The following is a 72,089-nucleotide window of genomic DNA, read 5'->3' on the forward strand; positions in this document are numbered from 1 at the left end:
AAGAGCCCATGTATAGTCATATATGAACAATAAACAATAAAAAATAAATTTTTTTGGAAGATGTTTGTGAAAAAATAAAAATATATTCTCAGAACTATGAATGAAAAAATTGACTTATAACATCATCTCAACTGAGCAAAATGACTTAAGACCTGATGACCTTTTCTTTCCCTCTTGATGTTCATATTCAGTATTTCTCTATTGTGGTTTTTTTCACATAAACGCAATTATGTTTTGACATACATTCTTCTCAGCATGTATAATTCCAAGGACAGAGCTGCACACAGATATAGCTCTTAAAGGGAAGCTCTTTGCTTAATATTCCTCAGTGGAGTGACTTAAACACTATAATACATGTATTAGACCCCAAAAGTTAATTTAGAGCTTTCAAAAAACCCTCTGAAACTAAAGCATATGTATGCTGTTTCCTTTTGTACATCAGATATAATTTTTGAGGAAAATTCACATAAATTCCATAGGGAAAACTTAAAATGTTGAAAACATAACAGATGTTGAGCTGTTTCAACCAAATGCCTGGTCACCATCCCTTTTTCTAGGATCACTACACAGGGAGAGTCTTGGCCATCCTCCTTACCCTGTGGCTCAGCAATAATTGAAATATTGTGGCCAGATGGTTTTGTTTTCCAGGAGGTGAGGATAGCATGATATTCCCCAGAAGGAGCATGTAATTTGTCTCAAGGATATTAAATTTTTTTTAAAAGCATAAGAAAGCACTGGTGCGTATATACGAAAATTTTGTGGCAGTGTGTATACTGGAAAATATTATGTTTTGACCTTAGACAATTTCTGTCCCGAAAGAAAAAGGGCAGATGAAAATCAAAAAAGAGGAGATGTTAACACATACTTATAAAAAATCTGCATTGTCCTTTCTCACTGATAAGTGGAAATTAAAAGAACAAACTCTGGAGTACCAAAGGACAAGATAGAGTGAATATATTTAGGGATGGACCATGGAGAACAAACATGTGAAATGAGGCAGAACATAGTCTAGGAAGCAAGCAGGGATGAATTAGGTTTGAATAAAAAGACTCAGAAAACAGGGCACAAGAATACTGGGCAAGGAAGGAGAAAAAGTTACTAAAATGCAAGGAAGATTGAGCTCTACTGGGCCTCCAGAATGAAGAGTAAGACCTTCAAAGGAGAGTCACAGAAAAGCAGTAAAGAAAGGTTAGATGTTAGAATCATAGAATTGTCGGGGTTGGAAGAGACCTTTAAGATCACCCAGTTCCAACCCTCCTGCCATGGGCAGGGACACCTCCCACCAGATCAGGTTGCTCAGAGCCCTGTCCAGCCTGGCCTTAAAAACTTCCAGGGATGGGGCTTCCACCATTGCTCTGGGCAACCTGTGCCAGAGTCTCACCACCCTCATGGTGAAGAACTTCTTCCTAACTTCCAATCTAAATCTCCCCTCCTCTAGCTTGTATCTATTCCCCCATGTCCTATCACTCCCTGACACCCTAACAAGTCTCTCCCCAGCTTTCCTGTAGCCCCTTCAGATACTGGAAGGCTACAATAAGGTCTCCTCAGAGCCTTCTCCTCTCCAGACTGAACAACCCCACCTCTCTCAGTCTTTCCTCACAGGAGAGGTGCTCCAGCCCTCTGATCATCCCTGTGGCCCTTCTCTGGACACACTCCAGCACATCCTTGTCTTTCTTGTAACAGGGGCTCCAAAACTGGACACAGGACTCCAGGTGGGGTCTCAGGAGAGCAGAGCAGAGGGGGAGAATCACCTCCCTTGACCTGCTGGCCACATCTCTCTTGATGCAGCCAAGGATCCTGTTGGCTTTCTGGGCTGCAGGTGTGCACTGATGGCTCACGTTGAACTTCTCATCCACACCCAAGCACCCCCAAGTCCTTTTTCTCAGGGCTGTCCTCAAGCCATGCTCAAAGTGTGTAAAGGAAAAAGGTTGAAAAGGTCTGCATGACTGAGCAAGGGCTCAAAATCATGTGTGAAAAGGAATTTGTTTCAAAGATGTGGGAGCAGGACAAGGAGTCCAGGAGGAATGAAGGCACACTCTAAGTGCATAGGGAAAGCTGCAGTCTCTCTAGAGTTGAATCTGAAGAGACGTGAAAGACACTGTGAAAGATTCTACAAATGACCTGTAGCAAAAGACCATAGAAAATGTGGGTACAATGCTTAAGGGGTAGGGTACATGGTGACAATAAACATGAACAAGACAGTAGTACTCAGTGCTTACTTTCAGTGGTGGAGAATCAGGTTAGGAAGTGCTGAAATGAAAAGGACACACATAAGGTCATTGGATCTGATGGGATTTACACAAATGCTGAGAGAGATGGCCAATGTCATCATAAGGCCACTTTTGATTGTTTTTGACAGGTCAGGCAGAACAGGGGAGGTTCCTGAGGAGTAGGAGAAAGCCAATGTCCTTCTTGCTTTCCAGAAGAGCAAGAAAGAGGAGACAAGAAACTACATGCTGAATAACTTCACCTCAACCCCTGGCAGGGTGATTGATTGATTAATCCTAGAAACATTTTCTAAACATATGGAGAACAAAAAGGTGACTGGGAGCAATCAGAATAGATTTAGGGAGAGGGAATAATCAACCTGACAGCCTACTATGACCAGATGACTGGTTTAATGAACAAGCAGTGATAATGGGATGTTGTGAATCTGAACTATAGCAAGGTTTTAAACACTGTCTCCCATAATATCCCCAAAGACAAACAGATAAGAAATGAACTTGACAAGCAACAGAAAGCTGGCTGAATAGTCAGGTTCCAAGCCTTGTGATCAACGTTAAGAACCCAGATGGAGGCCAGTCACTATTGGAGTGCATCAGAGATCATTAGTGGTGCCAGTGCTGTTTGACATCTTAAAAAAACTACAGAGTGCCCACTCAGAAAGTCTGCAGATGGTACAAAACTGAGAGATGTGGCTGATACCACATGTGGGTGGATAGCTATTCAGAGGAACTCTGAGAGCCTGGAGAAACAGGCTGACAGAGACCACATGAAATTCAAGAAAGGAAAAGAGAAATCCTGCATCTGGGAAGGAACAATCCTGACACACTGAGGGCCAGCTGTCTGGAAGGCAGCTTTGCAGAGGGCCTTTGCAGAGGATCTGGGGATGCCACCAGACACAAAGTTAACCATAAGCAGCAATGTGCTGTTGTGACAAAGGCCAACAGCATCCTGGCTTGCATTAGTGTGCACATTGTCACTGCAGGAGATGCATGGACATACTGGAATGGAGCTTAGGGTCACAAAGATAATAGAGGTATTAGAGCACCTGACATAAGAGGAGAGGTTGAGAGAGAGCTGGGATTGTTCAGCCAGGACATAGTTTAATGCTAACTGCATAAACATAAATTGTTTTCAGCAACAATACTTGAAGCTTTATAGGTCAGCATAGATCTGGACTAAGATTTCAAGAGAAATGCCATGTAAAGGAAACATTTGCGTAGATCTTAAAATATTGTTAGACATTTTATTTTTTAAAAGTGGTTTCACATTCTCTTACAAAAAAGATTTTGGAAGATCAAAAGTACTGAAGCCTCACTTCTCATAGATTTGTACTTTGAGGTTTCACTGCAAGCTGTAGATTTAACATTTTCCATTCTTGGACATTTGTAAGATCTCTGGTGTCTGATTTTTCTGGTGTTTGATGTATTGAAACACTCCATCAGACAGAGACTGGCTCCATTACCACTAGCCTAGAGTTGAATTTGCTAAACTCCACAGGCCTTTTTACCTGTGCTGATTGAGTATCTTGCTATTAGCAAATAAAGATTACTGGCAGAGCTGTCTAGTAAGTTAGGTCTCTCTCCCTGCTAACAGACAGACTTTTCCTCAATATTTGCAAGTGCTCCAATACTGGAGCAAAACTATAAACTCACCTAGGCTGAGAGACTAACAGGCAGAGAGCAATTGCATACATTGCTATATCAACTGCAACCAATGGCAGCATACTTCCTTTCATAACCAAAACAAAGGAGATTGAAATACAAGATAAAGCACTTGTATAATAACAAATGTGTTGAGCATTAGTATTCACTTTTTTTTCATTTTATTCAAAGAAAAGGAACAAACAAAGTTTATTATTATTTTAATAAAAGATTACATATACATATTCAACATCCTGCCTGTCCTTGAAGACAGAATTTTCAGTATTTACTTATTAAAACTTAAAACTTCAAATACTTGCAATTCCTACCAAACCATGTTCCCTGTACAGTAAGGTATTGTAAAAAGCAGTTTCAGAGAGCAGATGCATGAATTGATCTAACCTCTATGCACAGGGAAAACTTACACTGTTTGTCCCCTTATTTCCATATTTTCATAAAGAAAAACGCACAGAAGCAAGAGAAAGTGAATTTGGTTTTGCCTTCTATCTGCCCAGAAGTTTGCCGATATAATTCTGAACAGTAACAGTAATATTACAGTGAACTGGGGGCTGCATACTTGGACATATTAACAAGGACACACACAAGCTGTGAAATAGCATTTCAGCAGGTTTAAAATACATTTTTAACTGGAATTCAGGTGACAAACTGTTTTGCTACCTCCAGATGGATAACTAAAATACAACCGTATGCCTACAAGCTCAGGTAAACAATGGTTTTCAACAAAAAGTCTGATGGTTTAGGAGGAAACTGATAAGACTGTGTAGTGGTTTTAAGCTTCTAGAGATGTAGTAAGGGAAACTTTTGTGGTTTTGCTTTCCAGTCTTCTTGGAGATAATACCAGTATCACTGTAAGTTAATACACTAATGTTCTTTTGCTAATGATCTAAACATACATATCCCTTTTAATCTTTTCACATACATGAGTGTTTACCTTGCATCATTTTTGCTGTCAGAGCAGGGAGTTATATTTGGACCATTCAGGACCCCTAGGAAGGAGATTTCTAGTAATCTTTTTCAATCTACAACAAAGCTACATTCTTACACCTTTAATTAAATTCACCAATATTTTGGTAAAATGATGAATAAACCAAGAACAGTAGCTCTTCAGCACATGGGAGGGTTGGGCTTCTTTATTTGTTTGTTTTTAATTCAAACATATTAGCATAAGTCCAAAGCATCTGATTAAACCACCAGGGTGTATCATGCCTCCAAGGCACGACGAGGCATCTTTTCCAAGAAGGCAGAATTGCACTATATGAAGAACACTGCTGTCTGTGAATCATCGCACTCTCCACTAACAGAGGGGAGACCAGGAGCATGTCCTCTGCCACTGAACTGTCACAGCTCCAGATGGCCCTTTGTTCCAGGGAACCTTTACTCTTTGCTCCCCCACTAAGCTTAATACACCTACTGAAATAATTCATGTGGCAGGGCTGATTACAGAAGTTGCTCAGATCAAAGGCCTTACCCTACCTGACTTTCCTCCACCATATTTCTAAAGAATTTCCTGACAGTACATTGGAGCTTCCTGTTTTAAACCAGGAATCTACTTCAGTTATTGGTGTTGCAGCTCTTTACCTTAAACTCCTCCCAAGAGAGAGGCTCTTTCTCCTTGTACAACAAAGACAGCAGGACACAATAGTGTTTCAGGGCTGATGACTGAAAGATGGGTTCTTAGCTGAACTGCAGTTATTTAGTCCTGTTTGGCATTTTCCTACCTCATATTGTTTGAGGACTGCTCATTCATTGCTGTGGTTTGCTGAGGTATAGGCATTAGCAGCAGGTTAGGCAACTTTTATTCATTTTATTTATGAAGAAGCCTCAGCAAAATTTGTTTGCATGGAGACACTGAACCTAGCTGTTGACAAATAAGCAGCCTGTTAACATAATCTCCCAGGCAAACACCTTCTGGGACAAATTATAAGCTTATTGCTTCAGCTTCATAAAACAAGAAAACATTTAATAAACTGATTATTTGCTCCACTGACTATTGAAGATAAGACTCCCATTCTTCTTAAATTCACAGTACTGTCATATTTTCATGCAAGATACATTTATCCGTAGGCTGTTTCTGCCTTGAAAGATGCAGTGTAACCACAAAAGGGTTATATCAGCTATATTCCAACAATTCATCCATACTAGCTCATAATCCTCTGGCTAGACTAGTCTTTGTGATTTAGTTCAAATCACAGTGAAAAAAACCAACGATGTAGAGCTCATTGGGGTGGTCTTAAGTCAATATAAAAGTCATCATTAGACTCTAAGTGCAGGAACAAATAGAAATATGAGAAAAAAACCAGCCACTTCTAGTTAGAAATAAGATATGGACACAACATGGCATAGGTGAAACTGAAATTTTAATTTAAAGACAGTGTAAAGGTATGTGGCTGGTCATCAAGATTTATGTGGGAACTAATGTTAAATGGGAACTTAAACACTATATGGGCACTGTTAGCTCTAGGATGGACTGAAACCTCACCTGTTCTTACACAGTTATCAGTAGATTTTCACTTCCAGTTTTAAATTGTGCTTTTAAATTCTGTATACTCAACTTCTTGCCACATTGTGTGAGATCCTAGCTTTTTTTGACAGCAACTTGCCCTTAAATCTCTACATTCTAACTTCTGATATGCAATGAGAGCTACCTAACTGAAACTTAATAATTCTACAAATTCAATGCATTATGTCAAATATAGTGCTTTTAAAAGCAAACAAAAACCAAAGAAAACAAAACCATGACTTGAGTTCTTAGCAGAATTTGTGAATACTCCTTCATCTGTACTAATGAGAGCTGTGGAAGAAAAAGATCTATTACAGAGTGTGCACACACTGCAGTGCTCAGCCTGTGCTGCTGGTCAGGAGTTCTGAGGAAGGAGCATACAATAGGAATTGCTGTAAATACTGTAATAAAACAAAGATAAGCTCCGATGATTAGTAGCGAGCAGCAGACTCTTTCATTAACTGGGCACTAACCCAAACCTATCTGGTAGTCACCAGGTTGCCCGCTTAACGCCCCGGATCGCTGGGGGTGGCCGCAGTCTGACCGATCGCTGGCACCGCCCCGGCCGAATCGGGACCAGCACCACCAGGGACTCCGGGTCCACACCTTCGCCGGGAAGGAACAGCAGTCCTCTCCTGCCGCATTCAAGGTCTCCCGAGAAAGCTTTCAGTCTCAACAGCAATAATACAAGAACCCAGAAAGGCTGCGCAGCCCCCTCAGCCCATCGCTGCTCGGCCGGCTGGGCACCAACCGGCTGCCTCACGCTCTGCCGCTGCAGCTCCCGCTTCCGCGCTCTCCACAGCTGCGGCGACCAGGCCCGTGCGGGGCAGGGACCCTTCGCCACAGCAAGGTCTGGGGACAAGGATCCACCTGCCCATCGCCCCCTCCTCGGCCGCCGCCGCTGCCGCCGTCCCTCCCCCGAGCCCAGGCAGCCGGCAGCGCGGCCACAGGCCTATCTCGGCCCTCCGCCGGGGGAGGGCAGGCGCGGTAGCGGCTTTACCCGCCCACCCCGCAGCAGCCCCGTGACTGCTGCCCCGCCTCTCCGGGGCCAGCCGCCGGCGGGGGTCGGGCGGGGCCTGCGCCTGACAGAAAGGCGGGGGCCGCGGCGGTGGGCGACAGGACGGGTCGGTGCCTGCCCCTCTTCAGTGTGCGAGTGGCTCTCGGGGCGGAGGCTGTCGCGGTAGGGACGGCAGCAGCTCTAGCACCAGCTTCAGAACCGCCACCACCTGGGTGATCGCGCCCGGGGCAGCCGCCGGCTTCACACGCCGACAGACCCTCCCTCACTTCGCTCCTGCTTCTCCGCCGGCTCCTGCTAGGGCCGCTGCGCCCCAAGGGATGGCTGTGCTGGCCTTGGCCCTGGCGGGACTCGCCATCTTCGGACTCATCCTCTTCGTCGTGCTCTGGCTCATGCACTTCATGTCCATCATCTACACGTAAGCGCGGGCCGCGGCGGAGAAAGGGGGGAGGGCATGGCGCCGGCGTTGTTCCCTCACTCACCTCGCCCGCCTTGGCGGCCCCTCCGCTGAGGATCCCGGCAGCGGGCCTCGTCCCCCGCTACCCCGCCGTCTGCCCGCGGCTCCCCCGCCACTGCTTCTCGGGTGCCGGGCACAGGGAGTCTCTCCCGCCGTCCTCCCCGTGCCCTGGGGGACACACACCTGTGAGTGTGGGGAGCTCCCTCCCGGCGTCAGGCCCGGCCGCCTGTGGGGGGTTCGGTTCGGCTCGGCTCTGGAGGGGGCACGGCCGGTACCTCGCCAGCATGAAAGTCCTTCTCCATAGGTGTCCGCCGCCTGGGTTTGCACCCTGGCTTCTTTGCCTTCAGCGCTGCGAGGTTGCTTGGGTTTTATTTTTTGCTGGTACACCTGTAAAGCGAGGTTTTCCCGCTGGTGGTGGAGGAGCAGAGCAGTGATAAAACGTGTGCTTTCCGACTCTGCAACGAGAGTACAGGGGAGCAGCTGAACTGAGGCAGTACCCTGTGCCGAGCAGACAGGGTTGAACCTCCGAGTACGCGTTTGGTTTTGTTTTTCGTTGTTGTTGTTGTTTTAAATTTAATTGGGTTTTTATTGGGTTTGGGGGGTTTCTTTGTTTGTTTTTGTTTTTTTGTTTGTTTTTTTGTTTTTTTTTGAGAAATAACGGCAGTACTAGTAGTAGCCGGTGCCACGCGAACTGCACCCTCAAAGGGATTGCGCACGGGTATAGGGACGGTCCTGAATGGGCTGCGGGTTAACCGTGTTAGAGCCCTAAATGGGCTGCGACCTGCTGGGGTGAGGACACCCTAAGGGACTGCAGCATCTGGGTGACCCACCTTTAAGGAGACTGCGGCCCATGGAGGACCCATACTATCAAAAGAAACCTCTGCCAAAGGTACTGCAACCTGTAGATAAGTCACTCCTGAACAGGTACACCTGCTGGAGCTGAGTAACAGTTAAGAAGCAGCCAGCAGTGGAGGAAAATGAGTAAGATGCAGGGTGTGGCAGAAAAACCATTACACACTGGTACTGAGTGTAGCCTGGTTGAGGAGGGCCCCCCCACCCATCCCCCAGAGGGAGGGGCTGGGTGTAAGGTGCAGTGGAAATGAGCAGTTCAGATAGAAATGTGAGGAGGAAAGGTCACTGACTGAAGCCAAGCCTGGGGGAGGAGGATGAAAGGTGCTTCCCTAAAAGTGTGGTTGGTTGTCTTTTTTCCTCAGTAAGCAGGTCAGTGATACATTGCCTGTTAACTGGCAATAATTTAAATTAAGTAGAAGTCACTGAATTGACACTGGTCTCATTGGTGGGTAGTGCAGGTAGCAGCTGGAGCTGGTGTGTCCTGGGACTGGAATATTTGCAGTGGTGTGAAACTTGGAAGCAGTTGTGTTTACTAGGAATTTTTGCTGCAAGTGTATGTATTATGTATGGGGAGTTAATGCAAACAGTGTGTTAACATGTGGAAAACTTGACAGCTGTGGAGGAGTTGGGTAAGAATTGAGGTGAGACCCACCCTGTGCGACCCAACCCTGGAGAAAGCTGTGCTTCCAGTGAGCTCTTGAAATTCCACCCAGGTCCAGAGCCAGGAGCTGAGTCTTTTTCAGGAGTAATGAGCTGGTGGTAACAGCGGGGTATTTAGGGTTCAGTGTGAAAAAGCAGCCCTTGGTTGGAGGTGAGCAGCTGGCAGCTCTAGTCACCAAACTTCAAGCTGCTGTGGAGGAGCTGCCCTGGTTAGTGATTTGGAAGATCTGTGGAAGCAGGACTGATATTCCCCGTAACATGACCACACAGTGGTCCTTTGCTTGCAGTGACGTGAAGGAAATGTTGGACACTTACAGCAGCTGGGAGATGAGCTTGTGGTGGCTGTGGTGTTGCTGGGAAGCCAGAACTGGTGTGCTATAGTTGGTGGCTGGAAAAAGCATGGCTCTGTTGAGTTTGAAGCCTATGCTCCTTGTAAGCTCTGCGTTGCAAAAGGGGGGAGAGCTCTGGGATTGTCTGGTGGGGTGGTATGTGGAGAAATGGCCTGGTTTTGCAAGCAAAATTAGCCCTGTGAGGGGAATAATCAGGAGGAGGTAATCAATTGTGTGTGTGTCTACTGTTGGAGTTCATTTATGGGGGAGGGGATCCAGATTGATGGTGATTGTTAATGCTGAAAATTTGGGGTGGTTGGGCGCTATTGCTAGTGCCCCTTCTCTCACAGAGACTCTTTTGCCTTGGACGGTGGGCACAGCACACTGCACCCTTTCCTACACCACAAAGGTATGAAGGATTCTTACTGATGGAAATTCCTTTTGGTGACAGTAAGAGTATGCAGTGTTAGTGTAGAATTATATGATACTTGCCATGTACTGAGAACTATTTACACTGAATCTGTAAAGTAGTTCCTCTAGTGAAGGGGAAAAATGAAATTAGTCTTCCTGTTCTCTCTTTTTGAATGGAATTGTTGGTTTAACATTTTTTGAAGTCATTCGGATAGGGGCTGTTCAGTCTGCATATAGCAGAACTGAACTAGCGATTTGGAAGGGCTGGTCTGTGTCACTAGAATATTAAAATAATGCAGAAACATGTCAGCAAAACTGTTGTGGCCTAGGCAGTTCTCCTGTGGTTACCCATTGGTATTTTAGATGTTTGTTTTAGCAAAATACTTAGAACATGTTTGAAATAAGTAGATGAATGGTATTATTCAAGAAAGTAAACTTATTTTTGTCTTGGGAGTGCTGTCAGTTGTCAAGGTTAAGGTCCTGACAGCATTTCAACAGTGTTAGCTTGTCCTGTAGTTGCTTCAGAAGATGCAGGGTTTTTGGCTAGCTAAGGTATTGTACAAGCTTTCAGTTGCAGAAGACTGTTCTACCATAATGCATCTGCAAAATCTGACTCTTGCCACCCCTTTCCCCCCCTTTAGTTGGTTTTGATTTATGAAGAAGTATAGTAGGATAGGCAATAAGCAGGTTGGCTGAAGCAATGAAACGTAGATAGCCACACTGTTAAGTCAAAAGGCCAATCTTCATGAATTATCTGATGTAATTATGAAATGGATCTTGGTTTGGTGCTCTCTCGGCAATGAAGGAAGTTTAATAAGCATGGAACAAATAGTTTTTTATAGCTAGTAATCAGATGAAGTGCAGTTTGCATAGATTACTTTGTATAGTAAGGCTATGATATTTGACCTGTTTGAGTTGCTACTTTAAACTCAAAAATGAACTTGTCTAAGACCCAATTTTGCTTTCATATGGGCTCTTCAGTTGAAGTTAAGTCACCAACTGATCCAGCAGGAAGAGTTCAGTGGTAGAAATATCTGATATACTGACTCTGAAACCTTCTGAGGTTGTGTATTTTTGTGAAAAACTAAAATGAACTTTCAGGATGAAACCGAAATGCACACCTCTATCTGAAATAGGAAAAAAGAAAGAAAAGAACTGAAAAAGAAGGCTTAGTGGACACCTTAGTACCATGTTCCAGCACTTAAAGTGTGGCTACCGATAAGATGAAGACTTCCTTTTTACAAGAACTCACTAGGAAAAGATAGGGCATAATGGCTTCAAGTTCTTTCTAGGGATATCCTGACTGGACACCAGAAGAAAAATTTTCACTATGAGTATAGTTGGACACTGGAATAATCTCCCCAGGGAAGTGGTGTATTCCCTAACACTGGACACTTTTGAGACTTAGATTGAGAGGGTACTGGGCCACCTCATCTAAACTGTACCTGCCTAGGAATCCTGCACCAGATGAGGTCCCTTCCAACCTGGCTGTCTGTAAAATGGAAGACCACTGTATGATGTCCTAACAAGGAAAAAATATAGTGTTGACTAAAGTGTTCAGGAGTAAATTTTAAAATTTTAGCAGACTATTAAAATAGTCATTTAGTGAGTCTTATTAACTTCTATTCTGAGTACATGCAAATTGAGGAACAGAACTCCTATGAAATCAGGGAAAAAAATAAACCCAAACTAAAGCTGTTTTCTTGGGTTTTATAGCACTCTAACACATCTTGTAATTCTGATCATTGGCTGGTAAGATCTGTTGCAGCTGATTTGCTGTTATAACTGTTTAGAAATAGATGGTTCTAGTTTAATAATAAGTGCTTTCTGAATATGCTGTGCCTCTTTCTAGAATAAAGCTGGCAAGCAAAGCATGCAGAACCTAGAAAATACCTTATTTAAATAAGTATAATCAATGTGATATTTCACACATAGCTATTTCTCTACTATGTCTTCAGACTCCATTTAAGAATGAATGGAAGGTTTTATATTCTAACTCTCTCTCTTTTTGTTTTTTTTTTCTTGACTGTTTTAACTTGAACACCAAGATGAGTTGATGAGATGTACAACACACCTATTGTACAGTGATTCTGGGACTGAGGAGAGACAACAGAGTAGCTTTTAAGGAAGTAAAAGTTAATTTTTGGTTACTTGCACTCTTATTTGCCTGGTCCACAAAACTGAATCGGTGGAGTAATGTTATGGTTTGAGTCTCTTTTGTTCTTTTAAGTGATCAGTGGAAATTCTAATTATAGCGTTTAATGCAAATCAGTTTCTTTAAGGCATTCAGGGTCTGTGGATACTGAGTTGTCTAAGTTCCCAGGTGTGAGTGGGAAGGGTAGTGCATGACGTTCAGTTGAAGAAGATATTGCTAGTTCTAGGTTTTTAAAATGTGTGTATGTTACAGTGGTCAATGAAGAAATAGTAAATGATGCATTCATGTTGCATTTGGATGCGGTGGGCTCATGTGTCTTGTCTGCTGACTAAAACCCAAGATTTTTAGAAATATACAAGTGTAATAAAACACCTGAATGTAACTAAAATTAATTACCAGCCTCATTGTAATGCATATACACAAGGAGGAAATTTAGTTTGCACGGATGTATAAAGCTCAAGTTTCCTGAAGTACTTCTCCATCATTGAAGAGCTCTGTAACCATGGCTTCCAAACGAAAAAAAAAACCCCACCCCACATAGCCAATGTTTAAGTTCTGTTTTTTGCTACATGAAGTATTTATGATCTCTTGGTTAGTAATCTATTACTTTATAGTAATTGTGACCTTTCATCCTTAACAAGATAACAGTTCTGTTACTCTTGGCCCTATTTGGTTGTCTTGCCACCCTGTTTTTGTCCCTCCCTTGCTTGTCAGTCCGTGACTTGTGTCTAGGATTACCCTGCTCTGTTCCCTGACCTCTCTGCTTGTCCTCTGTCATCTGCTTCTTATCTTTTATGCTAGGTCTTTCTCTTCCTTTGGGCTGTCTCACATATTTCCACTGTCAGTGTCTGGCAACAAATTGGCTAAAGTGGCTCTTGAGCTGTAGTTGAGCTTTACTATCAAAGGGTTGCATTTTCTTTGGTTTGTGGAAGTGCTTCTGAGGCTGCATTGTCACAGACAGGAGTAAGGAGAGAATGTAGTCTAGACCTAATTTAAAAGGTCATCCTCAGAGAACTTGCCTGTTACTATCAGGTGTTACCAGGCATAGGTGACCTATCATTTTAATAGACTTTGGAGATAATGCAAATCATAACTTCTTGTAATTAGAGGCACCTTTCCCTCTTGTTAATAATCAAACCCAAACAGAAAACTGAAGTTGGATTGTACTGGATCTTCTTCAGGAAGTGTCTGAAAGATGCCTGGCACTTGCAGAGTGCTGTAACTATTCTAGGATTTGTCTTCATTCTTTAGCTGAATTTTTATTGAACTTGAAGTATGTATAAGTGTGTAAATTTTCCATGCAGGTTGTAGTGTAAAAAAGGAATTTTTATGCTGTCCTTTGGACAAGTAAGGTAAAAGTATGTTTTCAAGTGTAAAATAAGATGAAAAGCCAAAGTAAATTGTTGTACTAAGTGAAAAATTAGACCTGTCTTGACAGTACTACTTGTAACATTTTGGTTTGGAATTGTATTTCTTAAAGCAATTTTTGAACACTTGATAGGTGCTTCTAGTGAACTGATCTCTTCATTAAAACATTGGGATAACTAATAATGTATCTTTGCTGCAATTTGTGCTAGTAGCTGGTCTGGTTTTGGCTACTTGAATTATTGTCCTTCTCTTCAGAAACACCTCTTTGTACACCAAAGACTGTTTGAATTCCCTCTACTCCCTACCCTTGGTAGGGCTCATGTCAGGCTTAGCAGTACAGTCCATGAGGAGCAATGTGAAACATTTATTTTCATTGTTTGTGAGTGTCTTTTTTTTTTTTATTAAATGCTCATCCTGAGGTCTTGGCTCGATGTGTCTTCATAGTAGTGACTTCACAGGTGACTACTGCTTAGGGCTGATAATGGGTAGTGTGCTATACTTCATGGTGAATGAGGCAAAATGTTTCTGTAGTTATTAGACACAGAATAATCAAACTACTGAAAATCAGAATTTGGTTGATGAGCTGTTACTGAGGAGAAATCCTAAGTGCTTTCTACTGAAATGTATTTTAGCTTAAATCAACATGCATATAAGTCTTGCTTAAAGTATCATTCTGGGTTGAAAAGAGGTAGAAACCTCTGAGACATGTGTCCTCCATGAGAACGTGAACTTTTGAATTTTGAATGTTAGTAGCAACTGGAAAGTTAGAAATTCTTCTTGACCTCATCCTCACAGATTTCTGTGATGGGCTAGAAGAGAGTACTCATGATTTTCAGGCTGGAGAAGTCGTGATTTTTGTTGCATTTTCCCCTGCCTGCTAATTGTGACTGCACTGTATGAGGAGATACAGTGTCTGGTTGAAATACCTTGTCAAGGGTTGTATTCCTGTTAACCTTTTGAAATGCTTACAAGATGTTTCAAAATGAAGATACTCCAGGCTTTCTTTTAAGCATTGTTAAAAGAGATGATACATATGTTTCATTATAATATTTCCGAGCAGATTTATGTAGATGGTGTAGTAGGGAGTGGTTTGTTTTGAGGATTTATGAACCCAGAGTTGTAAGGTGGGTTTTGTGGTTTTTTTTTTTTTTTTTTTTTTGTTTTGGTTTTTTTTTTTTTTTTTTTGGTTGGTTGGTTTTTTGTTTCTTTTATTTTCTTATGGAGAGAAGGCAAGTGAAATTCACCAAGTTATTTTTCTAGTTTGTATCTGCTGGAAACGAAAAAAATGCCCTTCTGAAATGCTGTCAAATGGTGTGGAGATGTGTAACCTTAACTTAATATTTTCTTTCAGAGGCTTTTTTGTTTGTTTGTTTTGTTTGTTTGTTTTATAATTGCTTTCTTCAGTTCTGATGATCCCTATAGGAGACTTATTCAAGTTCTGCATGACATTTGCAGTGCAAGGGCAGTGATGCTGTCTTGCTGACCATTGTGTATTCCAGACAAGATTTACAGCTTTTTTTGTTACCCCAACTGGGGATAATAGAGCCAGGGACTGTGTGTTCAAACTTGTGTGATTTGGTGTTTGAGTAAAGTTTCTGCTTCAGTGCGAAGTTTTGTACTCTGGAAACACTTGATCTGAGTTTATTAAATAAAAAATGGCCTGTCATCCACTGAAAGTTTAGAGAAAATACTGGCTCAGTGTCTGTTTTATGATTTGTTAATGTAATTTCTGCTTTACTGTCAGTTAACTGTTCTGGAAGCTTTTAGGGAGAAGGAACTGGAAAATGTTGATAAGTGAAGGGAATCATTTTGCACAAAAAAAGGAGCAGGAAGGATCAACCTGGGGTATGTAGGAAGCACATTACATAGTGTTTAGCAGATGGTGTTTTCACTTAAAACTTATGCCTTATGAAATTAATAGGGCTGAGCTATTTTTTGATCCTAATGATGTGAAATATAGAAGTCAGAAAACAAAAAAGAATAGTCTTGCAATACAACTGTTCTTCAGCTTTGTGTTTTAAAAGATCCTATACTTAAAATGGAGGGGTTGATCCTGTACTAAAAGTTCTCTGCTGTGGCTGCTTTATCTCTCCCAGAGTTACAGCCACCCACTGGTGATGCTTTCACAAATAAAACATGAGTTGTGCTGGATGTAGTTCTCTGACGTTGCGTAAGGTTTGTTGCAAGGAGTCTGTATAAAAAAAATAATTTCCATTTCTGTGACTCTTGGTTTGATGCTCAAGGGGATGATCCAAATCTCCTTCCACCCCTACACCTTTCTAAACGTTTCTGCCATCCCAGTCAGCCTTTAGTGAGCATGTGGCTACGTGGTGACTCTGATCAGCAAGCTAGCTTTTTCTGTGGGATAGTTGTTTGATCAGCAGGCTGATCCAATTTATCTTGCAGAGCTGACGGCTTTATAGCCACCAGTAGGCTGAGGGTGTGGGTAAGCAGAAACTGGGAGTCAATTGCTATTTTGATGGCAACCTGCAGACAGACTGCAAGGAAGAACTGTGTGTTCATTTTAATGCTTATTATGATCCAGTAATGGCTGTGTTATAGACAGCTTGGTGTGTTTTTTGTTGAGCACGTTTCATTTCTGCTTGTTCAATTGTAAATTATGTAGGATTCAGACAGTAAAAGGGTTCCCATTACTGCTGGTTAAACCACATTCTGTTGTATGGGAGCCTGTCTGTTTCAATTTTATCATGCAGGTGTGGGGGCAGGGAGGGGAGTGGAAAAGGAATTTCTAGATTAAGAAAGGGGAGTGTTTGCTGGTTTTAAGTTGAGGTCTATAGTGTTTGCTCCTTCTTCATGAAAGATTTTTTTCCTACTTAAAACTCCCAACACATTTGAAAGAAATTTAACCTTCCTATCCCTCTTCCCTGTCAAAAAGAAGACTGTGTGGAGCTATGGATTGCATCTATTCACCATGAATTTTGAGATAACATTTGTAAGATGCTTCTTAAAGAATTTCAGATCTTTATGAATATTTCAAAATCAAAATGTAAAATAGCACTTGATAGGATCTCTACTGCTTTGTGTTGTGTGATTTTGTTTGTCTTTATTACTAGCCTGAAATGGGGAAGGCAAATTGCTATTTGCTTTTTGAAAATATGGACCTTCTGAATAATTAGTTATCACAGTCTAGGTGCTTTCTCACTCAATTCCATCTCAAGACTTTTTAATTCAACTTTTTTTTTTTTTTTTTTTTTTTTTTTTTTTTTTTTTTTTTAGAGCTCTGACTTTTGTTGTTTTGGAGCTTGCTTTAAGGTTATTTTTTAAAATCATTTCCCTTCCTATCCACTTCCTGTTGTGATTTATTTGCATTACATACTAAGGTGGTCGGGTTTTTTGTGAGGTTTTTTTTTTTTTCTGTAGGATGTGTGTAGTAGAAGAGAAAATACACATTGACAGTGAATGAAATGTTTGGTCTGCCTTCTGCCTTCAGCTGGCATTTGATGGAGCACTAACAAATTCCAGCAGTCTTTTCAACGTAAAGTATGCAAACAGTAGGATTAAATTTTTTGTTTTCAGGTTTTTTGCAGGCATGCACAAACCTATGATTGTTTCTGTGCTGGCAGACAGCCACAAGAAGTCTAGACTGGAAAGTGGGCACCTGACTCTTACTCACCATTTCCTCTCTCAGATTTGTCTACTTCCCTCCATACGAGTGTTTTATCAAAGCCAAGTTACATGTCAATTGTTTTTCATTATAATTGCTGTTGTACTAAGAGAGACATTAGCGCTTCCTCTTAAGTTCTTTCCACTTGCTCCCAGCTGCGTATTTCTGCGCCTCCCTCTTGTTGGATCTGACACTTGTGTAACTCGAGTTGATGGGTGGATTTACTTGCCATGTGCCTGTATGGCTGTTTAATCGCGTGGCAAGAGGGGAGGATGGGGAAGACTGCCTACGTGAGAACACTGTTTGGCTTGTGGAATGGGTTGGCACTGGGCCAACAGCCAAGCAAAAGTGTCTTGAACCATCTCCAGCACATTTCTATGTCTGCATCTTCCTTTCAGCCAAGAGAGGTAGAAGGTGCTGTGCCTTAAGCTTCAGGAGTCACTTGAGAATGCTGGCAGAATGTAACTAGCTGTTTCAGGCAGAGAAATGGGGGAAGAGAAGAACCTATCAGGGAGTGAATGGTGTGAAAGAAAACTCATCATAGAATGGTTTTGGTTGGAAGGGACCTTGAAGATCATCCAGTTCCAACCCCCTACCATTGGCAAGGATACCTCCCACCAGATCAGGTTGCTCAAAGCCCCATCCAACCTGCCCTTGAACACTGCCAGGGATGGGGCATCCACAGTGTCTCTTGGTAACCTGTTCCAGTGTCTTATCATCCTCTTGTCAAAGAATTTCTTTCTAATATCTCACCTAAATCTACCTTCTTCCAGCTTAAAACCATTACTATCAGTATATGCCCACTTTTCTGTAGGCTTCCTCCAGGTACTGGAAGGTCTCCATTGAGCCTGCTTTTCTCCTGACTGAACAACCCCAACTCTCAACGTGTTTTCATAGAAGAAGTGCTTCAGCCAGATCCATGTGCTTCCTGTGTTGAGGGCTCCAAACTGCATGCATTACTCCAGGTGGGGTCTCCTGAGAGTGGAATAGAGCAGGAGAATCACCTCCCTCTGATTGCTGTCCACGCTTCTTTTGATGCAGCCCAGGACACAGTTGGCTGTCTGGGCAGCAGATGCACATTGCTGGCTCATGTTGAGCTTCTCATCAACCAACATGCACAAGTCCCCCTCAAGGCTGAGGCAGATTTGGTTGTGAAAGAGCTGTCAGGGGCCTGACCTGATGTATGTCCTCATGTAAGGTTCTAGAATAAGGTGTTGCACCCCTGATGCTTCCTTTTTGCTGACAGTGGTCCTGCTCTGACTCTGTGGTCAGGGGTGGTTATGCTGTTTGTTCACTGCCAGCTCAGCTCTTCTGGAAGCCCACTCATCTGGAAGCTTCCTAACTAATTTGCCAGAATGCAACCTGAACTGTGAAGAAAAAAACCCAGATTGAACTATCTGTTAAATGAGTGAGTTGACATAGGATTGCATGGGCAGTGATACTGTTATGATGTCTTGTGTAACTGGTGTTACTGGCAGCACAAGGAGAAGGAACACTGAGGTATCTTTGCTGCTAGTGAGTCATGTATAATTATGCAAATATTCATATAATCTTGGCATGGCTGGGGTTGGAAAGGACCTTAAAGATAATCTAGTTCCTACCTCACTGCTGTGGGCAGGGACACCTCCCACTAGATCAGGTTGCTCAAGGCCCCATCCAACCTGGCCTTGAACTCTTCCAGGGAGGGAGTGTACACAACTTCCTTGGGCAACCTGTGCCAGTGTCTTACCACCCCCATAGTAAATATTAGTTCTCTCCTAATATCTAACGTAAATCTCCCCTCTTCAAGTTTTAAACCATTGTTTCTTGTCCTCTTGATACATATCTATCTAAAAAAACCCTACCCCAACTTTCTTGTTGGCCCCTTTCAGGTGTTGGAAAGCTGCTGTAAGGTCATCTCAGAGCTTACTCTTCTCCAGGCTGAACAACCCTAGCTTCCTCAGGCTGTCTTCAAAGGGAGGTGCTCCAGTCCTCTGAGCATTTTTGTGGCTCTGGACATGTTAAAGGAGCTCCATACCCTTTGTATGTTGGGGACTCCAGAGCTGGACACAGTATTCCAGGTGGGAATCATGAGAGCAGAGTAGAGGGGGAGAATCCCACTCAACCAGCTGGCTGTGTTTCTTTTGATGGAGCCCAGGACACAGTTGGCTTTCTGGGCTGCAAACACACATTGGTGTCTCATGTTAAGCTTCTTGTCCACCATCAACCCCAAGTCCTTCTCATGCTTGCCTTCGATCCTTTCTCCTCCCAACCTGTATTCATGCATGGGATTGTCTTGATCCAAGTGCAGAACCTTGCACTTGGCCTTGTTGAACTTCACGCAGTGTGCACGTGCCCACTTCTCGAGCCTGTCAAGGTCCCCATGGATGGCATCCCTTCCCTCCAGTGTGTTGACTTCACCACACAGTTTGGTGTTGTCAGCAAACTTGCTGAGGGTGCACTCAGTTCCCCTGTCCATGTTGCTAAGAAAGCTGTTAAACAGCACTGGGCTGAGTACCAGCCCTTGAGCAGTACCACTCATCACACATCTCCATTTGTACACTGAGCCACTGATCACAACTCTTTGGGTGTGACCATTCAGCCAGTTCCTTATCCAGCGAGTGGTCCATCCATCAAATCTTTACTGTTCCAGTATAGAGATCAGAAAAACTTGTACTTTTTGGTGGTTAAGACAAGTATTGTCATCACAGCAGTCTTCTTTACCACAGAGGACGTATGACATGTACACTTCAAAATAATAAAGAAAGCAATCCTTCTAAAAGTTCGTATTGTGTATAGTACATTATAAATTATTTTGCACTGAAATTAGCCCAATGCTGTCAGAACACTAACTATACAAACATACTTAATTCTTTTTTTTAATCTCTATCTAATGCAGTAAGCTGCAGAAAAACACAGCACCAAGGAACACGTAACAACTTTGAACTCTGAAAGAGATAACTGGCAGATCAGTAACGAAAGACACTTTCAGATTCTGTGTGTGATAGACCACTAGCTAGGTTATTTACAAGCATTTTTGCACATATATACATTAAGTAGATCAGCCTGCAGTCCCTAGGTAGAGAAACTGGAGTTCCTTTTATGTGGTCTGATGGTAGTGTATGTAGAATAGGAAAGAAAAAAATAGCAGGATGTACAATTGTTTCGTGATCTGTAGTCCAACTAGATATATTATTTAACAGGCACCTGCAAAGTTTCTCATTCTCATTTCTTAAATGGTAATAATTAACTCACAGAAGCAACCGTAAATTAGACTCTCTCTCTCAGCAGAGGAAAGAACTACCAAAATAAAAAAATCCATGCTCCTAAGTTATTACTGCTCGGTATACCACATGGTCACTTCTTGCTAACCTGTATCAAATTGAGCAACAAAACTGGGTTCGGGGGTTTGTTGGGTTTTGTTGTATTATTTAGTGGATTTTTTGTTGCTGTTGTTGGGTTTTGGTTTTGTTTCTGGTTAACCACCAAAATACACAAGGTGCACAAAAATACCAACTTACTGCTTCACCTGACCTTTATTCTGGAGACTTCTGTGCTCTGCAACACACAACTTGGTTTAGAACATATCTGCATCACCAATGTTACTGTTGTTTGAATTTCGTAAATTATTTTGATTTCCATGTTAAATAGTAACCTTAGTTTGAGTAATGTAACTTGTTTGGTTTTATGTTTTTTTTAATAGTGGTTGGTCTGTTTCTCTGGTTGGTTTTCAGCTGTAACTTTTGAATTCTTCTTCAGATTAAGTTGCTCCACAAATAGTCCCTCTCAGTATAGGATGATTGGGTTTACTGTTAATTTGCCTCTGGCTCCATGGAGTCTAACAGACCATTGCAATTACTGTCGTGGAAGTTGCTTTACCTTATTGTCACAATGCTACAGTGCTTCCAGGATGTCAAGCTGCCCCTTTTGTGCAGCATTTTGAAGAGAACCTGAACTAGAGTCTTATTCTTAAAGTAGCATATTAGTTATTGTCATACTGAGCGATCCTCTCTCAAGTCTTGATGTGTGGTGTTACATAGCTGGGCAGAAACTGATGATGCTGCATGCCTCATTTGTGTGTTTTCTGAGGTTTCCCTGTCTTCACACCGTGTGTAGGCTGTTCCTTAGATTTCAATCACCTGTACAATCCCGTGTGTCAGTATGGTTTGTAACGTGACACCTTGCAAGAATCTGCAGTTTTATCGCTTGGTGCTTAGTCTTTATCACAGATGTCATCATTTCTCTCCATATCTTTTTCCTTTTAATTGACCCACTCTCTCTGAAAATCATATTCATCCAGGATTTTGCTTCTGTATTAAGCTGTCTGCATTGCTACAGGCTGTTTTAAGCAGAGGGGATTTTTGGTTTTTTATGGGTTTGTTGGTTTTTTTTTTTTTACCCCCTTGCATTATCTACCTTTTGTTCTTCCTTGTCAAAGAATTCAGACCTTCCTTTCTTATTTGCACTAAAGCCTTTGTTTGCTGTTTGTGGTAGCTCTCTGAACTATTATTGGTTTTCCTGCTTTGGTCTGACTGTCCCCTGGCTGTTCGTTGCTCAGCAGCACAATTTCAGTTTACCTCTGCAGTGTCCAGGCTTGGACTCGGTACAAGGACACCATCCTTCTGTCTTTTTACTGAGCCCATTTTTTATTCTCTGTAACAGCATTATGGGTGCAGAGCTGGTAGTGTAACAAATGCAATGTCACTGTCCCATTTTGGGGAAAAAAATAACTCTAGAGAGTTTACGGATTTTCTTCCCTTAGTATAGTTCCTTCATATTTCAGTAACTTACTCGATCAAACATATTTCTCAGGAGTGTGCTTCCTAGGAATGTGACTGATTTTGATTTGTTGGTGGGTGTGGGGTTGTTGTTTTGGGGGTTGTTGTTTTGGGGGTTGTTGTTTTGGGGGTTGTTGTTTTGGGGTTGTTGTTTTGGGGTTGTTGTTTTGGGTTTGGTTTTTTTTTTTTGAGGCTCTATGCAGAAGTTTTTAAGCTAAGAATTGATACCACTAGGAATGTACTACAATGAAATATTCTTTCAATCTGACTGCTATGCATGTTAGAGAACTACAGCATGCAGTAATCATACACCAATTTACAAATTTTAATTTGTAAAATTACAAATTTTAAAAAATTCTCGTACTTACTCAAATTATATTTATTAATGCAAATTTCATCGTATAGTGGCCCATGAAGCTCTCAAAATTTAATTTTGCATTCACTCATATGGGGCTGTAGGATTAAAAATTCCTGTTGGTGAGCTGTGACATGACTGTCAATATACTTCATTGCTGAGATACCAGAGACTGTTCGGAGTTGTCCTCAGTTTAGCCATGTCTCTGAACCAGCCTCTTGTTCAGGTTTTAGGACTTTTATACTACAGTTGATTATTGCTCCTAATTCTCTTCTTGGAGATGTTTGTTAACAAATTGATCACTGGGATCAACTCCTTCCCCATGCTTTCAACTTTCTTTAAAATTTTAATTTGTTTTTTTAACTAAGTTTTGGCTGATAATGCAGGAAACAGCAAAGCACCTGAGCCTTTTTTTTTTTTCTTGTTTACAGTAATTTTTTTCTGATTAACCTGTTTATAATATTAGGAGCTTTAATGCTGTGGAGGAAGGCAGAAAAATCTTGTCTCCTACGCAGTGTGAAAAAGGTGTTACTCTTATTGATAAAAATGCATGGTGCAAAATGCATTAATCTGAAATGTCTAGTAAGTTGAATAAGGTTGAATTTAACCTACATACAATGCTAATGGTTTTTTAGGCATTGTCTCTGACTCATCAACGGTCAGGTTTTTAAAATTAGCTGTTGATTCTACAACTAAAACTTGCTTTTGCAGCAATTATAGCTCAATCTTCCTCAGTTCTGACTGCATTTTGCATGGATTTCTTTAGTGTGTTTTCTTTATGTGGTGGTATATGTATGGTATTTCTTCTTGCAGACGCCTTCACCTCAATAAAAAAGCCACGGATAAACAGCCATATAGCAAGCTTCCTGGTGTTTCACTCCTGAAGCCATTAAAAGGTGTGGATCCAAACCTGATCAACAACTTAGAAACCTTCTTTGAGTTGGATTACCCAAAAGTACGTATACAATTTAGTGTATCTTTTGTTTTTTCGTCCTATGTCTCCATAAGTCATATCAGGATTTTGGGCTAGAATTATGTAACTTGATTATGTCTTGTTCTGCCTTCCATCAAATGCATAATTAGATATTTTACATGTTGCAAGCAGAACTTACTCATTTTTAAAAAGCTGTCCACAAAGGAAGATGACCAAGGGCTTAGGGGAAAGATATACTCTGCACTTCACTGAGATGTGTTTAATCATTATTCCTATATCATGGTGTTAATAGCAGTGTGTAGCCCTTCAATCAAGCAAAAAATCATTTGAGATGCCAGACACAGTCTTCAGTAAACTACTTTGCTGTAACAGAACCTCTAATAGAGAACATTTATCTGATAGCTCTTACTGATGGCTCATTTAATGAAGAATTGCTCCATGGTGAGGTGGTGTACCTTACATGTTGCTGGTAGGCAGGATAGTTTCTAAGCCACTTATTGGTGTTGGGAAACAAATAGTTAATAGAAGCTTGCATTTGCTATTGAACACTGTTTGTAATATAGATGATAACTGTGTCAGATGTTGTCCTTGCTCCAAGGAGGTTACAACTCAAAGAAGAAACCTGAAAATATTTGCTGCATCATTCACTACTTGGTATATATTCCTGTGGATAGAAGAAGGACTGTTTTCTACTGCATAACTCCTGAATTCTAAAATTTCTAATTTACTTCTGATAAGGCCTCTTTTCCCAGTTCTTTGTGAAACTATTTTTTACAATGCTGCTTCAGTTGTAAAAGGTCAGAGTATGTGTATTGTACAGACTACACAGACATTGCACAATGAGTTTTCTTTGTGTTTTCTTACCGAGAGCTTTAAACTTATAAGCAGGCAGGGTGAAACAATGGAAAAAAACAAACAAAAACCAAAACCAAGAAAAAACAAACCCACCATTGGGAACTTACAAAAAATTGGGTAGTCTTTCTTTTGAAGTTTGAAAAAAAAGTTTTTGAATGTTCATGACTGAAGCTTTTCATCCTTTGGACTCAACAAAAGTGCAATAAAGATTAGGTGTAGCCAAGATAAGTTTAAGCATACTTGAGGCACTCTGTGTATGCCAGTATTGCAAACAGTGCAAATAAATGGCAACAATATCTTAAGCTGTTTTATGACTATAATGAGTATAAAAATGTGCAGCTGAAACATTTGCCTACAAATACAATTTGTCTGAGAACTCAGAAAAACAGTTATGCTGAATCTTGCTTTGGCAGACAGTCTTGACCCTTACTTTTCATAACTGAGACATATGCATATAAATCTTAAAATACTGCTGCTCCACACTGATCTGATAACAATAGTGACAACAGCATTTTTGTCAAGGAGAATGAACATGGAAATGGGGGTGTGAATGCTTCAGTTTACTGGGGCACAGATTATACAGTATAAGCAAGATCCCCAGACTCTTTGAAAACAGTTCTGTACAATAGCAGGTATAGATATACCTCATTTAAGGGGTTGACATTACACCACAAAAATCAGAGCAACAATATTGCCTGGTATCCAAAGTTTAGCTGTCCAGGAAAAAATTATTAGAAAAGAATAATCTTTAAACTTGTTCCAGTGAAGCTGAGTTCAACCTACAGTGATACTAATTCTCTTATATTCTTCACAGGTACCCCATGTGTGAAGCACTTGTGTCTTGCTTAGAAGCCAGTTATGCAGCTTCTAAACTGCAGGACTTAACACATGTTGTTATCACTAAGCAGTTCTTATTTGCTGTGCATATTGTAATTTGAGCAGAAATCTTCCAATTCATGTTATGTCCAAATAAACCTGATTGTAATATTTAGGTAGATAAGTTTTTTTTGTGTTTCTTGTGCTTTATCCATACATTTTGTAGTTCTTTATATTGTTACTGCATACAGAGGCCATTTATTATGAATAAATGTTTTATTATGAATAACTGTTTTAAAATATTGCAGTGTCCAAGTTCAGTATTTCTGGTTAAATTTCTTGGAGAATAGGGATATAGAAGTGTCATAGAGTGAGGATTAGTTACTTAAAAACTAGGAAAAATTGTTGCACTTTTACATAGTTCTTTATTGTTCATCCTATTAAATTATTTCTTCAGTTGGTAAATTCTATGGTGTTCATGCTGTCAAGGTTGTTCTGTTGTGGAAAGACCTGTCTGCTTAATAAGACAAGTATTTAGCTCTTTAAATTCCATTTTCCGTGTTAGTAGAAATCAAATAAAAATCAAATACTGGTTGTTCTTTAGGTAAATCAACTTTGAGTTTGCATTCTGAGAGGCAGAGATGTGTTTGTCTGATAGGCTGCAGTGCTAGACCAAGTCTTGCCAGCTCTCATTTAGTGGTTAGTGTTTTTAAGTTTTCACATATTTTGAATGCAGTTAAATTGCCGTCACTTCTTGTATTTACCATACTATTTTTTCCTGAAATATGTATTTAGCTTAATGTCTTCTGTTATATAAAATATTTCTTACTGAACCTTGGAGATTGTTATTGTTGAGGCCATAAGACAGCTTTAGAAATTTAAATTACTTTTTGCTTAAGTATTTTTACTGGAAAAAGTTCAGTAAGGTGATGGAACATTGTAACACTTTTCATCGCTAGTTAGGACTCTTTATTTACAACTGCTATATCAATGTCCAAGAAAATTGTTTTTAATGAGATTTTGATTTTAGATCTTGGACTGTAAGAATGGTTCCAAGGTATCTCGATCATAAATATGCATTTTCTAAATGTTACTCTTCGGATTGGAGCTTTAATAACTTGTTCTAATAGTTCAGTAATTCTTACAGGAAGAGAGGAAGCTTATATCAAGTAAAGAGTATTTAAAGAATTTGCTGTTATTGCAGAAACAGAAATACCTCCATCAAAGCCTGCAAAGCAGTCTCAAAATAGTGATTTTTAAAATGCTGTTTCCTCATCCCTTTTTCATAGCTCACATATAACAATCATGTAGCTTTGATTGCTGAAACAGAGTTTTTACTTAGTTGTTGTTGATTTTTTAAAGAATTATTCTTTTAATGAGGAAAATATATGTACATTACATATGCATGTACATGTTCCTGAGCTTAGCTTTATTATCCAATTAAGTAAGTGTACATATACTTCTATCTGTGGATAGTCTTCCAACTCTATTCAGAGGTTTGCAGTCAAGTAATATTTTGTGTGCTGTAATTCATTGAATATAAGATTGGATTTAAGAGTCATTTAAGCAAAAATGGAAGTGGAAACAAAAATCTTGCCTTGCATACCAGCGTGCTTCATGCCTAAGAGAAACCCTTCTGATAACTGCAAAACTAATATTCCTTAGAACAAGAGTTTGTTGGGAAACAGACTTGGGTCTTGTTTTTAAATGCAAAAGCAAGTATTTATTAAAAAGAGTCTTACTTAGCTGTAAAACAACCCCTTTGGTTTTATTTTTAATTCTATAATAGTGGTTCTCTGTTTGGTACTCTCTTAACCTTAATTTCCTAGACCATATTAATATTAAGTAAGTGTGTATGTAAATGTGTGTATACATTTTTTTACCAGTATGAAGTACTGCTCTGTGTACAAGATCATGATGATCCAGCTATTGATGTGTGCAAAAAGCTTCTTGGCAAATACCCAAATGTTGATGCCAGACTCTTCATAGGTAAGCAAAGCAATGCAAAGGTGGGACTCTTACTTGTATAATGTTTTTAGGTTTTTATTAACAGTGTTCTAGAATAAATAGCTGTCTTGTTCAGCCTGGTTTGGTTTTGTAGCTTAATCAGTTTGTGGTAAGCAAGTAAATTTGAAGTCACAATCTGTGACATTAGTCCAAAAAAGCTCTAAGAAGAATGAATTATGCAACTCCCACAACTGTTTCCTACTTAATCTTAAACAGCAGACTTTGTACAAGTCTTTGAACTGAACTGAATGTTTAGGAAGTGACCTGGAGTTGTGGCTGTGTTTTTGAGGTCCTGTAACAATCCTTTTTCAAAAGCTTAGGCTGTAGGACTCTTTCTTTCCTTTCATTTGAATTAGAGGAGGGAAGGGATGTTAAAACTAGGCAGTAGAATGCCATTTTGTTCTCTGACAGGAGACAGACAGGTACTTCACTTTATTTTGCTCCTTAATTGTTCTGCTAAACTTAGAACTTAGTGTTCTGTGGAATTTAATTATCGTAATTAGTAGCCTTTAGAAATAAGAGGTAGAGAATATTTATCTTACAGAATGTAGTAATAAGATTTGTAGTTCTAGTGCCCTTTTAATTACAGCAACCTTGCTACCCTCCCATTTTGAGGAAGTATTAGCCTGTTTACTTTTAAATTCTCCATGTCGTTGTAGTAAGATCTAAAACATGGATATGAAGGGAATAATTAAAAGTGAATTTTTTTCATGCAAGTGGGCTTTAAGAACTGATAGATAAACATCAGCCTTTATTTAGTCTGTCTAAACTTTTTGGGTCTTGGGTCTGAATTATAAAAAAGACTCTTATACATTGTTTGTGTATGATGTTTGTATTTTTTAGGTGGCAAGAAAGTTGGCATCAACCCTAAAATTAACAATTTAATGCCTGGGTATGAAGTTGCCAAATATGATCTCATATGGATTTGCGATAGTGGAATCAGAGGTAGGTGTGTGTTGTAATATGTTGACTATTATATTGCTATTATTTCTTGTAGGGAAGAAGTTGCTGGAGATTATTTCTACTTGTGAGAACACAAGTAGAAGTGAAATTTAAAAATCTGAAAAAATGTGTTTGTGATATAAAAATGTTCAATCTCTCATTAAAGGTGGAAATTCCATTAAGAAAAATGCTTCTCAAAAGGTTTTGATCATATTTGTAGTTGATCATAATTATGAAATTAGTTGCTGTTATTATTTTTCTGAAACTTTGTTCCTGCAAAACACTGTGCATCAAAGTAGGCATGCTTCTTGATACTGGTAAGAGAAAGAATTGGTGTCTCTATACAGTAGTCTGCTGTTGGCAGAACTGGTCAATGAACTCTTTTTTTTTTTTTGTTTGTTGGTTAGTAACTCCAGACACACTGACAGATATGGCCAATCAGATGACTGAAAAAGTGGGCTTGGTCCATGGGCTTCCCTATGTTGCAGACAGACAGGGTTTTGCTGCTACACTTGAACAGGTGGGTATCTGTTGGTTTTGATTTTTAATGCAAGGTCCTTGTTGACTGAAAGTTGTATAGTGCCTCTTGCACCTTTTGAGTGAAGAAATGTTTTTTTCCAGCTACACTCATACTTCAAACTGTTGTAGGATATCTTTTACATGCTCCAAAATTCTACTGTGTTGCTCTGAACATTGATTCAGTATTTTAAGTTTACAATACAAATACTAAAGATTACAGGATGAAAATTACTGTCAATTATAATAATTTTTTAAATTATGCCAAAGTCTTTCTAGTGTTTAGTTAGAAAGGGCCATTAATTCTATTTTGATGTCTGAAAAGGACCACAAAAATGGCCATGACAAGTCAGCAAAGTCCAGCTCACGTGGTATCTTACTTCCTGCAGGGATTATAGGCACAGCCTTTGAGGAGTGTAGAACGCAAGCAAGGCTTATATCCTGTTTTCCTGTAATACTGTCAACTTTCTGCAGTGTTGATCTTAGAGACTTCCTGAGGAGGAAGTAGACTTGGGTATCTACTAGTCCTCAATATAGTCAAGACAGATTACTTACTTGAACTTTTCCATTCTTTGAATCTATACAAATTTTGAACATCTGTCACTGTACTTCGCAGGAAGTTCCATAGATTTACTATCTGTTACAGGAACCACCATCTTGTTCACTCTGGCCCTTGTTCTTCTATAGTTCTACTTCATGTTACTTAATACTTGTTCTGAAAGAGAAAGTGAACAGCTGATTACTGTCCACCATCTTGATAACAGTCACTCTGTCCTATTCTCCTTCATAGTAAGTTTTCTTCCGTAGAACGAAGAGGCCAAGTTTACTTGTTCCTTGTGTCTCAAGGCATGTATTTCAAACAAGTATCTCTTCTTCTAATCTGGCATGTATAAGGCATGTATTTTAGCCCCAAGGTTAACTAATGTGTGTCAAAGATAGAAATAAGAGAGATGAAAGTGCAGTGAAATTCAGTACTCCTTCACTGCATGGAGGGAGGGCAGCTCGAGTGACTTTTGTGACTTTTGTCTGAATATCCTCTTCTAAGAGAAGAGTAAGGAGCTATAGCATGGAGCCCTTAGCACTGCTTTGTGCTACAGTCACAACAATTGCAAGTCCTGCTTCTGTATTTCTGGAGGAGCTTTTTGCTCCCAGATCCAGTACACTGCAAGGTGAGCACTCCTTTGCTTAAATGGGTTACTGTATCTGTAAGACCAGTGTGAAGACTGTCTATAAGGAAGGATAGTAATGAGAGGTGCTAGTACTAATTCCCACTGTCTTTTTTTAGGTTACTGAATTTATAAGAAGACTCACTTGCAATCTGAATTTTTTCTTTGCTATTTCTGTTTGCAAGTACATTAAGTAAACAAATTTCTCTTCCTTCTGTACAACCATATAGTAAGTTTGTAAGAGCAGGTATGCAGTAATGCAATTAATCCTTGTAAGAGAAAGGAGATACCATGTCTGTCAGTTATCACCAACAAATATACTAATCCTAGTGACTAGTAAATTAATGGATTTTTAAAATGTATTCCCTGAGCACAACCTCAGTAAATTCAGAAATTAAATACCAAATTAAATACTGTAGCTTAATAGGTGCTTTTAAACCAGCTTATACATTTGTAAAAGCATAGCCAAAGTCATAGAATCATAGGATCTTTCTGGTTGGGATCATGGAGTCCAGTCATCATCCGTATTCTACAAAGTTCTCACCTAAACTATATCCCCTAAAACCACATCTGAATGACCCTTAAACACATCCAGGGATGGTGACTCAACCACCTCCCTGGGCAGCCTGCTAGATTTCTCAGATTTGGTCATAGACTGGATTTCTTAGATTGGTGATAAAGATATTTCCAATTACACTGTCATATCTGTCCATGTCTAGCACTTTTTTGCCCTCCAAACATTTTTGGAAGAAAAGTGTCAAAGAGTAGTACTTAAATATATACAGAGTTTTAAAAGCCTTGTCTTGTTTTTGCAGGTTTATTTTGGAACTTCACATCCTAGGTCATATATTTCAGCCCACTTAACTGGATTTAAGTGTGTAACAGGAATGTCATGCTTGATGAGGAAGGATGTTTTGGATCAAGCTGGAGGACTGATAGCTTTTGCACAGTATATTGCTGAAGATTACTTTATGGCCAAAGCAATAGCTGATCGGTAAGATGATTCTGAAGTAAGCATATTACTTTTTAAGTATTTTTAAAAAAAAGGAATAAAGTTTCTGAAAACCTGCTTTGTGTTATTCAGCCAGTGTTTGCTTTTTCAGTGAAGAGACTTGATAAAATACATTTAACTTTCTTGATTATATCCATTTAATATGGAACATATGCCAAAGAAACTTTTCAAGCCTAATATGATTTTTGGATGTTTGTTCTCTAATTGTTCTTTGTATCTCTTGTTCTCATGTTTTTTTTCAATAATACATTAATTTTTTAGGGGCTGGAAATTTGCGATGGCCACACAAGTTGCAATGCAAAACTCCGGTTCATATTCTATCTCTCAGTTTCAGTGCAGAATGATCAGGTAAAATTTTAATCTTTATTTCTTCTCCCGTCTACTTCTGTCACCTGCTTCTTATGTGTATAAGCTGATAATGAGAACAAATATATTTTCAAGCTAATTTGATCTAATGTCTGGAATGCTGAGGTTCCACTAGGCAGCTTGGTGCACACTTCTCATTACTGTTAGGAGAAAAGCAGTGACTTTGCACAGAAGTATGACTGATAAAAATATTTTTTAAAATCTAAAAACCCTCTCAGTACCCTTTAAATGCTAGGTGTGGGAAAACTGAAAATTTTAACAATATTTTATTTGGAGATGATGTAAATCAGACAAGATTAAACTTGCATTGTTAGAAAAGACCATGATACCTCATCATTTGACAATGTGGGGAAAGAGTAGATAAAGAATAATGCATAGAAGGAACTGACTTGTTTGTCTTTTTCTAGGTGGGCCAAACTGCGAATTAATATGTTACCTGCCACAATAATTTGTGAGCCAATCTCTGAGTGCTTTGTTGCCAGTCTGGTTATTGGATGGGCAGCTCATCATGTGTTTAGATGGGATATAATGGTATTTTTCCTGTGTCACTGTTTGGCATGGTTTATATTTGACTACATTCAACTGAAAGGTGTTCAGGTATGTAGCTTTGTTTTCTCTAGAGGTTAATAAAGTTACTAGTGCTCTCTGCTTCAGCAGAAAGCTAAGCCACATTGTAATAACAGATTAATTCTCTTGACATCAGTGAAATAACTGGTCAAATCAGGTTGTTTCGCAGTCTTCCAGATTCAGCTGTAATACCATAAAAGAGAATAAGTGTCCTTGGTTGTAATTTTGTTTTCTATGTACACCTGCCTTTGTGTAGACTGATATCTGTCCCCGTCATCTTCACATTTCTAGTCTGCTCTGGCTAGGCCTATCCACACATTTTAAGCTTTTCCAAACAGCACAAGAACAGCAGCTTTGTGGAATTTCATGTTTGTTTTTCTTTCATCTTAGTTGTCAATTTGTCTAGGTTTTGTTGATGTGTATATGTACTCTTCAGTACATTTTTCACTGTTTTTGGAATAATGGACTTACAGTACAGCTGTAGCCTACTTCTAAAAACTTGTCCAGTCACTGAAAGTGAGACCTCAAAAGCTTTTAATATAGAAAGATGTCACAGATCAGAGCAGAATTTTTCCTTCTAACGCTGCAGGAACTATTTAGACTACTTTCTGCTTGTGGCTGTATTCCATCCAGATTTGATCTGTAATTACCTGTATCAAAAAAATCAAATAGTTCTCACACTGGAAAATATTTTTTTGGTAGTTTTAATACATATTGGAAACAAAAAAAAGAAAATTAAACCTCGTGTTGATTCTGTAGAACTCCAGAGGTCAGTTTTAATGGTCACCTTTCTAATTACTCTTCTTGCCATGAGCAACATGTAGAGGAGCTTTGTGCTTACTCTTCTTCTGAAGCCTGATTTTCAGCTCTGCATGACAGTTCTCAAAGAAGCAGAAAATATAGAGACTGGAAGCATCTTTCTTTCTTACTTTTCCTGTGCAATATGCATCTGTTTAGATGCTGTTCTTTTGGGGTCTGTGGCAAGAACCCAGTTATCTTCTACATACCTAAAAAAGAAAAAAGTGAAATTGTCACACTTTTCCTTGCCTTTTGCTTTGCATACTAGTCTCTTCTCCAATCTTCTGGTCATTCTGCTGAAGTCCTCATGTTTAACATGGGTAATCATGGCTTGAACAGGAAAACATTATTTGCTTATTAAAAATATGCTGTTGACTTATAAACCTGGATGATGAGCTTTAGAATAGGCTCGCCTCTATCCGAAATGCTTTAAATTATTTAAAAGTACTTTTGGATAATCAGTATATTTAATTATTTTTTATTATTCCTAGGGTGGTCCTTTGTGTTTTTCAAAACTGGATTATGCAGTAGCTTGGTTCATCAGAGAATCCATGACAATTTATATTTTCCTATCTGCTTTGTGGGACCCCACTATTAGCTGGAGGACACGACGCTACAGATTACGTTGTGGAGGCACTGCAGAAGAAATTCTTGATGTATAGCCACAGCTTTGTAACTGTGAATGTCAAAAAGAGAAAGGGGGATGTTCTGGGGGGGTTGCGGGGGGCGGGAGATAAGTATTATAAATTGTTTATATAAATACTTTTAAGAAAATCTACCTTCAGTAGTTTTATTACTTGTATGTATGTTTGTTTTGGTATCTGTTCTTTAATTTATTCTTGCATGGCACTTGCATCTGTGAAAATATATCTGTAGTCTTGGCCAGACGGAACCTTGCTTCCATGTACAAATAGAAACGGAGAGAATTGGTCCTGACATCTTATTTCCCATAGGAATGCTCTGCAGTAAACTCCTTTACAAAAGAAAAAAAGAAAAAGTATCCTCCTGGATATGAACAGCTTCTTATTCCATGGTGTGCTAACCTAGCAAATCCAGGGTTCACACAGCTATTTTCCAGCTGGATTGTAGGTGGCTGTACCTAGTAAAATCTCTGTAGTACAGCTAACTTCTCTTATCCCACTAATTTGAGCTAGTAACAGGACCTTGGGAAGAAGCTCCTAAATGCTTTATGCCTACCTCTCATGTTTGCTGCAGAACAAAATAAATGGAAAGGTAAAAATGCTTTGCAAAAACAAACTGAAGTAAAGTGGAATCTTGTGTTTATATGTATATATGAAATAATTTAGTCATTGCAATGAACCAAAAGTTGACTGAGTTTGATAGAATGTGTTGGAAGGAATTACTGGTCAGGCATGTATTGTGCACCTTTTGGCCAACTCTGATCTGGTTCTGTCTTGAACCTTCTTAAGCACTGTGCTTTAACTAGCCAAGCTCATCCCCTTCAATATTTCCATTCTTTTTAAGGGGTGTTTGTTTTCCCCTGTGAGTGAATATTTCGGGGGAGTGGGAGGAGTGGGATTGTGGGGGGTGAGGGGGACACAGTCAAGGGTAGAAGGGAGCGGGAATACATTTTAGAAACATTTCACAAGTGAGCTATTTTCTTATTCAATGTCTTGAGAATGTAATTTCATTATGCAGGTATTTAGTATCTTTTTAAAGTGAATATACAGACCTTTGCTAGTCATAATTACGTACTCAATTACAGTCATTACTGTGAATATATTAAAGGGCCAGGTGAGTTTGCTGTTACTGATTGAAACTGTAATATTAATTTAAGTATCAAACTAAGTCTACTCTTGGCTTTTTGCCATCTACTGTTAGTCTAGTCTTTAAATTGGACTTTTGTATTTCAGTGGTATGACTAAAAGGACTAGATTTAAATGCATGCCATTATTTTCCCCTCCCTGCTCCCTGTAGCTTGGTTTCCAACCTCATTGTGACTTCCTAATTTGTGGTGAACTGGACTTGTTTTCTTTGAACACTTTAATTAAAAAACACAGCAAAGCTAGAGAGGGACGCTGCATAAGCCTTTTGTTTATATAGCTATATTTATGCTGCTTTACTTTTCTTCATATAGAATACCATTGTCACCATGAATGTGAGCTGCTAATTACAAGGCTAATACCAACAAAGCAGCTTTAAAAGTTGGATGGTAATGTGTAGCAAATTAGCAATAATGACATGTATTTATAAAAATGGATATTTTTACCTTACTGAGCCAATCCTTTATCTGTCGTATGCTACACAAGTGCAATGTGTATGTATGTGTTGTAAAACATACTCTGGGCCAAAATGCTTCATCCACTTTAATATCTCTTTTGCCTTATGATACCATGGAACTCTCTTAATGGGCATTGCTTTATGAACAAAGGCTTTTGATGCATGCTTCATTCTCTTCATGTGAATCAGGAAGAAGCATTTTTCCTGAGGAAGTTTGCGTACTTAAAGCTAGTCTAGTTTTGATCCACAAAAACATACTGGTCTTAATATTGTTTTTTACATAGTTGTATTTTGCTGACAATGTTTGTATCTTTGTTTCATGAAGTTTGATGCCATTCATTGCACTGCTAATGTGAAGCTTAGCTTGCAATTTAGCTTTATGCTGATTTCTATGCAGGCAATGGAACAGAACCAAAAAAAAAAAAGGCTGTACAGACTTCACTTAAAAAAATAAATAGATGGGGATAACTGTTTAAAAGATGCTTTTGTACTTGTAGAGCCATCTTTGGTCATGAAAAACAAAGCTTCACTTAAGTAAATAGTTTCGTTTGGGTATTGTGCAGTTGATTATGAAATGGAAGTCAACACTGTCAAATGTAGAAGATGCTGCAACAGAAATTCTAGAAGTTAAAAATGGCTAATGTAAAGTTGTGTTCATCTACAGATGTGTAGAATATACCATGTTTATTTAAAATAAATGGCTTGGTTTTTCTTTTATTTAAAAATAAATTTTGAATACAACCTGTTTGGAATACATGGGGGGTTTTTTCCCTTTGTTCGTAAGATGATGTAGCAAGACACCTTTATTTATGGCAGATTTGATTTCTAATTAAACCTTACAGCAATAAATAGATGTACCTTTCTTTTGATGTTTTTTACACTGGGACTATCTATTTTGGATTTTATTTTGCTGAAAACAACTCACATATGCCTAAATCTGATTGAGGTTATTCTAAAAAACTAAGAACGACTCCATGTATAAAAACCTCACAAATGAACTGATGATCCAGATTCTAGAGATTAGCAAATTTGCTACAAAACATGTTGAAATTGAAGAATAGTGTTGATACTTTGAGTTACTACCAAGAAAGCACTCTTCTTGTTCCGTAATCTGACTGTGCTTTTTCTTACCTCTTCCCTAAAATTTCCTGAAATTTTTCATGTGAAGTTTGATAGAGAGTGTGCATATGATAGGGTTGCTGGAATCTGAGAGGCATGGCAGAAGCAAACACCACTGGAGTCACTTGGAAACAAATTAGGAAACTAGTTACAGAAACTGAAATACTTGAGTATTATGTGTGCTCAATACATTTGCAGCCATACAGCACAATACCTAAATCCCTTCTCCTGCTGCTTTTATTTTGCTGTCTACCAATAAATAAAGTTTTGTTTTTATCCTGTACTTTTCAGCTGAAATCTTTGCTACTTACATTCCTTTCATTGCCACTCTTCTGTCTCCTGATACTGCTGACTACCTCCATTTCCTCTCAGTCTGTTTTGTCAGCTGGAAAAGTTTATTGCCTTCTAACCACCTGTTTTTGTGTATCGCTTCTGAAAGCTGTTTCATTCATCTTGAAGGCTTCTTATCCTCACACCTGATTTCTGGTCATCTAGTATTGTGTTTGAGATCCAGCCAGTCTTGGGTTGAACTGGTTCCCCAAGAGCTGTGATGCTAATCCTAGCTGTTGAGGATAAGGAAACCTGAAATTCTGTGTGGCAATTGGTAATCCTTTTACAGCTATCAAAGTTACTTCATCTTGCATAGTCTTCTGGCATATCTAAAATGACTTGGAAAAGAGGATAGCAATGTACAGAATGGAAATAATGCAAACTTAATCCAGTTTTTGAGTGTGAGAATGCGTGAGCTAAAGTTGCAGATTGTTAGATTATCATTCATGGATCTACTACTTAGAAATTCAGAGTGAATGTAGAAATTTAAGTATAGGTGTTCTCTTAGCTATTCAAAGAATCTAAATTTTGTGGCAGAACTGCCCCATAATAGTAAGTTTTGCTTACTTGGGCAGATGAGAACTTCCCAGACAGTGATCTGGGATGTGCTTTCAACAAAGAGAACCAACCAATTAACAAATGAAAAAAACCTCAACCCCAAAAAAATACACAATGTCCAAGCCCTCCCCCTCCCCCAGTACCAAACCCCACTGTTGGCTTTGTGTATTCTGTAGATCCTGAGCATTTGAAATCACACTGCTTTAAGAATCATCATCTCTTCTTCATTGGACTTTCAGATGTCCACTGCCAGCTATCAGACATTTGAGAATAATAATTCTTATGGCTGAATTTCTCACATTCTGTTTTCATTGCTTATTTTTCTGCTTCTTAGAGTTTAAGCCCTTCAGTAAGGAAACAAAGTTTAGTGAAGCACTTCAGGCCAGTTTGGCCACTGCCATGTGTGTGTTAAAGGGCCTGGTTACCTGTTTCATGTAGAAAGTTGCTGCTGAGTGTATTGCATGTCTTTGCTGAAAACATTTCTTCTTCTGTAGCTGTTTCTACTCATGGCTGTGTTTTTGACTAAAGCCTTCACGCAGGTCATAGTCCAGTTCTCCCTTCAAATCCGTTGTGTTCAACTACAAGCAGACCAGCCAGTCGTGTGGCTCTTGAGATGCTGTCAATTTTCAGCTATAGCCTTGCAAGGCTATGCCTAGAGTGTTTTCTTTTCAAAAGCAGTTTTAGGTTAAATGTGCTCCTAACCATGGCAAAGCCCTGCAGTCTATGGGAAGAATTGAGTCTAACCAGCCTTTTCAGGGGGTGATGTTTGTGATGCATGTCTTCACACTTCCTTTAGGTTAACATAACCAGTCAGTGTGTTCCTGTAAGAGAGGCTGTATTTCTGGCACTCTGTAACACAGCTTTTTGAATGCTTTATTTCTGAAATTCTCTTCAGATCAAGAGTGGGCTGCTTCTTGCGTGGGTCGTACTTCTGGGGAAGTATGCTTCCTCTACTTGGTCTTAATCCACTCTAGTTATTTTTGCCTAAACATTGGTGTGACTGCAGGCAGTCAGTTCAGAGTTGCAAAGCAGACAGCTCACAATAAAAGTTTGTGGACTGCTGCTTGCTTTTGTCTCCTCCTTCCATGCCTTCCCCCAGCTCTTCTTCCTGGTTGCTGACAGGAAGGAAGGGCTTCAGCAAAGCCCATGTGCCAGCTGGAATTAATGGCCATTTTATATGCAGCCAACTTGTGGGTGAATGGAAGAGGTCAGGCTCGTGTGCTTGCTCAGGAAGCCAGTAAGCTCACTGGGAGCACAAAACAGGAGCTGTCAAAAGAAATCTCTTCACTGGACTTTGACATGAAGTGAGTTATTGTTCTTGACTTGAGCTCTGCATCCTCTGGGCCTGTGTTAAACTTAGATCTGCTCACAGGGCTGCAGTGAACTCAAATGAATCTAAAGCTCTGCAAGACTGATCCTCACTCCCCCTTCCTCAACCCTACTTTTCTTTTCAGGGCTTGCCTGTTGCCTGGAAGGGTGTATCGTTATGTATTCAACATTTTGGTGGCAATGGCTTCTTCTTTTTTCTGATACCAAAACACTGGGGGAGTTGATGAGACAACAGAACATGTGTGCAGTGCATGTGTAAAATGCAGTAATACATTAAAAGTGACCCTTAGCCCTGGGGAAATGATAAAATAAGAAGAAACTCTTAAGCCTCTGGGGGGCCTGCCAGCATATATAATGAAGTTTATTTTTCTACTTTAACATACATACAATTACAGATTTAAATTTATACGTGCATACATTTTTATATGTTACTATACATGTAATAATACCAAAATAAAACCTGGCAAGAAGCCTTGAATTTGACAAGCCTTTTCTGTAGATGGACCAGACAGGTAAAATAATGTTTTTCTTTTATAAAATGCCAGCAGCTCAAAGTTAAATAAATCATGAGCCACTGGGGCTAGTATCCAGTTTCATTTCATCTCTCAGTAAGCAGGCAGAGGTAGGTTCCAAAAATGAGGCTTTTTTCTAGACTGCTTACGTACTTGAACAATGTATTGCTCCAACCTTTCTCAGTAACTCCCTGCTGTGGGAGAACTCTGGGACTCTGCATCCTTAGATGGGTGTATATCCCAAAATGTGAGCAAGGCAACACACGACACATGCTTTTGTCACTTGCCCCTCCTATTCAGCTTCACTGGCTTCTACCCTTCCCTCTGTTTTGTCCCTGAAGGGACATGTGGGAAGGAGCTGTAATAGATGCAGTGTTAAATTTATCTGTCACTAATGCTCCAGAGAGAAGGAGTACAGACAAAGCTGGATTTTTTTTTGCAAGGAAGAGTAACAAAGGTGAATTGTTAGAAATGTTTTCTTGCTTAGAGAAGAGGTGACATCTCTGAGCTGTCCCTAAAGGCTAGCTCTGCTGATTAAGCCAGTATCCTGTGATTTATATGGGCTGCCAGCAAGACCTGTCTCAGGCTGGTTCTGTGACTGGCAAGGGAGAAAAGAAAGGGTCTGCTGCTCACCCTGCAGCTGAGTAGCAAGACATAGGAGCTTGCATCTGCTATCTCCTGGTTACAGACCACCTGGGGACTTCTCATTTTGGCTCCACATGTCTTCAAGCCATCAGTCACACCCAGACTCCTGCAGAAGACTTACAGGGCAAGAATGGCTTGTCAGTGTTGGCCTGTTGGCTGATGAGGGAGGGAACTATATCTGGAGCAGACAGATCTGGACCTTCTCCAAGTTTGGGAGTGTTGGCAGCTACAGGCTTTGTATGAGAAGATGTTTACACTTGATGATGCTGCCTGTGTGTTTCCCTACCATGAAGGGTCCCTGCTGATGCTGTGGAACCTGAGGTGCCCATTTGTCTACAACAGACTGGGTATCTCAGGGGGAGAAGGGGGCTGGCAGATGTTAGGAGGAGCCTTGGCCCATGAGCACAACCTGTCTAACCTGGCATCATGGATCAGCAGCTCTCTTACTTTCAGATACTGGAAAAACACAGACTAGATACGTAGCTGTGCTTCAGTCATGCTCCTGCAGTTATGGTGACAATTAATCAGAGCTGTGTAGCCTATGGTCAGTGAAGACTACATATGAATATAAAGTGTATCTTGTCTGTTTTCAGACTGACACAGTGATCTCATCATAATGCATCAGCAATATGCTAACTCTGCTAGGAGGAACACTCATATTTGACACACAGTGGTACTCTCATGATGACAGCCTTTGTGCAGGCAGAATAAAACTGCACAATATTTTGTGCTTTGCCTGTCAAACTGGTTGTTTCTGTATGCAGCAACTGATGGCTGAAGAGATAATTTAATTTCACTTAAAGCTGTAGCTGAAATGTGCACCAGAAACAAAATTTGGCATTTCCAGCCCTCTGTTATATGATTATCAGCAAAGCTGGTGCATTTCTGCCTCTGGCAGCCTGCTGCTGCTGAACAGTGGATCCATTTTTTGTCAACATACAAAGTAGTATGCCCGAGTCCCTACAGAAGGGAGGACTGCACTTGAGCACCGGGTCTGTCTCAAGGCTGTTTTTTGCAGAGTTTCTGTGCAGCAGCCTAAGCCCAGTGGCAGAGCTGTGCCCAGAGGTCCTGTACCCACAGAGCTGTTCAAAGTAAAAGTGCTACAGCTGCCCTGGGGGAAATTGTCTGGCACAGCTGGTGAGAGCTGTTCTGCAGGGCCACAGAGGCCAGTTTGCTGGCCAGAAAATTATGCCATTTTCCCACTGCATGACTAGCATTTCCTTTGAGAAATCCTTTGAGACAAAACACAGGTCACATCCTAAAGGAAAATATCCTACAGACTAAAGAAAGCCCCTTCTACTATCCCCTTTCCTCCCCTTCCAAAACCCAGTAGCTTTCCCTTTTAAAAAAACATTGTGGAATTTGTCAATTTATTACTCCCAACATCACTTTGTTGGTTTTCCCCTCCCCTAGCTATGAATTGTTTTGATCTTCTCACTCCCCAGGAGCTGCTGTTGTCATTATAAACAGGCTGGACACATTTTTTTCCCCTCCTTTTCCTCTGCCTGCTGGAAGTGGCAAGGTGTCAGAAGGGACCGAAGCTCTGCAGTTTCACTGCTCTGCACCATAACTTTCCTGCTGTGTGCCTTCACCTGATTTGCACTTTTACAACTTCTGATGTCTGCTGTGTCTGTGACAGTCATTTACTCCCATTTCAATGCTTCAGTCAGTGATTTAATGTGCTTCACCTAAGCAAAGGAAAATTACCACCTGCTCCCTGCTGTTAACAGCAGATGAAAATCCTAGGGCAATAAAAGGGCAGACTCCAATTCTGGTTGGTTGATGTTGTCTCTTTGTACCATGGTATGCATACATGCAGGTTTGACACAGCTGATGCTTGGCAGTCCCTTGCTGGGAACTGATTCCTGCCAAGAAGGGGGCAGTAGAAATGAAGAAAAAAAAAAAAATATATATAGAAAAAGGAAGCCAATGTTTAGCATTTATTCAGAAATAAATATGTTGTTTGGAGAGTCTCACTGTAATACTGATGTGAAAGGCAGGCCCAGACATTCACCTCTATAGCACTGTTTCTTGTTCCTGGACTTTTCTCCATTCTTAGCTGAAACCTACTGCTGTTTTGGGTGGGAAAAAGGTTCATCACTACCCACTTGATTTTTATCAGAATGATTAAATCAAAGCCATCCTTTTCCTCTGTCCACCTTATCGATAGATCCTTAAATTTTTTCCCAGATGGTCTGCTGAAATCTTTTTGTGACAGGCTCACTTAGCTCTGTTACATTCTGTGTGTCCTCTGAACCATAGAATTACAGTATGGTTTGGGCTGGAAAGGACCTTAAAGACCATCTAGTTTCAACGTTCAATAGGTAAGGCTGACTATGGGTAAACCTGAGGATATTCTGCTAATTCCTGCCAGCAAAATCCAACAACTCTTCAACCACTCATTTTTGCAACAGATTTATGAAAAAAAAACCCCAACCAAACCAAACCAGCAACAGAAGATCACCAAGTCTGGATTTCACACACTTTCTGGCAGCTGTTTGAGTGTGCCATAGAGTTAGACTTTTGAGAACTTTCAACTGCTGTCGGTGAGAACTGAAACTAAAAGTACTCCAAGCATCACCAGGCTGCCCTGATAAGGCCCTCCTGCCTACACTCAGATTCAGATGCAGAATCAGCTTGTTTCAGGGCTGTCAAATCATCATATCTGCACTACACGTTGATGAACAAGTAAGCACATTCAGCCAGGCAACAGCATTTCAGCCTCTTTCCAAGCATTCAGGTTATGAAGCTGAAATTATTTTACTTCAGTGTAAACAGAGAAAAAAGGATTCTTTTACTTTGAACTGAAAGCAATTTATCCCCTTCTTGGTCTGAAACAATACAAATAGATCGCTGATTGCAATCAATGGCTGTGACTGCTCCATCATTCCTTCCAGACATAACTGGATGAAAAAATAAAATAAATGGAGTTTGTCTAGCCCTGGTGTGTGAATCTTGGCACAGACTCTGAGTGCATTAATTGTATTTTGAATGAAAGAGTCATCTTTCCTGAGTGAGGGAATCAACAAACTACTCTGTCCTGCTTGTCCCATGCCTGGTGGGATGGTGAGTGGTGGGAATGGGCACCATGTGTTTTGGGTCTAGCATGTTTTTCTTCTGGTTTCAAGGTTCATCCAGCACCTGTGACAGAGTCCACTGCCTGAAACCTAGAAGTGGATCCTGAGGCTGCTGGAATGGGGCCTGGGGGCTCTGGAGATGCTTCTGAGCAGTGAGAAAGCCACGTTTCTGAATGAAATAGAGCGTTCAGCTGCTATCTGGGTGTCTATTGCCTTCTGCATCTGCTTGGCTGTCCTGGCATTCAGAAAGCTGGTGCAAAGATTTGCTGTCTGTCCAGCAACTATCACTTGCCCCCGAGAAGCTCCCTATCCTGGTGCAGACAAAGATGCTCGCTGGTCCTCCAGTGGGCTGAGGCTCAGGCTCCTGAGCTTGAGAGGACTTCAAGTTGTAAGCATCCCTTGAAACAGATCCTTAGCAGCAGAAACTGGAGCAGCTACCATCTTCAAGGCATGGGGATAGCTGGTCTGAGACTGTGGGGGTTTGACTGTGTCCTGGTGTCCATCCTTTGGGTTGGCTGAGTAATTACCAAACAGCAGCAAATTAAATACAGTCACAAAGCAGGGTAAGCAGTCAGGACTGGGCTGCTGGCTGGCAGGAGGACCAGGGTGTGTGCAGTGTCACACCCTTGGACAGGGATGCCTTCAATGGCTTTGACCAGGTTTCAGTGCACATGCTGCTGGTTTTTTGGATCTTGGGCTATGAGATTTAACTTTCATGGAAGGCCATTAAAGGATACAGCTTAGTCATAAAATATATTAAACTGTGAGAATTTGAGTTATGTACGGGATTATGTTTAGCTTTAAGACAGCTAAGCAAAATTAACCACATGCATTTTATATTTATATATAATACATTACTTTTCAAACTGAATATATTTGATTTTATGTAACTTCTAATTTTTTTTCTTTCAGAGGATGTATTTTATGTAATTTTAAATAAACATAAAGCATGCTTGTTTGTGAATAAGTTTATAAATGTAAACAGAAAAAAACAGAAATTGTTCTGTTAATAAGCTTCCTCTCCTTTGCTTTCTAATAAATATATGACATCTGTATTTAAGTAAAAGAAAAAGGTTTTTTATTTGCATGATTGCCTACCTTTTTTGTTCAAATACACTGCTTTTTCAACCAAATGTTGCAGAAACACAAGCAAACTAAGATCTTAGCCTTCAATTTTTCTGCAAGGTGGTAGACCCTATTCCTGAGAAGCTCCATTGTTTATCTAGGAGCCACAAGGCTGGATTCCTCACTGTCTTTATTTGTCCCAGTGCAAAAGAGAAAGAAAAAGTATAAAATGCTGCCTGTTTGAAATCTATTATCTTCCACTCTCTTTATTCTGGCTTGACTGACACATGGATGCTTACGGTAGTGGATGTGTCCACTCTGTGTCCCATTTGAATGGCTGTGCTGGTATTTGCCAGCAGTATAATTTGGAATGAATCTATTTTGAGGTGGAATCGCTGTTTGCTCACCGATGTCTTTATTGAGACAACCATTCCTCAGGTCTCTGTTTACAAATGTCTCCTCTGGATTTAGGTTGTCATGTGTGTACCTTTCACTTGCTCTTTCAGGCCATGTTGCTAGATCAGGAAGGAGCACAGAGTTTTGTGGCTGTTCTCACACCAGAATGATGCACAGAAAGTGCTACATGCTGAAGTCAAACAAAGCCCTTGGACACTGCCACAGGGTAAGATACACATCAGATTCCTTGGAAGAAGTGTCAAATGCCTGCCTGCCTTCCACAGCACTGCACACATGCCTGGGACAAGGGGCAGTGACAAGACTGTCCTGTGGTGTTTGCTTTGTACCCATTGAGGTGGCTACACTGAGTGACAGCAAAGACCAAGCTCAGGACCTTCAGGCTTCACCCATGTGTTAAGTGCTTCCCACAAAGAACCAGAGCCACAGCTGCTGATGATTGTGACCCACATGGTATAACCCACTCCTACCATCCCCAGAGATGCGACCTGAGCAGAGGCAGACTGGAACTGAGCCCTTTTAACCAGTGCCACAAGCCACCTTGGGGTTTTTTAGGATGTCATTAGTTTTATCTCGATTTGGTAATACTAATTAACACCACTTAATTTGGGCTATTTATTGGGTAATGCCCATAAAAGGATTTTGAATATTTTTTTGGACTTTTTAGTGTGATTCCCTTGCCTTTTTCTTGCACTGCCAATTAGATGAGCTAGTGGTAGGTCAAAGGATGCCTTTTCCTGCTTGAAGTTACTCATGCTGCCCAATTTTGAAGCAAAGGAGACTGATGTGAGTGGAGACTGATGTTCCCCACATCATCCCCCTGCATCAGTGACGCAGCTGAAAGCCACGTTCAGCACAGCCCATTTTACCTCGAGATAATACACAGGTGGATCCTCTGCTATGGTCTACGGTGTGGATTTTTCTGCTGGGCTCTCACACTGAAGGAGAGTCTATGAAGAGGCAGAAGTGGCAAAGCTGGCACAGTCCCCCTGTGCTGCCCCTGGAAAGACAAGAGATTCTGGTGCAGCCCCCAAGCTCCCCAGAGCCTGAGATGGCAGCAACCATCTGAGATGCCTTAGGAGGTCCTGGGTATCCCTGTTGGGACCAGGCATCACCTTCAGGAGGTGTGGACCAGCTGGCAGGAGGTGTTGGCAACACTTGCCAGGTGAGCTGTTGCCTAAAAATGTTGCTATATCTGGGCTGCAGACAGAGGCAGCTGCCTTGTGCAGGATCCTGGGGGCTAATTTTTGGGAACACCCTGTACCCAGAGTGTCAGAGACTACTCTGTTTATTATTCTGTGCCCACAGCTACCGTGTTGTTACCTCTGGTCATCCAGGGTCATGGAACAGGGACTTTAACAGCCTCTATAATCACGTCTGGTGCTGCACTACCCTGGCCCTGTTTGCAGTGCAATTTGCTTCCCAGATCAGCTTCCCACCCTCCAGGGGTCTCAACAAGTGAGCAAGGGGAGTCAGCTCATTTGCTAGTCACCAACATCAAAGTGCTCTTTACTTTTTCCTGCTCTTGGAGGTCTCTCCTATGAGGCCAAGCCAGGGGAAAAAGCCACTTTTCCTTGCACAAATGACATCGTGGTTTTGTGCTGCAACAGGTTCATGTCAAAGGAATGTGGGTATTAAACTGGTACTCTCTGAACACAAGGGCATGGTTTGGTTTTTTTTTATTTTTTTTATTGCTGTTTGTTTGTTTTAAGGAGGAAGAAGGCAATGCCATTTGCAGAAAATGGGGCTTTGCAAAGCATGCTGAAGAGGGTGAGGTCTGTGGCTGTTACACAAGACCTGGCAGTGCTCCCAATTAGGGGGAGCACACAGACAAGGTTCTACATCCTCTGCTGGGATGCTTTGGTCATGTTCACATTACTCACCTCCTTCTTGCAGCCTGGACAAGTAATAACAGTGCTTAGCAGATCTCATCCAACCTACAGCTCTTTTGGTGGATCTCAGTCGTTCTAAAACTCTGTGTGTCTTCAGAGAAGTGTCAAGAGCGTTGAGTGGGGAAGAAGGTTCACATATCTCCACAGCTGTTGATCAGCTTCATTGACTCTAGAACTGGACACATACTCCAGATTTTCATGAGAGTGGAGGAGATGGAGATAATCACCTGCTGTGACCTGCTGGCCATGCTTCTTTTGATGCAGTCCAGGCTACAGTTGGCTTTCTGGGCTGCAAGCACACATTGTTGGTTCATGTTGAGTTTCTCATCAATCAGAACACCCAAGACCTTTTCAATCCAATGTTGCTGTTTTCAATCCATTCTCTGCCCAGCCTGTAATTGTGCTTGGGATTGCTCCAACCCATGAGCAGGACCTTTCACTTGGCCTTGTTGAACTTCATATGGTTTGCACAGGCCCACTTCTCAGAAACATGCCAATTACCAGGAGGGAGTTAAATCTCAGCAAACTCAGGAGCACATGAACAGTGTCCCACAACCAGCTACGCTTGGTAGCTTAGTTCTGCTCTGTAGCAGTGTTGTGGGACTGCCCTTTTGTTGGTGAGCAAATGGGCTGCTGACCCATCCCCAGTATTATCTTCTGAACACTAGCAGAGGAGTCTGGGGACATGGCAATAAGTTTTCAAACCCTCACAACTATCAGCCAGGAGAAATAGGCCAGTGTCTTCTCTCTACTGAGTTTATTTACAGGCTTTTTACTGTCATGAAGTTTCCTCCCCTGTTGTAGCTGCATAGAAATGCCAGACAGCTAAGGTCAGATCCCTTGCAGTGCAAATTCCTGAGCAAGGTGCAGGAGCTTAGTTTGGAGTCTTTGGTGTAAAGTAAAAAGGCTCTCCAAGCAGTGAGCCTGGCTGAAGTAAAAAAAAGCAAATTCATGGCTCATCATCCCTGTTGCTCACTGGATTTCTGTTTGGCAGTGCTGATTGGTTTAATCTTGTTGAATAAAGTAGGATGTAAAAGAAATGGCAAAGAGAGAACAGGAAAAACATAGTCTGCACTTTTCTATCTTCAGTGCCACTTGTCTTGATATGCTCCTTGGCCTTATTCTACAGCATTTTTACAGTGTCATGAGGCAAAAATGACAGCTTTGTGCAAGGCATGGAAGTAGAAAGCAGGTGGGATGTACAGGCATGGATGCTACCTGCAGCACAGTTCCTCAAACTGACATAATCTTACAAAAATATTGTTTCTAAAAAATGTTTCTACCAGTGTACAAAAAAGGTACAAAACTTCTGCATGAAATCAGATTGTCAAAAACTTTTGTACTGCAGCCCAAAATAGAACTCTTTCACATGGAAGAGTGGCGACAACCTGGAACAAGCCTATGGAATGATGCTTAAACAGTTCTGTGTGACAGAGGTACATGTCTTAAAAAACTTCCTGAGAAAAGCCATGGATCAGCCCTAAATATCTCTGGCTGTGGTTGTGCTGTGGATTTTGTTGAGTATTTACTGCCAAGAAAGCCTGAGCACATTGCAGGCAGATCTTGGGGCTTCTTGTTTCCGTATCTCTAGGAATGTATCATCACACTGTAGATGATTTTTAGTTCCTGTATCATCTGCAGGGAAACTGGGCCTTTGTTTTGTGCTGGAAATGATGATGGAGAGTCATTGTCTCTTGAAAGCCCATCACAGACAAGCTCACTTCAGGCAGGCAGAAGCCAGGCTGCATCCAACAGCCCAGTGCTGGTTTGCAGAAAAACTTCTGAATGAGCTGTGTGGGACAGGCAGGCATCACCACTCCATCAGCTCATCTTAGCAAATGTCTCTGTTGTATTCCTTCCACCCATAATAGTTTGCTTCTGTGTGAGGCCTAGGGTGGTGCAACCACCATAACATTTGTGCTCTGAGATGGCTTAGTACAGAAATGGAGTGTAAGTGCTTCTATCTGAAGCAGATAGCAGTTGGGGTTCTGCTGGTTTGTGAGGAAGGAAATAACTTAGCCTCCTTATGGTTTTTTATCGCAAGGATTTCTTCCTTTGAAGTAATGAGGACACCTACAATTTACTGAGTTCAGTAATATAACAAATGGTTTCACTTCATAAGAGAAACAAAAGCATACTTATTTTGGAAAGGATTTGGCGAAGTTGGTGTTTTCCATAAGCCTTGAAATCTCCTGTTGCTCTCACCTGCCTCCAACGGTCCAAGTAAAGGCAAAACACAGGATAACATTCTGGTCCTGAGGAACTGCAAAAGCACAGCTGGAAAGATCTAGTTAGATATAATCAAAATTTTGATTTAGCAAAGTGGAGAAGATTGTATCTCCAGAAGCAAGATGGGCACTGCTGGCTGGTGGCTGAGGGTGACCACTGTGAGGGGTGGGAGGGATGCGCAGAGGGTGGGTGTTGCAGGGTGGACAAAGATGGTGGGAGGCAGAACCAGGATGGAAAGCACTTTCCACAGTGTTGTTCTGAACCATTCTTTCCTGAGGAGGAGGAAGCAGCAGGATACAACCCTCCAGCACAGGATACAGAGACCTTTGGGCTCTTTTGCTAACAATTTCCAGACACCCTGCCTTGGTGTCATCATGCTTTCTGGTAAATGCTGGGAAAAATTTTTTTTTTTTTTCTTCTCGGTAAGTTTTTTTAAGGTTGCTCAGAGGCCTCTGTACTGTGGGCCTGGGTGGCCAGGATGGATGTAAATCACTCTGCTAGGGGGTAGGGTCTTCGTTCTGCCCTGAAGAGCCCTGTGCACCATGTGTGGTAGCAGATACTGACCCTCCTGCAGGAGAGGAAGGACCTTGGGCTGCCAGCTCCTGCAGCCTTGGATCATCACCCAGCTCTTACAGAGGTCCAGGGTGTGTGACTACGTGTCACATGGAGGTGGCATGTGCTAGAGGAAGGTAACTCAGATGTGTGGGTTGGTCTCCCTGAACTGCTGCCTCACATTTTTATCTATTGGAAACCTGTGCTGTGGTTTTGCAGTTTTGATGAATAAAAATGCTGGGCTTTGGGCAAATGACAAATCATATGCTGCTGGCTGGTGATTATAAACAGCATGAGCCTGTTTTCCTCTGGCCTGGCCTTCAGAAGTCAAAGCAATAGGACTTCAGAGCATTTACTGCTGCTGTTGCTGAGAGCTCAAGATCAGCCTGAGAGATCCACTCTGGTTTCTGCCAGGAGCTGCCTGATCTCTGTTGAGTTTGCCACTTTTCTCAGGATTTTTCCTCTTACTTCTCCTTCCTTTGTTACAATTTTATTCTGAATTTTGAGACTATTTCAGGTCATCTAACACTTCAGCAACTTTAAATTCTGGTGGAAACATACTTTCTAACTGTATGCACAGCCAAAATCATATGTATACCTACACTTAGGTACATAATTTGGGGTATTTTAAGCACAGATAAGCACACTGTTCATATGGAATGTGTTTCCAAGAAGAACTTAATCTCTTCTTAGTGCTCCAAATTATCTGACAAAGCAGTCCCTTTGATCAGTGAAAAGAGGAATCCAATTTTTGCGAAGCTGCCTCAGCTTTTTCCCTTCAATGGTTAGCACCAAGTTTAAGTGGAGGCTCTGTCACTGTGTGTGGTATTTACCACAGGAGGCATTGTGTGGGTGTGTGTTTGCTCACAGCAACGTCCACGTGCGTACAGGAGCCCAAGCAATTATGCAGAGAAAGATTTGGTATAGGATTACAAGCAAGGTATGCCCAGGGTCACTTTTTTCGCTTCACCTCCCCTGTACAAAGCACCTGTCAGGAGACTGCTGTCCTCTCAGCAGAGGGAAAGGTAAAATTCTTGATGGGCCTCTTGCTTGCAGGGATCTGAGGAGCAGTGGTAGCTGGTGTGATGGTGTCTCCTGGGTGGCCACACGGGTCCCCTGCCCCACGAGCCCTGCTGCTGCCACCTGGGTGTGACCCCCCCTGAGACTTCCCAAAGGCAGGGTACAGGACAGTGCGCAGCAGCTATTCTGCCACCTACTTGAAAAAACAGTATTCTCCAGTTCTGCACTGAGACTCCCAGGGGAACCTTCTGTGTCCTCCCACAGCTCAGGCTTTAGTGTTGCCTGTAAAGAACAACAGGAGACAGGGGAGGAAATAAAAGTAGAAAGATGACTCTGGTTTTCTTAGGGTAGCATCCTTGCATAGCTCCTGTGCATGTTTCCTTTCCTCTTTTTCTTTCCCTTCCTCTTTGCTTTAACCTTTGTACACACCCTCCCTCTTCCTTGTCCATGGGAGCAGTTCAGAGATAATTTTTTTCCCCATAAAGCACTGCTCAGCACTAAAGGGGAGTGGGACCATTGCTTATTTTGCCCTTGGGCAAGACACATTCTGGAAATCCTGCTGTACCACTATGCTTGTTCAATTAGGTGGAAGCTATGGTGGCTGGCAAGTTCCCAGGTTCTCTTAACTGATATATCAGCTTCAGACTCCCACTTGCCCTAAATATGTTGGTCCTAAATAGTCTCTCAACACTTCCCTTTGCCTTGTTTCACAGCATCTCACTTGCCCTGTGAGGAGGTGAGATACACACTTGCACCCTTATCTCATCTGTTTATTCCAGACAGCTTGATGTGTCCTCAGAGCATGCAGTTGGTGGACCAGCTCACTCTTGCACTGTCCCATTCTGGTATGTCCTGACTTCTCTGGACTGATGGGCAAAGGGGTGGCCAGGACCTGAGATCACTCAGAACAGCTGCACTGCATGTACACATTTTCTCCAGCAATGGTGACCTATTTGTGTTCATCTCTGCACTGGCAGCTCACTTACCTGTGTTTCATCAAGGTATAAGAAGGAGTTTGGACAGGTGAAAATCAAAGCCCTTGATATACTTTTCTGGCAAAATCAGTGGCCCCCCCTCTCAGTGATGAAGTTTTCTGTGTATAAACCATGTCATGTGGCTGCCCAGGGACCTGAGCAGCATCTCCCCCTTTAATGGGTGATAACAGAGAATGGTTGAAGTTGGAAGGGACATCTGGAGAACACCTGGTCCAAGCTCCCTACCCAAGCAGGGCCACCTAGAGCCAGCTGAGGAGGACTGTGGGTTTTGTGTATCTCGAAGGATGAAGTCTTCACCACCTCTCTGGGAAACCAGTGCCGGTGCTCAGTCTCTCTCATGGTGAAAAGATGTTTCACAATGGTTAGGCTGAACCTTCTGTGTTTCAGTTTGTGCTCATTGCCTTTTGTCCTGTCACCAGGTACCACTGGAAAAAGCTGGGCTTCATCCCCTTTGAGACCCCCTGCAGTTATTGGTATATATTAAGATCATCCTGGAGCTCTTCTCTGGGATGTGAGGTCCTGGCTCCCTCAGCCATTTTTTTTATAGAGGAGATGCTCCAGGCCCTTCATCATCTTGATGAACTGTATCCAGTATGTCCATATCTGTCTTGTACAGAAAGGAAGGGTAAAGAAACCTGCATGGGAAACTGGCAGGAACCAGATCAGACAGAAGCTGTGACCTTTTTATTTCTCATTTCAGTCTAGTGAAAGGGATTCAGTAGTGCAAGTTCTTGGGTTTTTTTATTTCAGTCTGCCTCTCCACAAAAATTAGCTGAGCTTTGCATGGTTGGAGAGTTTCACTCTCAATGCACTTGACCACTCCATATGCCAGTAAATTTCAGGTTGTGGTTGCTGTGCTGCTCTACACTGAACTTGTGATTTTCAGCTTGCTAGACCAGCAGAAAATAAATCAATGGAGGAAATCTATTGCTAAAGGCTTTCACTTGCTGGACACAGGTCTCCCTCTGTCATAAAAACTGGAAGTTTGGGGCATAAAAAAGAAGTTGAAAAACACTCCTGCAGTGTAGCTACTGTACTTCCAAATCAACCAAACACTACCAGACACAAGGGTCAGCATTTGAGTGCTGTGGTCAGTGGTAATGATGTTCCTTGATGAAGGAGCTCACTGAAATGCAAAACAAAGAAACACTTTTGCCAAGTGAGGCAGGCCTATCCTTAGGAAGCTTGTCTTGGTCAGAGTGCTATGGGGGACATCAGCAGTGTCCTACTCTGTGCTATGGTCTTTCTTCCATAATGATGGGACTAAAACTGCCAAGAAGATGTAAACGCATGAGGTGTCTGCTTGTCTTCCACCCTGCTACTCATCTGAAAGGCAGAAGCTTTTGGGGCTGGAAGAAACAGTGGTTGAGTTATGGTTTGTTGCATTATCTCACACGCAGCAGGGAGCCCTGTTTATAGACCTGGCCTTTCAGCTGCTTAGCACAGAGCAAACCCAGAACAAAAAAGTATCTGAGGTGAGATACAAGTATTTTCCTGCATCTGCACACTCCACAGGTACTGCTCAAATGCTGCCCCTTGCTCAGGAGGAGCTCCTGTAAAATGTGCAGCTGAAACAAACAGTATTTTTGCAATTATCTGATGCAGCTGCATCGGCACCGCTGCAAGCACAAGCGACTTGTGAGGGCCATCATGGCCAGCCTAAGGTGGGACACCCCTGTGAAAGCATAGCCCATTTGGTACTCAGAGGGACTGGTTTTAATTCTCTCCACTGCAACCAGCTACTCCCTCTGAAGTGTCACCTGCACTCCAGAGTCGAGCTGCCAGTAGCAGCCAGGCTGTTGTCACCATAGCAGCTCAACTTCCTTACTGAGAAGAACACTGAAAATTTTCTGGCCAAAAGCTTAACCCCACACTTTCAGTCTTGGACCCACTCTGCTCAAATTAACTCTAATGGGCTTGAGAGTGGTTCAGAATCTGAATGCTCTGAATTCAGTGTAAACTAAGGTTTCAGCTCATTTTGGTTTTGTGGGTTTAAGGAAGATTTATATCTCTTTCACAATGGCAGTCAATCCCCAGTGTAATTATGTGGTTTTAAAGTGACAACTTTTTCCTGCTCTGCAGTGACCTGGAATAATGGAAGGGCTTAGATCTTATTTGATGAGAAGCCAAAGGGTGAACTGCAAATTCCACCTCTGGTATCTGAAAATGTGGAAACACACAGGGCTGTAGACAGGACAATCACATTGGGAAAAAACCCAATCAAACAAGACCAAAAAAAAAAAAAAAAAGCAACCCCGAAACCACAAACAAATAAACAAACAAATCCCTCCACCTTAAATCTCCACCCTCATCCAAGCACCAGTAAAATCTACCTTCTGCAGCTGATGTTTCAATTTTCATTCCCCTCTCTGAGCATGGTGCCTAACATGTGCCTCTCAGAATACACAGGGGGAAGCTAATTCAGTGACCAGAGATGTAATTTTGTTCATTACAGGAAAGTGCTTTCCCCTGGTGCCTCCCACTTTGCCTTTGAACCATCAGGAATGTATTTGTAGGCTGTCCCTGACAATGGTTTAAATGGCTGCCCTTTGTCTGATTCAAGAACAAGCGTTTTGTCTCAGCAGAATTTACACATTTTCATTCTGTTGCTTTAGGATTTGCCACATTCGTGCTGGATTAGCTTTCTTCGGGGTCTGACAATGAAGCCAGGCTGGGCTGCATGCTGCACTGCATTCTGCTTCTCCAAAGGCACTGGATAGAGGCTGCTGGGCTCCCTTGCCTGCCCTGGTGTGGCAATGCTCCAGTGCAATGTACACCAGGGTGGTCCATGGCAGCTGCTCTAAACCCTGTAACACCACTGGGCACCTGGTGATTAAACACCTTTAAAAGTAATCTGCAACTCTTAGACCCACACAGAGAGGCAGACATACATACTTACATGTATGCATACACCCACATACATGTATATGTATTTCAGTTCAGTCAGGGTAGTAATTTCCCAAATTCTTCCTCTCTGCTGAGGGATCTGATCTACAGGGTTTACTGGAGTCTTGGTCAGTCTTCTCTTCAGCTGGCATGGTGGGAGGTAGCCGAAAGCACAGGGAAAGGAGCACTTGCTTTTAAGAGGAAAAAGGAAAATCTGATTTTACTTTTCTTTACTCCAGTTCTCTGACACTTTCACAGTATTAGGTATATCCCTGCAGTACACACCATGACTGATGCTGGGATGCACCACACTGACATTCTGGATAACTGTAATGTGTTCCTGTTGAGTTTATGGCTCAATAGTGTTCTGTTCTCATTTACCTTTTTCTATTGGGTCATTAGGAAGAAGCTAATAGAGTCAGGACAAGTCTGGACTCGATGATCTGGAAAGTCTTTTCCATCCTGAGCAATTCTATGATTCTCTGGTGCTATGATTCTATGCCTTTGAGTTGCAAGGTGATGTATCCTGTAGCTGCAAGGAAATTTGATATCTGGGTCTGATACTACTCAGAGGAAATTAACACTGGAGGGTAAGTGGAAGGGGGTTGCAAGGTGGATCTGAAAGGGGAGAGTGAAGGGCAGTTAGTATGAAAGTGGGAAAAAGGGGAAAAATTTTTGAAATTGACTGGGATGGAAGGTTCCATGGTAAAGGTGGAGCAATGAGATGCTGTGATATGATAATCAGGGTAGCTAAACTTTCTTGGCTTGAATATCCATGGAATTTGGAAGGGAGGGAGGAGGACAGTGGTTGTGTTTTGATACACGAAGAGTAACTTATGCTAGAGATAGCTTTGCTCCAGATGTACTGGCTTGGTGACCTTAAGGCTCAAACTGGGTGTTGTACACATTATGTGCTTAGGACAGAAGAAATTATGAGTCTCACATCACATCTGCACAGGCTCCAGCTTTCATTATTAGCTGGTTATGTTGCACACAACTATTTGTATTCAGGCACTTTGCAGCTTAATTAAACCTTATCTTCACCTTTAAAACCATGTTCCCTCATGTGATTGAGCATTGACAGCAGTGTCCCTCAAGTAATTTTTTTCCCAGAGCTACCTCCTCTAACCTTTGATATGATTCAGGCAGTGACTGTCACCAGCACCTCTTGTAGCATGGTAGGTGCTCATATCACCACAGGCTTTCTTCCTATGGTGGCAGGGACTTTTGTCTCCCCTGTGCTATGGTCTTCCTGGTGTTTCTGTGCTCCCTCATTCTCTGCTGTTTTTACCATGGACCCTTCCAAAATGCAGGTGCTTATGTTTGCCTGCTCTTCCTCTGATGTACCCACAGAGAAACATCAGTGAGCACAGTCCTCCCTGGGGGCTGATGAACATACAGCTGTCAGTGCATGCTTTGCACTTGGCTGTGGTCTTTGCTGCCATTATTAAAGCAATTAACCAACACTGTCATCATATTCTTAGAAACATCCCATTCAGCACCTGCCTTCGTGCCCTTTAGGGTTTGCCAGCTAGTGATGAAGGACCACCACCTAATGTGTGAGCTGTAACTGTGGTCTGTGTCCCCTCTTCAGGCAAGGCAGAAGAAGGTACCTACAGGTACATTTCTTCTCCCTTTCCAGTGATCTAGGACAGCCTTTATTCTTTCCAAGCCTCTCCAGCTGCTAGCATCTCTCTTCTGCAAGCCTTCCTTCTGCAGCTTCCGTCACACACCTGGCAGAGGCTGCCAAGAAAAGCAAATTGATGCTTCCATGAAGATGCTCCCACTGCCACAAGAAGCATCCTCAGCCTTATTATTTACCTAACACTAACCTTGGCAGTTAAGTGGACCCAGCAGCTCAAGTGGCTGCAGAGTTTCTCTGGACATTTGTCTCTCCCATTGGCAGGGCTTATGGTTTGGAAACAGAGGGACAGAAGTGTCTGGTTACAGCTAGCAAGGGAAAACATTAGAGCATGCCAGAAGCAATGCAGGTGTGATAAATATTGCATGAATGGGCTTGCTCTTTGCCCATGAACTTCTATGGTCTAGGAGGGAGAGCTTTTTGGTTGAGAGCAAAGTACAAAGCAAAATATCCTTATGCATCTGAAGCAAATAAGGGTCAGGGATCCAAACTCCATAAAGCTAAAGAAGTGTCTTCTGAGGTGAAGTGAGACTAAAATAGCTAATATTTATAAAGCTCTCAAGAATGAATTATTGATTGAATTGTAAAAGACCATTATCAGCCTGAGCAAGGCAGAATTTTACCTCACCTTTTGTGACATCAAACAAGCACAAAGGAAAATTTTTACCCTATCAGACCAACACCATCCTTTGAGCATTTCCCACACTGGGGAAAACGTACCCCTTCTTTGGGGCTACAGGGAGTCTTGGTCCAATATCTTGTTTGCTCAGATTGAATTTTCATGGAACACTTCTAATTCTCAAGCTCCAACCACATGTGACTGAGGCAGTCCCTGAGATGAACTTGACCCATCCACTGCATTTACAAAATCTCGAATGCTTGATGTGCTACATGTGAAAATGCAGCCAAGCCTGCAGCTTGGCTCTGGACAAGGGCACATGGTCCAGGCCTTGAATGGAGAGGGACTCAGGTTATTGCACTGGATTTGTATGATGCAAGACTGCCAAGACTGACTTGTCAGGCTACTCTGGACCTCTGGGATCTCCTACATGTTTTTGTTTGACACTCCTTTTCCCTGTGCAGTAATTTTTATTAGGATGCTCCATGACTTGAGAAAGATTCTGGCTGCACAGACATTCCTGTACTTGCAGCAGGCTTGACTTTGCATTACTCTGGGGAAGTATTTCTTTTCTCTGGCCCCTGGTGCCTGCTGATATATTTCTCCCAGAGCTGAACAAATAAAGTGTCCTTCATTCTGCTGATCTTCTCTTCCACTGCTGCCTTTCCATTGTATCTTTTTAGTTTGATGTGTTTTGGAAGTAGGGTACCTCTATCACTTCACAGCTGTAGTACAGGTAGCACACTTAAGAGCATTTGGTTCCTAATTTAATGGTAATTTCCTTACTAAAGTAATACTGTTATTAAGAAGAACAGCCATGCCAGGATCCTGGATAGCATGAATCCAAACCCTGCACAAATCATCAACAACTCATCAAGCACTCTTGCTGTATCTGAGACTGACCACAGGAATGAAGGAAGTTAATTGCCAGCATTTGTGTGAAATGGCTGAGCATAAGCTGAGCTACTGTGAATGTCAGAGGACACACTCTGCCTGTAATAGGAGCAACACTGTGTAATGTCCTTTTCTTACAGGCCAGCCTAATAACAGATTATCTCACATTTCACAAATGGATGCACACAGGCTGCTACTGCACTGCAGTGTGATCCCATCTGGGCTCAGTCTGTAAACAACTGCTCTGTAGGGACAGCAGCTTTCACAGAGGCTCTGCCTGATTTTGCTTGGACTTACAGGAGAAAGGATCAAACATACTGTGCACTTCTGGTAATACTGGAATTGCTTACAAGCATCTAATGGGCTTTCAAATTAGTAGTATTCATAGTACAACATTAACAGTGGCTTCAGATCAGCTTCTGTATTATTCTTCCTTTTGAGGCAGGAGAACCTGTAAGCAGAGTATTTTACAGTGTGCTGGAGTGCATGAGGGCCTGGGAGAAGATCTCAGCCTGTGGAAATCTCTAGACAAAAGTCTTCAATTTTTGTTTTCACAGTCACCCTCTTGCATTTCCAGAAGATCTCCACAAATGGAGGAAGACCACTCACCCCAAACCACCACTCTGAGCTAACAACCTATGATCAATCTTCTGCACTGGAAACAGGGTCACCATGTTTAGGGTGAGAAGTTATATATCCATCAGTATAACAAATACAAGCACTTGTCCAGGGGCATGAGGTGCAAGGTATTTATTTAATTTTTGGAGAAATCCGACTCCATTTTTTTTTTCCTTCCTGAGAAAACCCCAGAGGTGAATGAAGACAAACTAGGTTTTCTTTTATTGTTCTTTATTAATCTGGAAGTTATTTCATTTGATGGTCCACATTGTTTCTGACATAGTGAAAACTGAATGAATCTTGGAGCCTATAAGCCTGGTTTATGTTACTATTTCCACCACTTTTGACAGAATAAGAAGACAAACAGGGCATGTATGTGATTAATATCCACATAAAAACTGTATGTGTAAACAAAACAGCTCTGTGCATACTTAATGCAAATAAGAATGGGTGTCACAGCATCCAGGAGTTATTTGTAGTTGATGATACCTAGCAGCAGCAATGATCAATCTCAAAAACTCAGAATCATAGAATCATAGAATCATAGAATCCTTGGGGTTGGAAGGGACCTCGAAAGATCATCTAGTCCAACCCCCCCTGCCAGAGCAGGGCCACCTAGAGCACTTCGCATAGGAACGCGTCCAGGCGGGTTTTGAATGTCTCCAGTGAAGGAGACTCCACGACCCCCCTGGGCAGCCTGTTCCAGGGCTCTGTCACCCTTACAGTAAAAACATTTTTTCGAATATTCAACTTGAACCTCCTATGCTCCAATTTACACCCATTACCCCTTGTCCTATCACTGGTCACCACTGAGAAAAGCCTAACTCCATCTCCCTGACACTCACCCCTTACATATTTGAAAACATTGATGAGGTCACCCCTCAGTCTCCTTTTCTCCAAACTAAAGAGACCCAGCTCCCTCAGCCTTTCCTCATAAGGGAGATGTTCCACTCCCTTAATCATCTTAGTAGCTCTGCGCTGGACTCTTTCAAGCACTTCCCTGTCCTTCTTGTACTGAGGGGCCCAGAACTGGACACAATACTCCAGGTGCGGCCTCACCAATGCAGAATAGAGGGGGAGGAGAACCTCTCTTGACCTACTAACCACACCCTTTCTAATGCACCCCAGGATGCCATTGGCCTTCTTGGCCACAAGGGCACATTGCTGGCTCATGGTCATCCTCTTGTCTACCAGGACCCCCAGGTCTCTTTCACCTACACTGCTCTCCAGCAGGTCAGCCCCCAACCTATACTGGGACATCGGGTTGTTCTTCCCCAAATGCAAAACTCTACACTTCCCCTTGTTGAATTTCATCATGTTTCTCTCTGCCCAACTCTCCAGCCTGTCTAAGTCTCTCTGAATGGCAGCACAGCCTTCTGGTGTGTCAGCCACTCCTCCCAGCTTAGTGTCATCAGCAAACTTGCTGAGGGTACATTCTATACCCTCATCCAAGTCGTTGATGAAGATATTGAACAACACCGGTCCCAGTACCGACCCCTGAGGGACTCCACTAGTCACACACCTGCAACCAGATTCTGCCCCATTGACTACAACTCTCTGACTCCTTCCTTTCAACCAGTTCCTGATCCACCTCACTACCTGATCACCAAACCCATACTTGATCAACTTATCTACAAGGATGCTGTGAGAGACGGTGTCAAATGCTTTACTGAAATCAAGATAAACCACATCTACCGCTCTTCCATCATCTATCCACCTAGTAATTTCCTCATAGAAGGCTATGAGGTTAGTCAAACATGATTTACCCTTGATAAAACCATGCTGACTGCTCTTGATGACCCCCTTGATATGCCTGGAGATAGTGACAAGAACAAGTTGTTCCATCACCTTTCCAGGGATGGAGGTGAGGCTGACCGGTCTATAGTTACCCGGGTCTTCCTTCTTGCCCTTCTTGTAGACTGGAGTGACATTTGCTATCCTCCAGTCCTCAGGCACCTCTCCTGTTACCCATGACTTACTGAAGATGATGGAGAGTGGCCTAGCAATGACCTCCGCCAGCTCCCTCAGCACCCTTGGATGCATTCCATCTGGACCCATCGACTTATGGATGTCCAGATTACTCAGCTGATCCCTAACCCAATCCTCATCTACCATGTCAAACTCCTCATCTATCTTGACTACTTCTGGGGCTAAATGAATCTGGGGCTCATGCGGAAACCCTGCAGGAGTAAAGACAGAGGCAAAGAAGGCGTTCAGCACCTCTGCCTTCTTTATATCCTCTGTCACCAGGGCTCCCATCATCAGTTCTTCTCTCTTCTTATGTTGGGTACTTGTTTATGCAAGGAGCTCCTTGAGACTGAAGAAAAGGGACCACTGAGAAAATAAATATGTTTTTTTCTACTGCTTTCTTTTTCAGCATACAGAAGCAATCTGAGGACTTGTGAAGTGTAGTTTTTTCTTTTTAATTTTTTCTAAATGAACCAATTACTTCTCTTCTGAATGGGAAGGCAGCAGGACTAAAGAGTAGAAGTAAAACAGGGAGAAACAGATGCCTGGATCTGGGTGTCTGTAGCCAAAGGAACTCATTCAGCATAGCTGCTGAACCATCTGCTGACAGCTTCGTGGGACAGAAGCACCCCAGGCTGGTGTCACCTGAGGAAGGTGTGCAGTGTCCCATCCCCTGGCAGAAGTGGGGGAGGAGGAAGATGGGTGGCAGTAACAGGCTAAGGTGAACACATCCACAGAAGTGGACAGGAGAGATTTGCCCCTGCCTCCACCCCAGGCTTTCTTCCTCTCTGCCACAGGACCCTTACCTTCCCTCTACCCATCTCCATACAAACCAGAATCCTGGTGTGGATCACTGCTTCCCTGCTCTTTTTTCACACCATATTTCTTACCACCTGTTCCACCCTACACAGGATCCCCTTGTTCACATCCTCCTCTTTAGTGCCACCTCTTTTTCCTCCTCTACCTGATTCTGCATCTTAAAGGGGAAAAAAGACTGGGTTTCCCTCTCTGCAATGAGGGTGGTGATGGATAAGCTCTCTGTAAGTTTTGCAAGGGATGTTTTTGGGTTGGTTTTTTTTTGCTTTTTTGTTTGTTTTGGGGGTTTGTTTTTTTTTTTTTTTTGTACCAGCATTTCTGTGCAGCAGGCTCATGGTAGCATGGGAGCATCTGACCCTGAGCACATCCCTCAGCCAAAGCCCAGCCTCCACATGAGCCCTGGGAGGCCCAGATGGCTGAGCATCATCTGCTGATTTCTCCTTTTCCATCTCCTTGACTGATGCCTCCACCCCAGTCTGCCAGCTGCAGACACAGCAGCAGTGCTGCAGTGAGATGAACAGGGATTTTGAAAGTCATTTGGACTTGCTTTGAGGGGGTATTGTAAGGCCCTAAAGTCACTGTAATACTCACACAATCATCTGCTCCTCCTTCTGCTACTTGTCTGACCTGTGTGTTCACCCTCATCTGAGGTTTGAAAGGGAAAGTCTCACACTGAGCATGAACCTGAAAGGTTGTAGAAGATGGGTAGCAAGGTGAAAAACAGGTGTTTGAGGTTTGAGGGTTTTTTTGTTTGATTTTGTTTGGTTGGTTTTTGTTTGGTAATTTTGTTTGTGGGTTTTTTAGTTTTTGTGTTTTGGGATTTTTCATTTTTTTGGCTGGGCAGCCTCTCCATAACTATCACTCCAACACTGTGAAATAGGAAATCTGGAAATCTGGCAACATTGCTTTGTTCTTTATCTTACCCACAACAATGGCACTCAGCATCTTACTTGGTTGTCAGAAAAATGTCTTTTTTGAACACAGAAACAGATGATGCCAACTGCAAATACAGGGACCAGTGACAGTCAGCATATACCAGAGTACTGGAAACATAAAATTCAGTATTGCTTTAGGCAATAATCTGAGAAAATGTGTAGAGCAAACATTTCTGCTCCCTCAACAACATTGCTTAACTTCCCACCATGGAGGATGAGTTTGCCTACAACTCGTGACAACTATGCCTTTTTTCTATTACTTTGATTGGTGCTCTTTGTGGACAACTGTCCCCCCATTGTTTGAGCTGATGCAACCCAACAGACACGCAATTATTTCTTGTCACATGAAAGGAAAGCCCCACCTGGAAAAAGGACTTACCTGACTCAGCCTGGGTGACTTAATGGAAATGGGAGTTGCTGCACTTTGATGACAATCCTTCCTCCTCACTTCATTTCTTTTCAACATCATAATTTTGCCTGTTCCTCTGGACACATCTCTGATGAGAACAAATTATTGGTGGCAGAGCCTCTGTGCTGGCTTAACACCTTCCCAGCATGATACAATTCTGTGGCTCATTACCACAAGTGCAGAATGAAGCAGTCTTGGCAGAATAAAGGATGGTGTCACCCCCCATTTTCAGTTCTTGGTGTGTCTGCAGCCCAGGAAATACTCTCTTTTACTACAAGAACTGAGTTACCAAAGAATGGCTGACAGCTTGAAAATCTCTTCAGGAACAGCAGCAAAAATTAATCAGTCACACAGAATCAGAGAATGTCAGGGGTTGGAAGGGACCTCTGAAGATCATTTAGTCTAACGCTCCTGCTAGAGCAGGACCAAAACTAGGCAGTCAGTGTGTTCTGCTTGTTCACTTTCAACCCAAATATATAAAATTGCACAAGGAAAGAAAAGTTAAAATAGCAGTACTCCATAATAAAAGACAGCTAACTTCTGTTCTTTATGTATTTTCCCCTTACACCACTGTTTCCCTTATGAGGATGATCTCTGTTGGGTGTTATGGTAGAGAGAGTTTCCAGGAAGATGCTGGGCAGGACTTTAGAGAATCTCCCTGTTCTCTTTGATATGTCCTGAGACAGGCATGATGATGTGCATGTTTCCAGGTGGGACATGGTGTATTGGATGGATGGGGGAAGCTGGGGGTCCACAGAACCTCTGCTGGCACCAAGGAACTGGGATTGTTACTGGTGGCACGGCTCATACAGAATCACCAACCTACAACAGCCAAACGTAATGCTGAGGTTCCAGGTTGCCTTTGTTCTAGCCCTCGAGGAAGACCACTGGTGCTCACATTATTTCCTTTGGTAACAGAGCTGCAGGCAGCTAGGCTGCAGGAGACATCAGTGCCATGCTTTGAATGCTCATGGCACTTGCTGTGTGATGCATCACTGCTGTTTCCTCCCTCACACTGGAGATCTGCAACCATTTTTACTGTGTCTGGGTTTTGGGTCCTGTGCATGACCAGGTTTGCCCAAACCTGCTTTCCATTCACAAGAAACTTATGTCACTGCAGTGGTGTGGAGGTGGAGAAGCAGAATGGTAATGGAGAAAAGCAGGAGCATGCAGGGGGTTGGCTGTCTACAGGGGGGCTGCTGCTAGGCCAGCTATATCTGCAGCAGAGGTGGGATTCTTCTGGCTCTCAACAGCTTCCTAAGCCCATCCCTGCATCCCCTTGCAGCCAGGACTGAAGCCACAGTGTGCCCGACTGGTGTTTCAGCATTGCCACTAAGGGGACAACACCCATGCACCCTTTCACATTCTTACCAATACACCATCCCCTTGAGAAGTGGTAGCAAGGGCAAGATTCCCCATGACACCTCAGTGTCTGTCCTTCAGCCCTGGTTAGACTCCATGGTTATACTTTCCTTTTCATGGATTTATGAGCTGGAGGCTTAAGAAAAGACTGATGCAGGAGGGAAGTGTCTGGAAGTGGTTTTATGCAGCAAGGCAGGAATATGTTGGTCTTGCAGCATTCCCAATGGCTCCAGAGATATGGATGTGGGTTGTCTGACACTTATCCTTGGACATCCTACTGTTTGTGTCCTGGGGCCAGGTAGGGCTGTGTGATGCCTTCACCACTGCAAGCTGGAGCAACCATGGAACTGCTCCAGTTTGTCTTCTGAGCTGATGTGGCCTATGTAGTCTGCCAAAGGATAAATGATGCAGAATGGTTATGGCAGGCTACCAGCAAAAGGCCTCATGATTCCAATCAGCTCACAGACAGCAGCTGAAAACACAGTAACTCTGCTGAAGCAGGAAGATCATATCATAGAGGGAGGGAGAGAGAAAAACAAAAGGTAATTGCAAGAAGAAAAAACCATAGTGTAGACAGATTAGGAAAGAGTAATTGCATTGACTTCTGTGTCCGAGCAAGGGAGCTTTCCCAGCTCTCTCTGACACACTGTTTTCCCATCTTTCCTGTTGCACTGGCTGAAAAGCTATGTCTCTGTTGTCCCTTCCCTGGTGTGTGCCTAAGTGATTTTCCAGCAAAGGCACATGTAGCAGTAGGGTGTGCTTACCCCATGCGTCCTTCATTCCTGAGTCATCTTCTATTTTGGCAGGTGTTTTGAAGCAGTTCTCTTTGGCAAATATGTACCAAACCAAAGGTGTCTCTTTCCAAGTAAACCTGAAAAATCAGCACCCTGACAGGCAGACAGAGTCATGTCAGAGTCATGCAGTAACCACCATGCTGGAATGGCATCAGGTGAGCACTGTTATTTTGTCACCTACATGGCTACTACCGTGTCAGTAAAAAAAATACTGGAGTGCTGCCTTACAACTTCAAAGTCCAGCCTTCCAACACGTGCTTGGCTGGTGATAGCATCAGGAGGGGTCAGGGCTCAAGGTTTGTTCATTCTCTGTGTGTTACAGGAAAGTGGTGAAACAGCTCAGGGCCTGGCAATCCTGGCAGAGGTTCAGTCCTGACTCTCATTAGTTAGCTCTCAGGTCCTTCTTTCCCAAGGGAGATAGACACCAGGAGTTTTGGATGGGTGAGCAGGGCTTGCTCTGACACAGCAAATCCTAGAAAAGGATTTTAACTTCTCCCTGCACTCCTGTACCTCCTCTCAACCCCCTGCTTCCTTGCTTTCACCAGGAATCCAGAGATTTACCTGGTAGCCTCCACTTTCCTTTCATAACCTTACTGGAAACTTTTTCTTAACCCCCAAAATTCCTTTTGAAGGTGAGACACAATCCTACTGCCAGGCTCTTTGCACAGCAGTGTGCCATTAGTGAACTAAAGCTGTGCTCAGAGACAGGGACTTTGTCCAACAGGTACTTCAGTGTTGACTTCATGCATAAAGCAGTGACAAGAACATAATAAGTCTCAGTAGAAAAGTTGAGTGTCTTCCACAGGCAACTGGTGTTTTCAGCAAGGATTTTGGTCAATGTGCATTCAGAACTATGAAAAAGAAATTCAAACCAAAAAGGTGACGCAGGGTGAGCCAGCCCTTTCTGCTGGACCAGCTAGGCTGTTGGCTGCCTGAGACAAATGGGCAGATCTCCAAGAGAGAAAGCTGGTTGTGCAGTAGGGCAGAAGTGTCCTAGGACAGTGTCCTGAGAAGATTGAACTGTTCAGGGGGAGAGAGGAAGGAGGAGCTTCCCTGGGAAAGGGGAACAGAGGTGGTCCCAGGGGAACAGTGAAACCATCATCCTGTAGGGATGATGGCAGCAAGGGGTTACCTGGAGTTGTTTACACAGACATGAGTGCATGGCTGGGCAACATGGTTTGCACCTGGTCCATCCTTGATGCAGCCAGAAACCTGGTGTCTTCACCAAGGAGAACATCCTTGGGTCCTGGCAGCCTGGATTTGAAGTGTGTGCTGATCACTTCAGTGATAATTCACCACTTCCAGGCTCTGGTGTCCTAGAGTGCCTATGCTGTGTACATGAGCCTCCCTTTTGGCCTTTATTTGCTATATGTCTCTTAAAAAATTGTTTCTAGCACTGTCCACCTGACAGCTATATTTTTTGGGGGTGCACCAAGTTGCCCATGCCTTTGCTGAAGAGTGTACAAAGGAGGAGAGAAAAAAAAAAAAGACAGGCATTAATAGTTGGTAATCAATTCTATTTATATAAAATGACAAATGTTATGAAATGAAACTATTTGACTGTCAAACACATGAGGAAGCTTGCTTAAATTGTTCTGACACGGTATGTAAACACCGCCCCAAGCAGCTTGAGAAAATTAACTCTGTTCCTGCACAGAGATCCCCAGGGGTCAAACCTCTGCAGGGAGGTTATCAGGCAGGCCCTGACAGTGCTGAGCAACATTCCACACAGGCGAAGGGGCAATGCAACATCTCCACGAGGTTTTTGACATAGCACAGTCCACAAGTTAAGCGTTTAAGATGTGAAGGGACAGTGGCTGGAGTTCTGACAGCCTGAGAGAAAGAATTACAGAATCGTCATAGAATGGCTTGGCTTGGAAGGGACCTTCGAGATCATCTAATTCCAACCTCCCTGCTACATGCAGGGATGCCTCCCATTAGACCAGATTTCTCAAAGCCCCACCCAACCTGACCTTGAAAAGAAGACCCCAGAAGGATAATATTTTGGGGTCTGAGCTGACTAGCAGCAAGTGACAGTGGGGTCAAACAGCTCTGACATCTCTCCAGGGATTTTGAAGTGCCCTGGTAGCTTATGCTTAGAGGACAGGACATCTTCCATGCTCAGGCTAGTGACTGCAGTGGTAATATTTTCTTCCTGGTTATGTTTTTACTGCTGTGATTCATGAGTTTTGCTGTGAGTTGTGGGTGTGAGTCAGAGGAAACATGAATGCTGACAAAAAAGAGGGAGAGGCTTACAAGCTGAGCAACAGTACTATTTTCCATAATTCCTTGATCAGAGGTCAGCTTGCACCAGGTTTCTGATTTCAGCCAATGTCCACTCATTCTTTAAAGTACCCAAGTTTTTTTGCAACCAGCCCAGACAGTGCTAAATATGTAAAGTCCATCCCGAGTTATACCATCTATTGACAAGCAAGCTTTTCTTCCTATAGTATTTCTGAGTTTTCTATCTATTTGGTCTCTATCAGTATTACATGCCAAATTTTAACTTCCTGTTTATAATAAGGCATTGAGTACAAAGCAGATTTTAAGGGTGGAAGTTGAGAGTTTATTAGGCCAACAAATGTGAAGTATTGTGTTAACTGGAAAGACTTGATTTTTTCTAATTTTTTTTTTCCAAGGTCCCTTTTCTTGACTAAAGCCTGATCTGAGACTTTTCAAATTATGAGGGGCAGAAAAGGAAAAGAAAACTGGGGGAATTTGAGGGCATCAAGAGGTAGCAGCGTACAAGAGATTTCCCTGGCACCTCCTTCTCTGTCTCTTTTTGTACTTAATTTCTTTCCTTGTCTTCCACACACACCTCCCTTCACAAACATGTGTCCCAGTGTAAGCACAAGGGATTTGTTGTCATTATGTTTGAAAACTGGGCTGGGAAGGAAAAATCAGACTTTTTCTTCATAAATACATAAAGCATCTGATTCAGCCTGGTGAGAGAGACCGAAAGAACAACAACAAGAAAAAAGGACAGGGGAGAAACAGATTCACTCAAGCTACTTCATGCACATATTCCTGTGGTTTTTGGAGCTCCCCAGCTCCCTTTCCTGTGGCTGCCCTTCTGCGGGCACCTTCTCCTAGGATGCCCTGGGGAGGAGGAGGAGAATGGCAGGAGCAAGACTGGCTCCCTGTCACTCCCACCCTGGCCCTCAGCCATTGTTCTGGGGCAGAGATGATGGTGTGTATGGTTCTGCAGGTGGAGGAGGTGAAAAGGGGACACACAGTATCTTGGAGCACACACCTATCCTCTCCACAGCACAGGTACTGCCCACAGGTTTCTATTTTCCTTGTGAGGACACCAGTCCAGGCTCTTCTGCTTCAAAAGATAAGGTGGATACCCTCTCTATAAACGTGATTCATGGGATTCCACATAGCACACCTTCTGCCTGGGGTGGTAGGATATTTCTTATGGAAAGAGTATTGCTTTCTGAACAGCTTTAGCAGAAGCTGAATAAATCCAGACCCTGCAAGGAGTAGAGAACAATTTCCACCATCATTGCTAAATGACAAGAAATGGTTAATCTTTCACCCCAGGCTGAACCATTTCAATCAACTCCCATTGATTCAGCAGGAGTCCTGCTTTTGTCTGCCACTTGAAAATCAGGGGAATTCCAGATCCTCCCCTTCCTTAACTTGTCTATCTGAGCAGGTTATGCTGCTTAGTTTTCACATGGCTTTCTGAAATACTTTGTGCCAAACTGTGTTGAGCTGAGCAAAGCAGAGCAGGGACAGGAAACATCTGTGGTCTTCACTGTGTTGTTTTATTTTGAGTGCAATTTCATGCTTGTGGCAGCCCAAATGTGGTATATCTGAGCATTTCTGCTCATTGCAGCTGCTGGCCCTACAGAGGAAAGTCCCCACTTTAGCCACAGAAATAATATATCACATAAAATGGACAAAACAGTCATCTCCAAACTGCCTACTCTGCTATGGCTGAAGCTTCATTAGCTGTCTCTGTGCTGGGAGAGATTAGCACTGGTCTCTGGTCAGAAAAACATCTGACCACATGCTCAACATTGAACCCATAAATTGCTCTGCTAAGGCAGCTGCTATTACCATGAGCTGCCTTTGATTTAAACGTGCCAGTAAACAAGGTTTTCATTGTCTTGAGACTTTCAGTCACTTTGCTAGATCTGCCAAGAACATTGCTTTTTGCACCCTGGCATGGGACACTGTGCATGTACACCAGTTGTGTTTCCCATCACTGAGTCAGTCGCTTCTCTCATACTGTCCCTAATGACTTTGCTCACTTGGCTGCTGCTTCTAATTGCTTTGTTACTACTTTCTTATTTCTCTGAAGACTTCCCACACAGCAAGCATGAGGGGGAGGCATCCTCCCTGCTCTCCCCCCACCACCAGCACCCAAGGATGGGGATATGACTCACGCAGAGGGCTGCAGACAGAGCAAGGAGCTGCCTCCCAAAGAAACAGGTGGCTTAGCATCCAGAGGTTCCTTTCCTGTGTTCTTCTTTCCAGTTGCCCTGGAAAGCTGCTGCTGTTAGTACCACAAAGGAAACTTGTTATTTTGAAGCTTGGGATGAAGGATAACAACAGCAGCCTGCCAAATACAGTGAGTGAGTGCAAGCATCAGGAATGCAACCAAATGGGTTCAATTCATCTTACTAATTGGCAAGCCTGAGCAAGAGGGGACACTCCTGGTTGCAGTTAATTTTCTTTCTCTTGTAATACTTCAAGGTTTCAGATTCTGAGGCCTACAAAGGACAACAGAGTTTAGGAGAGCTGCAGCAGTGTGTTGCTAACTTAGAGATACCCTTGAATTTAAGCTGGTATTTAAAAATTTAAAAATAAACCCAATTGTGCTGGGAGAAAACAAGTCTTTTATTTCCCCAGCACATCTGCAGGTGGATGATTGCTCAATAAAATAGTGATAGAGGAAGGCAAAAGCCAAGTGCTTCAGGAGCATACACCAATTAATCCCATAGAGCTGTCCTGCAAAGGAGGATCTGCATAGGTAGGTGATTAAGTGGGTAGATTAATAGCTTAGAGAACTGGGAATGGCCCTATCAGGTCCAGATCAGTGCTCCTCATCCAGCTAAGAGCAAGCCAGAGCTCTATGCTGAGATGTCCTCTGATGGGCTGGGAAACCCATTGCTGGATGTGGCTAAAGCCAGAGGTGGCAATAACAGGGCCATGATCACAGGCAATCCAAGAAGGCAGCAAGCCCACTTTTCCTGGGAACACCAGACCCAGTTATTTTCAGGAAGAGAAGGAAAAGAAAACAGACCTATGCTCAGTATTTCAGTAGCATCCAAACTAGTCTGATCCTTGCAGTGTCCTATTGGTAGAATTACACAAGGCAAAGACTTATCCCACTTATCCCACTTACACCACTTTTGTCCATCTGCTCTTAAAATTTCCAGCACAGAAAAACTGAGCATTCAACAACTAACCTCACCATCCTGAAGGGCAGTGTCTGCTGCTCAGGGAGCATAGGATTGGCATGGACATAGTTCCTACCACCCCTTTGCTGTGTCACTAATGGCACAAAACCACCCAGGAGGTGGGAAACCCAGCTCCACTCAGAGATGAGGAATGAGAGATGTTGTTGGCAGGTCTCTGGAGCATGAGTACACCTGGCAGAGCAGGGAATCCTCTGCAGTGAATAAGGGCTATGAGCAAGCTCTGTTTTAGCCCAGAATACACAAAAAGTGCCTGTTGATGTTGGGCTGCAGCCCTCTGGGAATGAGAGCCTGCCAGGACCACACTGAAATCTGTTTATGCTCAGACAGGGAGTAGTGGAGGAAAAACTATTGAGGATCCCCAAGCCCGAGTTGCCCTGTGATCCTGTGGTCTGCCTCTTCCAAGGAGACCTACACCCTGGAACATGCTGGATGAATCCTGCCCAGCAATCACTGCATGCACTGGTACCAAGCAGAGAGGCAGTGGTGCAAGGGCTCAGGCATGAAAGGGGTCTTAGGGAAGCTGTGTTCAGGCTTGGTTTTCTCACCTATTTTCTATACCTTGGTCCAACACCAAAGGGCAAATTCTTTGCCTCCAGCTCTGACCATCTCTGATCAAGGCCGTTGATCCCCACTTAAGTCTTGGGACAACACCAACTTGCATCAGGTCTTGATTTGGCCAACCATGATGGTGTTGGGCACCATGGGGCAATGGCAGCCAGTGGTCAGAGGGCTTCATCTGACCCTATCACACTCATCAGAGTTGTTACAAGCAAACCCTAGTATGGTTTATTTTTTCTATGGTGACACAAAGGCTGTTCCTATTTTCCATATTTTAACTCCAGAAAGGTTCTGTTGCTATCAGGCATAGCTTCCAGTTCTTTAACTGGAAACTGATCCAAAGCTGATATTTTTAATCAGAATTTTGAACTTTCAGTGATAGCTGCCATCAGCCCTCTTTGGCCTTCTTCTGTGCTGGTTTCTCAGTCTTGAGACTGGTTGTTCTAACTTGACAGGAGTAGTGGAGGCTGTCTGGGTCAAGTGGTTGGAGGGAGCTTCACAGAGACCTTTTTTTCCACCTGCTTAGAAGTGTGGAAAACTTGTAATGTCCTGCTCTGGAAATGAACTGGTTTGCTATTCTCAAGTTGCTACTCTCACACCTTCAGGGTTGTCTCAAGGTTGTCTCCCCACATACATATTTGACACAGCCAACAGCACTTAAATGGGACTTGTTCTGACACCTGGAGATTGAAAATGGTTCCTACACCCCAAAGTCTGTCTGGATTCCCAGATCACCACAGCCCACATATCTTGTAAAAACCATGGTCAGATCATTCACCCACCAGGACTGAGACACAAGGTTGTTTTTGTTTTAGGAAGAGAAAGCCAAAGCATGTTCACAGGGTTCACCCTGCTCCTCTTGTGCCAGATGTATTCAGGCAGACAGAAAAAATGCTGAGGTTTCTGTAGCTCCATCCACCAGCAGTGATGACCTGTTTGTCCATATGCCACATTTGCAGACAGCAGGTATTTCTCTGCATAGGTCCTGGAGGGAAAGGCAGCTGAACTGTATTGGGATCCCCTGGCTTCACTGGTGAGTGACTTCCAGCTCCACCAGCCCACCCACGAGAGAGATGCTTCTGAAGGGCAGGAAGAGCCACAGAGTTCAAGGGGTGGTCAGAGACTGTTTTTCTGTGCCCCAGCTGACCTGTGTGCTCTGAGACCCATTTCCACATTATTTAAAAGACACAAAACAGGTAGAAAAACCAGCGAATTTGGTATGAGACACAGACACAGTCAGGATGATACCCAAGCTGTGTCCCTCAGAGCTATCCCCACTTGGGTTTTGGTTTTTGGTTGAAGGAAGTCTCAGTGCTCAGCAGTGTCATGTTACTGCTTAGAGGTGCCAGATCCGATCTGCTGAACACAACAGGCAGGAGAAAAGTTTTCTGCAGAGCCTGTGACCTGCACCAGAGCTGCTGCTGTGCCCTGGCCAGGTGAGCTCAAGCACCTGTGGGTCAGAACCAGCAATCCCAAGTACAGGTAGGTATGGAAGGAATGCAACATAGAGGATAAATGTGCAGCTTCTGGTGTCCGGGAATCATAGAATGGTGATTTGTAGGACCCTCTGTCTGAATTACTTTTTATTTGGGTTAAAAGAAAGGAAACAAATGAAAAAACAAAGAAAGCAGTGAGTACTTCTCTGGAAGAAGCATGAAAGTACACTTTATTTCCCAAGTTTCAGTCAGTTACTCATCCCTCATAAATGGTGACAGCAGCTCTGGTGTTCTAAATGGTGTGCTAAATGGTGTGCTAAACCCCAAGCAGCTCCCTAGCCACTATACTACAAAATACATTTCTTTTCCAAAGAAAAAGCATGGTGGAACCTGAATGTGTACTGGCACTTGGACTGTTCTTTCACATGAAAAGGCTGGTTTGAGATGTGCACTCTGGCACAAAGATGAATATTTATGTGCTTATATTACATTAAGTTTTCTTTTATGAATACCTGTCACTCTTGACAACATTTGCTGCTCAGCACCCTGTGGTTGTGTATTGAAATAGGCTTTTCTAAAAGGAAACAATTTTCTAAACTGCACTAAAGAAACATGTCAACAATATAAGAAATTAATTTCTTTCAGATTCTGATGTAGGTGCTTGATTGATGTTAAAAAGACCTTCACAGCTGGAACAACTATTTAACAAAAAGAAATTTCCAAATAGAAGCACAGAAGTGAATGGAAGTGATTAACAACCAGAACAAACCCAGACCAGTTTAGACTGTATCAAGAGGAAGCAAAGTCAGGATTTATTTATATTCTAATTCTGTCCTTTCCTCTCTGGAAGTCAGAACAGATTGAAGACCTCTGTCTCAAGGCAAAACTGGATAACATTATCTGCTGAAGATCTGAAGTTCTGTCCCCAGGCTTTGCAGCTCAACAAGTATTTACCAGTTTTCTTATGCAGACTAGGAAAAAGTCCAGGACAGTGGGAAACATCATCATGTATGATTTTTAGTTGCAGGTGTAGGTTAAGCAAAATAGGACCTTGCCAAAATGCAAGTGGTTCTCAACCTGAACATAATTTTTTTTAAACCCACAACTGTCTGAATACATACAGTTATTTTTGAGGTGTTATCTCTGTGTCCTAAGGTAATTTATAGTTGGGATGTTTTTCATAGAATCACAGAATATGCTGAGTTGGAAGGGACCCATCAGGATCATCAAGTCCAACTCCTGTCCCTGTGTAGGGCACCCCCAGGACCACACCATGTGTCTGAGAGCATCATCCAAATGTTTCTTGAACTCAGGCAGGCTCAGTGCTGTGACTACTTCCCTGGGGAGCCTGTTTCATTGCTCAGCTGCACTCTGGGTGAAAAATCTTTT

At 42.3% G+C, this 72,089-nt stretch overlaps 1 protein-coding gene across 1 annotated transcript; it reads left to right on the forward strand.

The window, feature by feature from the left end:
* Positions 1–7,488: 7,488 nt before the first annotated feature.
* On the forward strand, positions 7,489–35,329 carry UGCG (UDP-glucose ceramide glucosyltransferase). Its single transcript, XM_030467773.1, has 9 exons — positions 7,489–7,820; positions 23,185–23,326; positions 26,863–26,965; positions 27,827–27,928; positions 28,333–28,445; positions 30,423–30,601; positions 30,881–30,967; positions 31,393–31,582; positions 32,842–35,329. Exons 1-9 carry the CDS (start codon positions 7,723–7,725, stop codon positions 33,010–33,012), a joined length of 1,185 nt encoding a protein of 394 aa, XP_030323633.1. The 5' UTR covers positions 7,489–7,722; the 3' UTR covers positions 33,013–35,329.
* The last annotated feature ends 36,760 nt before the right edge of the window (positions 35,330–72,089 follow it).

This window comes from Calypte anna, chromosome Z, assembly GCF_003957555.1.
Source record: "Calypte anna isolate BGI_N300 chromosome Z, bCalAnn1_v1.p, whole genome shotgun sequence".
Lineage (NCBI taxonomy): Eukaryota > Metazoa > Chordata > Aves > Apodiformes > Trochilidae > Calypte > Calypte anna.

Coding starts and splice junctions, on each gene's coding strand:
- UGCG (XM_030467773.1), top strand. CDS start 7,723: ATGGCTGTGCTGGCCTTGGCCCTGGCGGGACTCGCCATCTTCGGACTC. Junction 23,327..26,862: donor TTGAGTTGGATTACCCAAAA/GTACGTATACAA, acceptor TTTTTTTACCAG/TATGAAGTACTGCTCTGTGT. Junction 30,968..31,392: donor TTTCAGTGCAGAATGATCAG/GTAAAATTTTAA, acceptor GTCTTTTTCTAG/GTGGGCCAAACTGCGAATTA.